We start from the raw sequence: 70,116 nt of genomic DNA, 5'->3' as shown, positions 1-70,116 counted from the left end.
GTGTGAGCACCAAGCTGGCCCTCCCACAGGCCTGGTGCTTCCAGCCTTAACTACCTGTCATCCCCCCCCCTCCCCCACCCCCAGTGGCCGTGGTGCACCGAGTCCCCCTGCTGTCCCTGCTCCTGCTGGGCCTGGCTGCAGGCCTCCTCCCGCACGTTCTCTGAACAGTGGCTGCTGCAGGCGGCAGCCTGAGCGGGGGAAAGCTACAGAGTCCAACCCAAGAAACCTGGAAATCAGCTAACCCTGCAGGAGAGCGCGGGATGCAAGAGGCAAGGTGAGGTCTCTCATACACAGCCCTCGGATGTGCGAGTCGAACCCAAAGAGAAATTTCTGGAATCAGGATGATTGTGAAGGCCAAGTCTTCCCAGCTGCCCGGAGCCCTCGGTACCTGAGGCGACTGGCGAGCAGCCCAGTCATGCCTCCCACGCTGGCGCTGGCGGCGCCTGCAGCAAACCTGTGCCTCCCACCTGGAGCCCTCCGGGCTGGCTGGGGGAAAAAAAAAGGAGACCGGTTGCCATGGCAACCGTGGAGCGGCTTCCCACACCAGCCTCTCCGCCAGTCGCCCCGGGGAGGTGTCAAGGCAGGGGGCCCACCACCGACCTGGAGGACCTCAGTGGCACACTCCCACCCCTCAGCCCCTGCTCTCGCTGCCCAACTGCTCTCTCCTGAGGACATTTGCCCACCACGGCTCAGAGGAGCCCTCCTCAGAGGAGCAAGGTGGCTGAGCACCGGAACCTTCTGTGACACCAAGGAGCCCACCCAACCCTCGGGAGAGCAGATTCTACCAGAGCGGGATAGGAGAAAGGCCAGAACTGGACTGTGGAGATGAAGTCCTGTAGGAAACCTCAGATGAAGGAATGCTCCCCCAGAAGAATGTTAGTGGGTGAGGAGCTTGATGCAGGGTGGGATCTCTCCTGCTTAGCAGTTCCTGTGTAGGACCTGCCTGCCCTGCCTGGACCTCACTGCATAGTGGGATGCTTCCTAGAATCCACTGTTCCCTCCTCTGGGGTCCATCTCAACATTATCTTCCTCTCTGCCTCACTGTGCCCCTTGCCCCCCATCAACACACACACACACACACACACACACACACACACACACACACACACCCCTTGTCTGTGTGGGAGCATTTCTATACCTTGTCTGAAGGAGCATGGGCTAGCCCAGAGTCAGCCCCTGTGATGAGCTGGGCCTGAGGAACACACCCGAGCCACGGGGTTGGCAAGAGCCCTGGCTTCCCCACCTAACCCGGCACCTGGCATCGAAGGGCCCCTGATTCCTGCACACCGTGAGAGTCAACAGAAAGTCTAGAGATGACCCTCTCTCCACTCCATTTTGCCATTGTTCTCTTAAGAGCCAGAAAAAGTTTTCCAGAGCTACCAGCTTTTACTCCAAATTTTTGTTCCTGTAAAATAATAAAAAGAAGAAATAGGAGCAAGCAGCCCTTGTCAGCCCTGGAAGCAGCGTAGGCCTGGAGTTATTTGTGTACTGGTCTGTGTGGGGGGCCTCAGGATGCTGATGACAGGCCCAGGTTCCCAGTGGCTCGCCCCCACCTGTGGGCGATGGACAGATCCTTTCTATCTCTCGGCAGTAGAGAAGGGCCCTGGCAGTGTCCCAGCCGGAGTCACACCTTCCTGGGGAATCTCGGTCACCACGCTGCTTTGGAGAGCAAGCCCCTCCATCACCATAAGACAGAGCCATTCATTCATTCTGCTCTGACCTGGGGATTGATATTTTTCTTAAAGGAGACTTTGGAAGTGAGAAATGTATTCTGTGTGGGCGATCGTGCTGCCCAAAGTGTGATGTCTGTGCCGTGTGCCTCGCAGGTGTGACTTCCAAGAGTGTTGTGCAAATGACGTCTGATTGCCAAGGGCCATTGCTGTGTTAGTGCTAAAGAAAGACACTGGCTCCTTTTTAAATAAAGCCAAGCATCCCTGCGTATGCAGAGGCTTGGGTTGTGATGGAGTCTATGCGTCCGCCAATGGCTCAATTGTTTCCTTTGTTGCTCAAAAGCCTACCTGCCTTACCCAAGATGGCACAGATCATTTAGTGCCCCGTTGACTGGAAGCCAGAGTCAGGGACCACTCTGCGCTCCAGCCATTGCGGCCTCTGTTAGCTTCTCCATCTGGACCGGTTCTCTGGCCCCCGCAATGCCTCAGCCATCCCCATCCCTGGCTCATGCCAGCTGCCTCCACCCCCTCAGCCTCTTGGGTGTCCACTTCTCTGGGGACTGGATGCCGAGGAGGATGAGAACATCCCTGCTGCCCCTGCCCTGTATCGACAGAATAAGCTGCCCACACCTTATCTTTGGCAAGCTCCCTGTTAACTCATTGGTGGGGGAGAAGGCCCACAGTTCTCGAAGTGGGCCCTTCTGGCCTGGACTGAAACTCAGAACGGGCTTTATGCTCCTCTCTCTCATGGTGATGGCCCTTTACCATGTAAATCTAGAGTTTGAGGCCAGCCATATATAAAAACACTTTAGCTAGGTGTGGTCCCACTCCGGATTTAGAAAACAGAGCCAGAAAAATCGGAAGTTTGAGGCCAGTGAGGGGTATACAGCCAGACTCTGTCTCAAAACAAACAAAATCAAGAAAAGTCAGTTTTCACAGCCTGAACTGAAGGACAGAGGGCTAGGTAGTCTCCCTCATTTCTTCTTTCCCAGCAGCCTTTGGCATGGCTGCTGTGGGGGCAGAAGCAGTCTCAGGGCTGGGAGTCACTGCACTTGGGGACTCTTACACTCAGAGCCTGACTGTTACATAACCCAGAGGCCTTGTTGAACAAACTGCTGCATCCTGCTGCTCATGTTCCACAGGTCTGGGGTAGGGACTGAGAGTGTGTATTTCTGACACATGTCTAGCTGATGCTGTGGGGTAGGCTTCCTCACCCTGAAGACCGTGGTTAGAGGCAATGTGAGCTGACATTGGTTGAGGCCGTTCAGCAGGTACCTGCCCCACCAGTGCCTAGGGCTTCGATCAGGAGGATGAGTCATCGAAAGGCCATTGTGCAATAAGCTGGGTCTTACCTGGAGAAAGACTGTGGCTTCTGCAGTATCCTGTGGGGGGAGGCGGGATGTACTGAAAGACACCATCACCTAGCTGTGGACTCCAACAAGCCAGCTGCAAGGGACAGCCTCCAGCCACCTGCCTCCTGCCAGCCACTGACTCTTCCCTCCAGCCTGTAGGAAGATGAGAGAACCCAAAGGTTCACCAGGGAGGGGTGTCTGTGCTCAGACTACTCCTTATTCTCCTTAGCTTCTGAAGTCCCCAGAAACCTGCAGCTCAAACGTGATATTCTCTGCTGTGCCCACCATTGAGACATGGGGTCAAAGAGAAGAAAAAGCCCAGTGGCTTGCTGAACCGAGTGTCCTTAGCCAAGACCTCATCCAAGCAACCTCACTGGCTAACTTCCCTGGTCACCTGATTCCTTCTCTCATCTTCCTTCTAGCAGAACCTGATTACTTCTGGTCTATGGCCATATACCCAGCTAAACTATCCACTTAGTCAGGCCTGCTGACATGGTCCTGTAAGCCCATTTACTCACAAGGTTGGGGTGGGAAGTTCGAAAGTTCAAGGCCTGCCCCTGTTGTAGATTAAGTTCAGGGCCAGTCTGTACACATTAACAAGACCCTGGTTCAAAACGTAAAGTAAAAAGGGCCCTAGGGGGCTGTGTAGCTCTTCAGTAGAACCCTTGCTTAGATGCACAAAGTCCCAAGTTCATTCCCCAGTGTAGAAAATATTCAGTTAGGGCTGACCAGGACTGGGGAGGTGGCTCAGTGGTAGGGCACCTGCAGAGCATGCACAAGGCTCTAGGTCAGTGGTTCTCAACCTGTGGGTCAAGACCCCTTTGGCAAACCTCTGTCTCCAAAAGTATTTATATTATGGTTCATAACAGTAGCAAAATGACAGCTATGAAGTAGCAATGAAAATAATTTTACAGTTGGGGGGTCACCACAACATGAGGAACTACAGCAAAGGGTCACAGCATCAGGAAGGTTGAGAACTACTGCCCTAGGTTCTGTTCTCAGTCTCAGCCAGACACACTAGGGCTGACCAGACAGCTGAGTTCAAGCCAATGAAAACTGAGCGGAGGTCACAGGGTGTCAGTTTCAGAAAATTTTATTTTCTGAGACTCTCATGCATGAGCCCTGCATCTATGTCATTGCCCCTCCCCCCCCACCTCCAACTCTCCCTCCACTCCCAAATTCATGGTCTCTTCTTAATTATCATTGTTACATATATATACTTATATATGCGCACGTGTCTATCATCTGCTGAGTCCAGTCATTGGTGTTCATGTGTGCATATGTCCTGGGCTGGACAACCTCTGTGGGGGCTCGTTCTCACAGGAGACTGATTCTCTCTCGTTGGCCACCTGTGGCTCTTCGTCTAGGGGATGGAATTTCCTCTTCCAGGTTGCCAGTCAGCTGGTGTTTTTATGCTGGCCCCGCTTGGCAGCCATATTGTTGAAAGTCCATGGGGTTCCGCTTCCCGGTCATTTACAGAAGATGCGATCTCACAAAAGACATCCTGGACTTCCGATTCTTACCACCTTTCAGCCCCTCTTCTGTGATTTTCCCTGAGCCTCAGGTGTAGGGGTTGCGTTGGGGATGTATCAGTTGGGTTTGGACACATATAGCCCAGGAAAGCTGTCGGGGGAAGCCCTTCACCACATCCTGCCCAGAAAGCAGGCATGGTGGCTTGAAAACGGACCACCTTGGCACAGAAGTGACAGAAAAGAATGACGTGGTAGAGAGGGCAGGGCAAGATGACAGCATCCAGGGCAAGCAGCCTGGACTGACCTCATCTAACGGCCACTTTGCATCCCTCGTCACCACTAAAAATGGCAAGGGCGCGAAGAGTGCTGGGTGGACTCGTGGCCTTGAGCAGGCCGTGTGACTCAGGAGCAGCTGACACTCATGTTTCCTGGTTTCCCGACTGTGGGGATGAACCAGGCCTCTGGAGTTTCCTCATGCACTGGTTTGGCTCACTCACAATGCTGGAAATGGTAGAGCTCAGAGACAGGGCAGAAAGTCACCTTGGGGATGGTGACATCCTGGGAGTTATCTGACTGGTGTTTAAACAAAAACGATCTCGAGGCACGAAATTCAAGGGGTCTCCAAGAGCTCAGTTGTTGCAAGCCCTTTAACACGGCAGGCAAGTGTTTCTAGGTATCCCCCTAACCTTGACCTTGACCCAGGACGTCACATTTGTCTTAGAAGAAGCCCGAAGCTCTGTCTCCCTCTCTGCACTCCTCTAGCTAACGGAACCTTGTTGGAGTGCTTTACTGCCCGAGAAGGGCAGGGTCTGGTGCTATGCTGGAGAGAAAGAAACCTCTGCATTGGAGACCCCCCAGGCCACAAGTCAGCCAATGCCAGTGATGTGTGCATTGGCTTAGGCCTGGTTCTGTGGGGCAGAGTCCTCCCCGCTGGCCAGGGCACCCCACTAGAAATAGAAAGCTTGAGGGGAGAAGAAAAGGGAGCAAACTTCTAGGGTGAAACATGGGGCACAGGGCCCCAACCTGCTCTAGCCTCCAGCCTGACCCGGGTGGATCCCGAAAGCACAGTGCAGTTCTCCAGTGGAGAGGAGACGTCCTGGCCCCAAGAAGAAGGAGGAATGTAAAGAGCCTGGCAAATGCCTTCTGTGGAGTTCTCACCCCCTAACTGGTGGCTCAGAAAGATGTTTCCATATCAGCCTGGTGTCTATCAGCCCAGGACTCATCACCCTCCTCAAGGGTGACCTAGGAGCCTTATGCAATAGAGTCATTGGCAAGATTTGCTCATTAAAACCCTGGAACTCGGGGCTGGAAAGATGGCTCAGCAGGTAAGAAGTCGCTGCTCTTACAAAGGACCAGAGTTCAGGTCCCAGCACCCATGCCCAGTGACTCCAGATCCAGGGGATCTGGATCTCTCCAGATCCACAGTGCCTCTGGCCTCTGTGGACACCTGCACTCATGTGCAAATGTGAACACACTCAAAAAATAAATAAATAGTAAATGAATAAATTGAATAGAATTAAATAAATCAATAATAGATAAATGACCAGCCTGCTAAAATATACTAAACAGCAGCTGGGGCCATGACGATGATGGTATAACGTTCACCATGTAATTTTAGGAACAGCCAAAGTCTGGAAACATCTCAGTGCATCCTTGGTACCTCCATTTGCAGCGGACAGTCGACAGCCGTTATGTAAAGGGTGGGGCTGCCTTCCCTGAGGTGGGAAGATCCCTGTGACATATTGTTGAGTGAAAAGAGCATGTTATGAAACAGTATGCGATTCCATCACCATAAGTCCCCGCACTCACGCACAGCGCTGTCTGGGATTCTGTTCAGCCAACTGTTAAAAGTGACTCTCTCCAGTTGGTAGGATTTAAGGGTGAGTTTTACTTTCTTTAAACTTTATTTTTAGTTTCTTGGAACTCTAAATTTTGAATTGCGAAACATTTAAAGTAAAATCGCCGAGGACGTAGCTCAGCAGTACAGTGCTGGTCTTCGTATGAGGGAGGTCCTGGGTTCAAACTCTAGCCCGGTAGTGAATGAATGAATAAATAATCCTTTCCATCTTGAATGGACAAATAAGCAATGGCAGTAATGACAAGGAAGCCTTCCACTGTCACAGACACAGGCTCTTGTCTCTGCTCAAGGAGCCCAGACCTGGAGCCACTCAACCCAGATGTAGGTGCAGCTGTGCCGTCGCCATGTGACCTTGGAGAAGTTACTGCTCTTGAGACCCTCCGCTTCTGCCCTAAGCATCTGCCCCACGGCTACTTGGAAGGAGGGAAGAGGGGCCTCACCTGCCTTCCTAGTCTGTAGGTGGATGAGGGGAGTGCTGTAAGTGTGAATAAGCCAGGCAGGGGGTGGGCTTGGAGAGCTCTGGAGGAGGTTTCCCCGTGGTGTCCCTGCCTCCTGAGCAATCAGGCAGATCTTGGAGATCTTGGCTTCTCCCAGCCTCTCCCAGGCCAGCGGGTACCGACCCGGCTGAGCTTGCACTTCAGTCTACTATGTCCCGATGACCTCTCTGCCATCTCCCCACAGCCTGGCAGAAGGCTCAGGACCACTGGCAGTGGCAGGCAGGGGAGGGGACAAGGTTTGGGACACAGCTCTGTTGATCTGCAGGGCCTTTGGGATTGTCTGCTGACTACTCTAGGACGCAGGACCTGCCTCGGGCCTCAGCTTCCCCTCAGGCTGCCTGCTCCAAACCTCAGGGTTTCCACATGCAGGAAATACAGCCTGGCTAGAGTAGCCCTGTTGGGGGCCCAGGGCTCCTTGTACTCACAGAGAAGCACTAAGAGAACCAGGAAATGTTAATCACAAAGGGGCGTCTCCTCAATGGAGGAGATAAAAATCAAATACCCAAATTCCATCCAGAATGCTAAGAGTGGATGTTGTTAATGACTTGGTGATATTTTTGCTGTCTGTGGAGGCAGACCTCACCCACCTTTTGCTATAGAGGCAGACCTCACCCTAATTCACCAGAATGATTACCCCAGACTCTCCCCTCCCTAGACCATTACCCATCCTTAGGGGAGATGTCTTCCCTAAGGTACTTCATGGCCTGCTGACCTCTATGCTGTCGGTCAGAGACCACACTAGATTCTAGGCCTTGAGCTATAGAACCCACCCTCATGGTCACACCTACTTTGTAAAGGAGTTTCTATGTAGTCACACCTTAAGCTTTATTATTGTGCATCTAGAATTGGACTGATTGTTGCCTGGAAACCTTTCCTCAAATTGTACTGTGTTTTAAATACGCTGACAATGAACCATCTGGTATTGGACTCCCTGAAGTTTGGTGATTCAGGTTGATGAAGTCAATCTGCACCGGGTTTTCATTCTTATCTCTTTGCATAATTCTCTTCCCTGAAGGACACCTGCAGGGACCCCCCCAGAGCCCATCCCTCACACCCCCACCCACCCCATACCCCCATACTTCTTCACACCCCACACCCCCAGTCACCCCCACACCTGACTCATGGCCCAAGACCAGACACCTAGTGTTTAGCTAAGCAATCTCCGCAGAAGCATGGTCCCTAAGACTCTGGGAGCCTGGTTTTACAGAGCTGGAAAGTGATGGGTGGACGGTCCTTTATCCTCGTCACCATTGCGCCTCAGGTCTCAACCTGATTTTACATAAAGAAATCCTGAGGTAGAGGAGACTAGACCTTCAACATTGGAATCTGAGCAGGAGCCATTCAATCTGCCACAATCTGTTGTTACTCTGCTGGTCTAGGCTGAGCACAGAACGTCAGAGCCTCTAACATGCCCTCTTGGTCCCTACTCCCATCTATGATAAAATGTCAAAGGACACTGTGACAATCTGGACCAGAGAGAAGGTCCGTTCACCTGTGAAGCACTGTCTAGATGCTCTGACCTTCCCCTTGCCTTTCCTCAAGAGCATCAAGGGAGCAGGGCAGCTCTGACCTGCAGTGGGCTGGCCGGAGAGCTCTCTGGTGCTGGCTGACTCCTGTCAGGGAGAGGGAAGAAGCCTATTCTCCTAGCACAGAGCTCCGTGCGTGGGGCTTAGTGTTTAAGGGGTACACCAGAGGTCCCCTCTCACCCCTTCCCTTCTGTCCCTGCTCTCTCCAGCTCCAGTGTCCTGTGGCATCAGGTGCTGGCTGTTTCCTTCCAGAGGTGGAAAGGAAGCAGAGGTCTGTGGCACTTCCCAAGGATAGTGTACCACCAATTACCAATTCCTGGAAGCACCATGGCCTCTGCTCCCTCCCACACTCCGGCAGGGGAGCTGGGTGATGTTCTCCTGCTCTCTGGGTTTTGAAAATGAGACTTGAAGACTGGAGGTGCCAGCTGGGATTTGAGCACCGGCTGCTGGGAAACCAGCGTCCTCTGCAGGCCTGACTGGGCTACCTGCCTGTAGCCTCCAGGACACTCTGGCCAAAGTCCAGGTGCAATTGCGTTTATCTCTTCTGCTCCCCATCTCCATAATCATCTGGGGGCCACTGAGTCAGGCGCCCCCACAGCCAAGAGGCCCTGTGAGCATTTGCTGAAGGAAGCAGAGGCTCTTCCCTGATAAGAGAAGTGCTGGCCCTGCCCTTTCTAGATGGGCTGGGCGCCAGCTCATCTCTTGGAGGACAGGATTCCACAGCACAGCTCTCTAGCCTGTGCTGGCTGCCAGGCTAGGCCTGGGTGGGCCAGAAGTGAGTAGAGAGCAGCTCTCCCTGCCTTCAGCCTCCTGGCTGAGGGGGCTTGTAACCCCACAACATAGCATGGGTATGAATGGAGACCAGTGACCTGCAGAGCTGAAAAGTGCCGCTCGTCCTAGCTACTGAGACCCAGAGGATGGGCTAGTTACTGCTTTTGCTAAAGCTCCCAGCCCTGCACTGTGCAAAGCTGTGACAGCCGTGAGTACATAAGCATCGGAGTTACGCATGCACGCACGCACGCACGCACGCACGCACGCACGCGCAAACACACACCTCTTTACCGGGGCCTTTCCTCCTGCACAGAGACAGAGGACTGAACGACGCAGCCACACCCAGGGAGGTCTCAAGGCTCAGAGCTTGTTCATCCTTCATTGCCATTTCCATCAGAGGCTAAGGACTCATTAACTGAACCTGGGTTTCCTCTGAGACCTCACCAAGGACTGTCAAGGACATGCTCTGTGGCGGCTCCTCTTCCTAGGCTTCTCTGATGATGGCTGAGCAAAGTACTCCTCTATGAGCAGAGCAGAATGTCCTTAGGAGTCATTTTATTGCTAGGTTCCTTTAGTAGAGCAGTAGTGTTTGGTTTTAGCCTAGGTCTTTGCGTTATCTAGTCTCAAGCGGTGTCTGGTATGGGTTCCATCTCATGGAGCGGGCCTTAAGTCAAATCAAGTGTTGGTTGGCGACTCCCACAAGCTCCGTGCCACCACTGTCCTAGCATATCTTGCGGGCAGGTCACCATCGTAGACCAAAGAAAGGGTTGGTAGCCAGATTAGAGTTTACCTTTCCCCTTTGGTAGCCTGCAGCGGGCATTTCTGGTGCCAAGGGCACTATCCTGTAGGGGTGAAGGATCTAGGTAGGCACGAGTTGTGTATTGTTGTCTTCAGCAGTGGGGTCTTGATGTCAGTTTGTGGAGAGTAGCCTATACTCTTGGCAACAGCCTGGGTTGTTTGGGGTTCCCCATGAGACCCCTTTGGCCAACAACTCCATTAGATATAACCCATTCTCAGTACCGGAAGCTCCTTTTGGTGATGAAAGATGTCCAGCTGGGGGGCTCTGTCTCCCTGTTATTTGGCAATTTCATTTAAATCGCCTTCATATATGTGCATGTTTTAGGGAGCTCCAACTGTATTAGGTGTCCACGCTGCCCCTCAAATGGCCCTTAATTTTAGCTGTCTCTTCCTGTACTCCTCCCCCCGCCCCCGCCCTCTCTTCCCTCCACGAGCATCTGTTCCAGACCTTGCCTTTCAGTCTTACACGTATATGTCCAGAAGTAGAATTGCTAGCTCCTACAGTATTTCTATTTTGGTTTTCTGAGAACTCACCAAACTGTTTTCCACAGCACTTGTGCCGTTCCCCATCCCCGAGCACCATCCAAGTCCCCAGTTTCTCCACCTCACCGTCAACAACTGCTTCTTGGTTTTGTTCTGTTTTGTGCAGGGCTGGAAGGTAGCCCAGTGCCCACACGTCCTGAGTGCCCGCTTCACCACTGAGCCACACCCTCAGCCCTTGTTGTTTTCTGGAGAGGAGCCTTCCTAATAGATGAAAGGCATCGCCTCCCTGCGGTTTGGGATTACATTTCCCGGTGATTAGCGGAACACTCTGTTTCTCTGTCAATGGACACTTAACAGTATGTTGACAGTGCGGACATGAGCTGCTTCTCTTTCTCGTTCAATATATCCTGATTATGGTTTCCCCTCCCTCTGCTCCTCCCAGTTCCCCACCACCACTTCTCCACCTTCTTCAAGGACACAGCTTTCCCGTCCCTGAGCAACTTCTTTACATCTTTAAGACTTCTCGTCCTTAGGGACGCGGTGGTGCGCCTGTAATCCTGGCACTGGTGAGGCCCTAGCAGAAGGGTCACGGCAAGTTTGAGGCCAACTTAATTGGCATCACTAGCTCCAGGCCAGTCAGGGCTATAGCCAGACCCTGTCTCATAAACCAAAAAATAAAGATAATTAATATAAAACTCTTGGGTGCCCTGAAGGTTGTCACTGAAGCCTTTCTCTTTGGGATATCATGTGGCGCATTGAGGCCCAGACTTGCTTCTAACTCAGATATGTCTAGATAAGTGAGAGGGGAAGGGAGTCAAAAAAGAACTCTAGCCAGGTTTGGGACACACTGGAGAGCTTTGCTGACAGGATTCAAGCCTTTTTCTTTCTAAATTTCAGTTTTTATTTCATGTGTATGGTTGTTTTGCCTGCATGTAGGTTTGAACTTGCGGTGGAGGTCAGAAGGGGATATCGGCTCCTCTGGAACTGGAGTTACAGATGGTTGTGGGCCACCAGTGTTGGTTCTGGGAGTCAAACCCAGGTTCTCTGAAAGAGCATCCAGTGCCATCTCTCCAGCCCCTCGAGTCAATTCTCTTGAAAAACCCAGAAGCCCAGGCCAAGCTGAGGCATCTGCAGGACTCCATGGGTGGCTTGTGTCTCCTCTAGACAGTGTTGCGGGCTTTGGGGACCTGGACTGGACTGGGTGGACAGCTGACACCTTGACAGAGTGGGTCACTCATCTGCCTCTCCTCTGGGCCCCCAGTGGCTTGCAGTTTTCCAGGAAGACCATGCACCAGCCATGTGACAGGTCACACACACAAACCTTTCTGCTGATAGCAAAGATTACAGTTCCCATGGACTGCACAGGCTGGATTCATTATCTGCCGCGGTTTATTGGCAGCCTAAGCCCTTCCACATTCTTTATCTTCCCTTCATCTCTCAGCCACCCCTGCCCCTCCCTGTTCCCAACACAAGCATCCATTCTACTGCGCTTGGGATAATCCCTACAGCTTCATAAAACGAGTGTGTGTGTGTGTGTGTGTGTGTGTGTGTGTGTGTGTGCTCTGTGTGTGTCTGTTTCTCTGTGTCTCTCTGTCTGTGTGTATAAGTGTGTTCAGCTGATACACGCTGTTATGTGCTAACTGATCTCATCTCTTTCTCACTTAGTGGTGGATATTCCATGGTTACCTGAGATGCTGACGTGAAATGAAACTATGCCGCCCCTGTAGAGACAATCAGCCCATCTTAGAGCCATCTGCTACTTCCCCTGAACTGCTAAACTCCCAGCATGCAGCAGTCCCGAAGTAGTGTGGGCCAAAAAGATTAGCTTTCCCAATTAAGGCGTTACCGCCTACCTAGTACCCTCACAGATCCTTTAAACCCAGAGGCCCTGGTGCTGCACACAGAGACGCTTCCCCTCTCCTCAGAGATCCCCTCTCTAGAGTCTGTGAAAGGGATTGCTGTGTTCTCGGGGCTGCTGTTGGATCTCTTACCCCAGCTTCTCCCACTGCAGGGGTGTTGTTACTAAAGGATATTTCACCTGAAATCCACCTCTGTGCAGCTCCCTATCAAACCTGGAAGGAATCTGTATTATTTAAAACATACAATTCTGAGAACTAAAATTATTTCAAAATAAAACTTAAGTGATAGAGCATGCATTTAGCATTCAAAGGCTCTAGGTTCAGTCCTCCAGCAATATGTACGTTCTCTCTCTCTCTCTCTCTCTCTCTCTCTCTCTCTCTCTCTCTCTCTCTCACACACACACACACACACACACACATATGCACTCACTTATATGTGCACACACAAATGCACACAGAAAGAAGTTTAAATATATATGCATATTTATAAATAATATTCATGTATGTTTGTATTTGTAGGTAATGAGAGAACTGAAAAAATAAAGAAAAAAGTAAAATGAAAACATTTCTTAACCAGTAGTGGTGGCCACAGTGCACATCTTTAATTTCAGCACTCGGGAGACAGAGGCAGGTGGATCTCTATGAGTTCAAGGCCAGCCAGGTCTACAGAATGAGTTCCGGCATGGCCAAGGGTACACAGAGAAACCCTGCCTCGAAAAACCAAAAAGAAAAGACAAAAGAAAAAAATAAAAAAAAATTTCATATGAGGGCTGGAGAGATGGCCCAGATGTTAGAGCACTGGCTGCTCTTCCAGAGGATCCAGGTTCAATTCCCAGCACCCACCCACGTGGCAGCTCACAACTGTCTGCAACTCCAGGTCCAGGAGATGCAGTGCCCTCTTCTGGCCTCCAGAGGCATGCACACACATGGTGCACAGACACACATACGCGCAGAATACCTGTACTCATAAAACAAAAATAAAGTTTAAAGAACAATTCAAACTGCCAGTCAGACACAGATAAAGACAGAATGAGATAAACTAGATAATAATCTACCAAAGGTGAAACACTGAGAAAAGGAGCGCTAGTGTGTGTGTGTGTGTGTGTGTGTGTGTGTGTGTGTGAGAGAGAGAGAGAGAGAGACAGACAGAGAGACAGAGAGAGAGAGAGAGAGAGAGAGAGAGAGAGAGAGAGAGACCACACACAAAAAAATGCAGATTAAAGAGACTTTAAAAAAATTAAAATACATATCTATGGTATTTTTACAGCTACTGAAATGCAGATCGTGGGTCTAGGAATACTAATGTACAGCAAGCAAGACAAATACACCATACCAATGTCTTCACCGAACCCCTCCCTAGGGATCTATGTGGAAGAAGAATCAGAAAGAGGTGAGAGCCAGAGGGGAAGGATGACCCTAGGAATCGGTGTCCTCCAGACACAGCAGGACTGATGCGGAGACTACTGTGGTAGCAATCCCAGGCCTGCACAGGGCCGAGCCAGATGGGGTCCCAGCACTGAGCGAGGGAGTGGACCTGAGGTCCCAACCTTAACCAAGAAGCTCTCTGGAATTGATAGCTGCGGGAAAGGGGAAATCAGGTTTGTCAGAGGGATCTCACTGGGTATATCAACCACATTCCAGGGAAGGCCCTATGCCCCGGAGTGGTTGGCCAACATTTTGTCTCATTTTGGCATTTTTTTTTTCTTCAAGACAGGGTTTCTCTATGTAGCTCTGACTGTCCTGGATCTCAGTCTGTAGCCCAGGCTGGCCTCGAACTCACAGAGATCCGCCTGGCTCTGCCTCCTGAGTGCTGGGATTAAAGGCGTGCGCCGCCACCACTCAGTGATTTTGGCTTTTTTTGTTTTGTTTTGTTTTTTTGTTTTTTCATTTTTGTGTTTCTTGGGGATTTTTGTTGTTGTTGTTCCGTTTTGATTTTGTTTCTTGTCTTTTGTTTGTCTTTAAAGAGAGAGAGAAAGAACACAAAGTTAGGTGGGTAGGGAGGTTAGGAGAATATGGGAGGGGTTGAGGGAGAGGAAAACATGATCAAAATATATTGTATGAACATTGTTTACCATTCTAAATAAATAAAAATAAATAAATAATCCGCACACAACACTTAACCTCTGTAAAAACAAGAGGGAAGAGAAGGAAAGGAGAGGTTACCCACAAAGGATGGACAACTGGCAGCCTTCTCAACAAAAGAAGACAGGAGCTCATTGTTGCGATAGTGTGCGCGCGGCGGGGGGGGGGGGGGGGGGGGGGGGACACGACGACGGGGTGGGGGGACGGGACGGGGGACGGACGACGGGACGGTGGACCAGGGTGTCCCACGTGAGGGAAAACATGCTGGGCAGATGTGGTGGCAGAGGCGGCACGTCATTCACAACCCAGGCGCTGCATCCTCAGAAATGAGTTTATTATAACAGAGAGATGGAGAGAAAGATAGGGAAAGTGGGCCGGGCGGTGGTGGCGCACACCTTTAATCCCAGCACTCGGGAGGCAGAGGCAGGTGGATCTTTGTGAGTTCGAGGCCAGCCTGGGCTACAGAGCTAGTCCAGGACATACTCCAATGCTACAGAGAAACCCTGTCTCGAAAAACCAAAAAAAAAAAAAAAAAAAAAAAAAGATAGGGAAAGTGGAAAAGACAGAAGGAAGAGAGAGGACGAGCGGGAGGGGGTCAAGGGCGCACATCTCGTGGGAATGGAGAGAAGGAGAGCGGAAGAGAGAGAGAAGGGAGATGTTTTTCCTTAAATTGGGCTTTTACATCAGGACGCAGGGCGGCCCCAAGGGGCGGGTTTCCAAGAGGCGGGTTTCCAAGGGGTGGGTCAGAATATTAACACTCATGACTATAACATGCAGATGTTGACGGGAGACAGCTGTCGGCCTAGCACTGGAAACCGTTGGAACTGTCTTTCCCCAGTGAGGGTGAAAAACGATCGTCTGCCACTGAGAACCCTGTGCTAGCCTGGAGAGGTGGCTCAGAGGACCCGGGTGCAGATCCCAGCACCCACTTGGCAGCTGACGACCCTCTGCAACTCCAGTTCCAGGGGATCCACTGCCCTCCCCTGGCCTCTGTGGGCACCAGGCACACAAATGGCACCTGAGGAAGGAAAACTCGACTTGGAAAGAAAGATACAAGATGTAGCAGGCCCCCAGGCCTTAGCACAACTGACTCCATGATGGAGGTGCCATTCAGTCTGTAAAACCCAGCATGTAGACAGCACCTCCTGCCAAAACTAAAACAAAGACCTACTCCGTCAAAGTCCATATAGTTCTGGGAAAGTCTTTAATATACTAACCTTGCTTTTTAGCTTCTGCAATTCTGCTTCTGACTAACTGTTCTCGTTAACTGAAGCGTGTCAACCCAGAACATGGCTTTGTGTTTAAAAGATCACCCTGTGAAAGGCTCAGGGCTACACTGGGGTACTGAACACCCAGTGTAGTCGCCGGCCAGCTGATAAAGACTTCCTATTGGCTTAAACCCATGTCGGAGCACTCCTCTGTGGTGAATACTTCACAACACAAAATAAATGAGGGAACGCTGCCGGGCAAGTGGCACAAGCCTGAATCTCAGCATCCTGGGGGCCGAGACAAGAAAACTGCAGCCTGTCTGGGACCGGCCAGGACTACATAACAAGACACGGTGCTGGAGAGGTAGCTGAGAGTTCAACATCTGGATCAGCAGGCAGCAGGAATAGAGCACCACTGGACCTGACTTGAGCTCAAAGCCCACCCCCAGTGACACATTTCCTCCAACAAGGCCACACCTTTCAATTGTTGTGGGATAATCTTTCTGTTCACTGTGAAGACATGTCTCTGTTTTGCCCCATCTGCCTGGGGGGCCTTCTGATTGGTTTAGTAAAGAGCTGGATGGTCCGTAGCTAGGCAGGAGAGGATAGGCGGGACTTCCAGGGGGAGAGGAACTGGAAGAATCTGAGCCGGGTGGCTTTCTCCAGTGAGATGCAGAGTGAGTCGGATGCACAGTGCTGAGGAGCTGTAAAGAGCCAGGTAGTAAAACACAGATTAATAGAAACGGTTAGTTTAAGTTATAGGAGCTAGTTGAAAACAAGCCTAAGGCCGAATTTTCATAATTCATGATAAGTCTTTGTGTCATTATTGGGGGCTGGTGGTCCAAAGAAAGTCGGACAAGGAAGAGCTACTCCACCTAATAGTCCGCTCCCTGTGAGCCTGGGGGGCCCTTTGCATTAACCACCACAGTGCTCAAAACATATTCCGTGAAACTCTCAAAAGACAATAAAAATATTATATTGGGGAAAGGAGGGAGAAAGGAAGGAGGAAAAGAGAGATGAAGAAGGGAGAGAGGAATAAAGAGAGACACAGAGAGAAACCTTGCCTCTCTTCAGGGATTTCTCCACATTCCCTGCTTTCCTCCTGCCCCCATACTTCCACACCCTCCCCACACTTGGCCCCAGAGGGACATGTTTGCTCCACCCATGACCCCAAATGGATAGAGCATCATCCCCTGAGCTCTGTGGTTCACCTTGGCCTCACTCTAGGAACTGTCCAAAGCATGGCTTTGGACAAATTGATCCCACATAGAACGGTTTCACCGATAGGACAAAATCCTTCATGCTCTTCCTCTTCCTTCCGGCCAACCTCTCATTTTTTTTTTTACCATTTCACAGCTTTGGGTTTCCCAGAAGGTCCCACAGTCAGAGGGACTGTCCAAACGCTTTGCTGTCCCCTCTCCCCTAGTCACATGCACTCGAGAGTTCTCAGTGTCGCCAAGACTTGAAAGCTCATTTCTTCTTAGCACTCGATAATATTCCATTGTCTGGAGAGTCCGGACCATCCACTCACCCCTTGAAGGCACCTTGATTATTTACCAAGCTTTGGCAATTTGGGTGAAACTAATACAAACATTTTTGTTCAGGTTTCACGTGGTTCGAAGATTTTGTTTCATTTAGATAAGCACCAAGGGGCTCAGCTGCTGCCTCACAGGGTGACAGGATCTCACTTTTGTGGGGAATTGCTGAAGAGACTTCCAGCCCGGCTGTGCCATTTCGCCTTCCCACAGGCAACAAACGGGCCCTTCTGTTCATCCTTCTTAGATTTGGAATGCTTCTTAGTTCAAGGACTTTGGGTTTTCCAGGTATGAGACGATGCTGTCTGGATCGTTTCTCCTTTGGAGTCAGTATCTCTCTGTTCTAGTTTCTGCCAAATCCAGAAAAACAGTAACTAACACCTGTGAGGTGCTTATATCTCTCTTGTTCCCACATCAGACTAGGGAACGCTCTTATTTTGTGCCCATAAAGCATGATGTTGGCTCTGATACTATGATAAACATACCTTCCCCCCTCCCCCCGAGACAGGGTTTCTCTATGGAGCCTTTCCTGGAACTCACTTTGTAGACCAGGCTGGCCTCGAACTCACAGAGATCCGCCTGCCTCTGCCTCCCGAGTGCTGGGATTAAAGGCGTGTGTCCCACCACCTGGCTTATTTCATTATTTTTGAGACAGGGTCTCTCACTCAGCCTGGTAGTCATTGAATCAGCTAGAGTAGCCGATCCTCCTGTCTCCCCTCCACCCCACAGTAGTTGGGGTTACAGGCTGCCTGCTGCCACACCCAGCTTCTAACTCGGATGCTGAGGATCCGAACTCAGGCCTTATGCTTGTGTGGCAGACACTTCCCATCTCCCAGCCCTGACCTTTTATTTATTCATTTGGTAGTATGATAAATTACATTAATTTCCTGGTAGTGAAGCTTTTATTTTGTTTTTGAGACAGCATTTCAATCTATAGCCCAGGCTGGCTGAAATTCACTATGTAGCCTGGGATACCCTCAAATTCATCATCCTGCCTCCTAAGTACTAGGATTACAGGCTTATGCCATCATGCCCAGATGAACCATTCTTATATTTCTGCAAGGTAACTTATCTTTATTTATTTCATTTTTTATTTATTTTTGAGACAGGGTCTCTGTGTAGTCCTGACTGCCCTGGAACTCTCTCTGTAGACCAGACTGGCCTCAAATTCAGATATCCACCTGCCTCTGCCTCCAGAGACTGCACTCAAGCGTGTGCATCACTGGGCTGGAGAGATGGCTTAGGGGTTAAGAGCACTGACTGCTTCTCAGAAGGACCCAGGTTCAATTCCCAGCACCCACATAATAGCTCACAACTGTCCGTAACTCCAGTTCCAGAGGATACAGACATACGTGTAGGCAAAACACCAATGCACATAAGATAAAAATAAATAAATCTTTTTTTTTTTTTTTTTTTTTTTTTGGTTTTTTGAGACAGGGTTTCGCTGTGTAGCTTTGCGCCTTTCCTGGAACTCACTTGGTAGCCCAGGCTGGCCTCGAACTCACAGAGATCCACCTGGCTCTGCCTCCCGAGTGCTGGGATTAAAGGCGTGCGCCACCACCGCCCGGCCATAAATCTTTTTTTAAAGGTGTACATCACCATGCCTGACTAAGGTAACTTTTTAAATAATTTCTTAGAGAGCCTGTAACCCCTTTGAGAGCCTGGCTGTAACCCCAGCTCTTGGGAAGCTGAGTCCTGCCACCTCACTATGCAGGAAGACCTCATCTCCTAAAGAAAACAAACCAAAACAATTCAATTTTTTTTCTTCCCTTAGCCCTTAAAAAAGCAGCTGCAGAGTCCCAGCAGATACAAAACCTTAGGGAACCCTCAGGAAGAGCGGGAGAAAAGCCTGAGGAGCCAGAGGAGCAGGGAGTTTGCTGTGAGACTGTGTCTCCTAGTAATGTCTGAAGACACATAAGGTCTCACCAGCATGACGGTCCAGACGTGAGCTGAACAGGGAAGACACCCACAGACATGTCAAAGTGGATGAGGACAGGGCCGTGGGGCCTCACCCTGTACAAAGAACCGACAGAGAGAGAGAGAGAGAGAGAGAGAGAGAGAGAGAGAGAGAGAGAGAGAGAGAGAGAGTGACTTCCCCAGGAAGAGCACACCAACTGGTTATCCAACGCCAATGGTCAGCCCTGAAAACACACGAGTAACATTACACGGACTGAGCAGGTTGTATCTCTGTATTTGGTAATATATCATGTATATACATATGTGTACATAACAGCAATTAATGAAAAGACAAGGCTGTGAATTTGAAAGAGAGAAAAAAGTGGAATATGAGAGGGTTTGGAGGGAGAAGGGGGAGAGGAAAATTGTGTAATTATAATTTCAAAAAATAAAAGAAATAGTTTTTAAAAAGGAAAGGAAAGGGGGCCACATGAGCAGAAATTCAATGGACCCTAGAAGATAAAAAGTGACCCCCGCAGCAAGTGAACAGAGACCTCACAACAGCTAAACAAAGGACAGCTGCGACGTCCTTATCTGAGCCCTTGTATCTGAAGAGAGCCACAGGACAGATGTGGGAGAGCTGTGTGTGCATGAACCGCTCAGCGTTCCCGGCCACTCTGCGGGGAAGAGACCGGCAGACCTCCTCTATCAGGACAAATGCACTTTTGACCTTCAGGTCAATCCAGGGGCTCTTTAGTGAGGACCTGGCTGAAGCCGCGCACCCAGCCTTCGGGTGAGTCACCCCGACTCTTACTTAGGGTCATCGGCAATCCTGTTAATGATTGGAGGGAGACCTTCCTGATGTATCTCGGCTTCTTTCACAACGCTGGGGGCCCAAAGCCCTGCCTGTGGGCGCCAAGAAGCAGGGAACTGAAAGTCAGTGTCATCTGTGCATGGCTTGTCCTTGGCTGAGAAAGGTTCCTGGGAGCCAGGGAAATCTGCCCAACGAGAAACAGGAGGCCTCACTTTGTGGCTCAAACCTCTGGGACCTTTGCTGGCTCTTCCCCTAAGTTCTGCAGCAGCCCTCCGCCCAGCAAGGGTCCCCATGTTTCTGGCAGCAAGACCTGAGGGTTACAGGTTGCATAGGATTCCAGGAGGGAGACCTCCATCCATGCCAGACACAGCCCTGGGCCTCGGGTCACCCCTCCGCCAGGGCTGCACAGAGAATCCTACCGGCTGGTAAGGGAATCCCTGCAGGTGATTTAACCGACATAAGCCAAGCGACAGTGCCCAGGAGAGAAGACGAGATAGACATGCATTAGGAGAACCGTATGAAATGGCCGATTTAAAAAAAAAAAAAAAAAAAAAAGCAAGCAGCATCACTAGCAAGATTCAACCAGATCCCACTGCTGCCTTTGAGACGGAAACACTCACAGACGCGGATCCATGGTGCCACCTAGTGGCTATAACGAGAGAACGGTCTGCTTCTCTGATGGCGACAAACAACTGACCCGTGGCACCCCCACTGGGAACGGGGTTTCACAAGCTAATTGAAAAGGGCCTGGACTCTGGGCACAGCCACAGCACTTACGTGATACAAGCTTCTTTCCTGAGGTAAAGGAAGGCACTCCTGTTGGTTTCATTTTAGCGATGAGAAAAATCAAGTCCCCAAGTGATGTGTGACACTGGGCAGGTCCTCCAGCCCAGTCCGGCAGAGCCAGGCTTGAGCTCAACGCTTCCAAGCCAGACACCAAATGCCGTGAGGCCCCATGGAGGGCAAACATACCTGAATATATCTTCACATGGAACCATGAAGGCAGGTACTGTTTTTTTTTTTTTTTTTTTTTTTTTTTTTTGAGACAGGGTTTCTCTGTGTAGCTTTGGCTGTTCTGAAATTCACTCTGTAGATCAGGCTAACCTTGAAGCCTTGAACTCACAGAGATCCTCCTGCCTCTGCCTCCAAAGGGCTGGGATTAGGTATGTGCCACCACCACTAGGGAAATGTTTTTTAAATTTTAAAAACATGGGCTGGCAAGATGACTCAATGGTTAAGAGCACTTAATGCTCTTGCAGAGGACCAGGACCCACATGGTGGTTCACAACCGTCTGTAACTCCAGTTCCAGGGGATCTATGCCCTTCTAACTTCCTCATGCTCCAGGCATGCACATGGTACTCTTTTATATATTCAGGCAAACACAAACAAATCTTTAATTAAAAGACTAATCAGAACTTGGTGTCATTCAAATTGAATGTTCTTAATTGAAATTTTTTTATTGGTGATTAAAAAAAACAACAACAACATTCACTGAACCGAATGGCAGGCACACACATTTGGTGTTGTGTGTTGTGTGTGTGAAACACAGAGGCAAAGGGAAGAGGCTGTGGTTGACTGCCTGCAGCCTGGCAAAGCTGTGCTTAGGGCAGGGAGCTCCCCAGAGTCCAATCAGAGCCATATGCTATTCTCTGTAGCGATCCTGTGGGCTGACCCCTCAGCACGCTGTCAGGGCACTAATGACCCAAGAAAGTCTGGGTTACGTCACATTGTCTGTCTCCAGGACACGGAGCCATGTGACTCCTCAAGGCGACAGTGTGGTATGGCAGATAGGGAAATCAAAGGACCCGGAGAAAAGACAGCTTGCTAGGGGGTCACAGTTGTAGTTGGTGGAGAGCTAGGACCTATTCCCTGCTTCTGACACTGTCCCAAGTCCTTCCGGCCCCTCTAGGAGGAGGTGGACCTGCTGCTACTACTTTCAACCAGATGAAACAGGAAAACCACAATGGACCTGAACCTGGAGGTCAGCTGTTCCTAGAGCCTGGCATGACTCAGGCCTTTGTACCCCCCTGTACAACCAGGGCAAAGAAGGGGTGGGATGCTGTAGAATATCATTTTAACTATGCAAAGATGTTTTACATTTGTTTATGCTACGGAATATTACTTTAACTGTGTAAAGGTATGCTGCATTTGTTTATGCTGCATTTGTTGAATTATGTGAAGATGTGTTGCATTTGTTTCACCTTGCCTGCCTAAGGCACCTGATTGGTCTAATAAAAAGCTGAATGTCCAATAGCGAGGCAGGAGAGGGATAGGCGGGGCTGGCAGGCAGAGAGAATAAATAGGACGAGAACTCTCGGCTCCAGAGAGAAAAAGAGGAACAGGAGAAGGAGGAGGAAGCAAGAACCTGGGAGATGCTCGGGGCCAAAAGTCAGGCACCTGCTAACCAGCCAGCAGACATGAGAAGCCGTGAAAGTAAGATACACAGAAGGAAAGAAAAGTAAAAAGCCCCAAGGCAAAAGGAAAGAGAAACAGGATAATTTAAGTTAAAAGAGCTAGCCAGAAACGAGCCTAAGCTAGGCCGAGCGTTCATAACTAATAAGAAGTCTCTATGTTGTGATTTGGGAGCTGGTTGGTGGCCCAAAAGAAAAAGCCTGGTACAGGGGGAGACAGCTGTCATACGGGCTCTGGGCCAGTCTCCAGCTGCCTGAGGGCCACGTCATCTTTGGGCTCAGTCCTGGTGACACTGGGAAGGAGATGAAAGGGAATGAGGACAGAGGAAGGGGAGAGGAACTCCCCAACAGGAAGAAGGGGTCCTGACCATTGACAGGAGGGGACATTGGAGCTGCCTGACTAGAGAAGCCTCAGAGCTGACTGCTCTCGTCTTCCCCTGGAGAAAGGCTCCGTCCCAGATGTCCAAAAACTCACAGTCTGTCTACCTAAAGCTTTTTTTTAAGCTCATGGATCTATCTAAAGCTTTTAAACTGTGTGTTCATTTTGCCATAGTTAAAAACTAAATTGAAAGCTTGGCATCGGGACACACCCCAGTAATCCCAGCGCTCAGGAAGCAGAAGAAAACTAGAGATCCCTGCAGAGTAAAACCCTGTCTCAAACTGAAAAGTAGAGCTGGATGTGGTGGTGCACACCTTTGATCCCAGCGCTTGGGAACAGAGACAGGCAGATCTCTGAGTATGAGGCCAGCCTGGTCTCAATGCCCCTGTCTCTGCCTCGTGGGTGGCTGAGGTTACAGGTGTGTGACACTCGCCCTGCTGGAGCGGATGATTTTTTATGGTGTACAGCAAGCTGCTAGACAACTCCAGGGTAGAGAAATTTGATATTACCTGTACAATCACTGTGCACAGTTATTTATTTTTGAGACAAGGTCTTGCTATAAAGCTCAGGCTGAACTTGAGTGTCCACCCTCCTGCTCAGACTCCTGAGTGCCGGGATTGCAGGCATGTGCTACCATGTCAAGCTTACTCTTGCTATTTTTAATTTTTATTTAAAATTATTTAATTTTAGCCGGTGGCAGTGGCACACGCCTTTAATCCCAGCACTCGGGAGGCAGAGCCAGGCGGATCCCTGTGAGTTCGAGGCCAGCCTGGGCTACAGAGCGAGATCCAGGACAGGCTCCAAAACTACATGAAGAGGGCTGGAGCTCTTCCAGAGGTCCTGAGTTCAATTCTCAGCAACCACATGGTGGCTCACAAACATCTGTAATGAGATCTGGTGCCCTCTTCTGTATACATAATAAATAGATAAATAAATAAATAAATGCCAACAACAACAACAACAACAAAAAGCTACATGAAGAAATCCTGTCTTGGAAAAAAAAACATAAAATTATTTATTTTTATTTTATGTGCATTGGTGTTTTGCCTGCATGTGTGTCTGTGTGAGTGTGTCCAGTCCCCTGGAACTGGAGTTACAGACAGTTGTGAGCTGCCATGTGGGTGCTAAGAATTGAACCTGGGTCCACTGGAAGAGCAATCACCTCTCTTAACTGCTGAGCCATCTCTCCAGCCCCCTTTCTTTATTCTTCGGAGTCGAGTTTTCCTTCCTCAGGTGCCGCTTGTGTGCCTGGTGCCCACAGAGGCCAGGGGAGGGCAGTGGATCCCCTGGAACTGGAGTTGCAGAGGGTTGTGACCCACCATGTGGGTGCTGGGATCTGCACCCGGGTCCTCTGCAGGAGCAACAAGTGCTCTTAACCGCTGAGCCTGGTGTGTGCAGTGTCCATGGAGGCCAGAAGAGGGCATCGGATCCCTGGAACTGAAGTTACAGACAGTTATGAGCCACTGTGTGGATGCTGGGAGTTGAACCTGGGCCCTCTGAAAAAGCAGCCAGTGCTCTTAACAGCTGAGCCATCTCTCCAGCCCTAACAAGAAATGTTTTTCATTTTATTTTTTCTTTATTTCTTCAGTTCTCTCATTACCTACAAATACAAACATACATGAATATATTTTCATACATATGCATATATATTTAAACTTCTTTCTGTGTGCATTTGTGTGTGCACACTGAGTGCGTGTGTGTGTGTGTGTGTGTGTGTGTGTGTGTGAGAGAGAGAGAGAGAGAGAGAGAGAGAGAGAGAGAGAGAGAGAGAATGTATATACTGCCAGAGGACTGAACCTAGAGCCTTTGAACGCTAAATGCATGCTCTACCACTTAAGTTTTATTTTGAAATAATTTTAGTTCTCAGAATTGTATGTTTTAAATAATACGGATTCCTCCCAGGTTTGATAGAGAGCCGCACAGAGATGGATTTCAGGTGAAATATCCTTTAGTAACAACGCCCCTGCAGTGGGAGAAGCTGGGGTATGAGATCCAACAGCAGCCCCGAGAACACAGCAATCCCTTTCACAGACTCTAGAGAGGGGATCTCTGAGGAGAGGGGAAGCGTCTCTGTGTGCAGCACCAGGGCCTCTGGGTTTAAAGGATCTGTGAGGGTACTAGGTAGCCTTAATTGGGAAAGCTAATCTTTTTGGCCCACACTACTTCGGGTCTGCTGCATGCTGGGAGTTTAGCAGTTCAGGGAAAGTACCAGATGGCTCTAAGATGGGCTGATTGTCTCTACAGGGGCGGCATAGTTTCATTTCACGTCAGCATCTCAGGTAACCATGGAATATCCACCACTAAGTGAGAAAGAGATGAGATCAGTTAGCACATAACAGCGTGTATCAGCTGAACACACTTATACACACAGACAGAGAGACACAGAGAAACAGACACACACAGAGCACACACACACACACACACACACACACACACACACACACAAAACCATGTTTTTTATGAAGATGAAGGGTAAAGAAGGAACATGGAACGTCTTGTAGGCTGCTCATAAACTGGGGCAGATAATGGATCCTCCACACACCTGCCTTCCCAATCTCAACGCCTGGCCCACAGTCATTCTTAAATACGACACACAAAGGGTTAAACAGGAGAATGTCCTTACTATGACCTGTCTTCTCTTAAAGCTATTAAAGTTTTTACCTTGTTTTGTTTGTGGGTTTCTCTAGTTCGTTAAAATGTCTTTCTTTTCTCACATTTATTTATTGTCTTATTTAGAATTACTCTTGCTGTGATAGAACACCACTGACCAAAACCAGCTTGGCAACTTACAGTGCCACAGCCAGAGTCCATCACTGAGGAAGAAGGTCAGGACAGGAACTCAAACAAGGCAGGAACCTGGAGGCAGGAGCTGATGCAGAGGCCCTGGAGGGTGCTGCTTTTACTGGCTTGCTGCTTTCTTATAGAACCTATGACCACCAGCCCACAATGGCCTGGGCCCTCCCGTATCAATCACAATTTAAGAAAATGTCCCACAGGCCAATCTGGTGGAGACTTTCCTCAGCTGATGTCTCTTCCTAAACAAATCTATCCTATACGTTTATTTAATGTGAGGAATGCATATGTCACAGGGCAGATAGGGTTCAGAGGTCACCCTATAGAACACAGACAGAGGTCAGAGGTCACCCTGCAGGGTACAAACAGAGGTCAGAGGACAGCCTGCATGAGTCAGGTGTCTCCTTCCACCATGTGGATTGAACTCAGGTCATCAGGCTTAGCGGAAAGCACCCTTATCTGCTGAGCAATCCTATGGCCCTACCCCGTCTTTCTTTTACTTTTTGAGACAGGGTCTCATTTAGCTGACAGCATTTAATGCCTCCCAATCCTCCCGCGTTCAGCACCCAAGTGCTGGGATTAGTGGTGTGCATCTGGTTGCTGGGAAAGTTTAATCCCCTGTGTAAAGTATTTAACCCCACTAGGTTGATAAGATGTTAAATAACAGTGTCAGGTTTACATGTGGCCTGGAACTCACTGTGTAGCTACGGTGGTCTGAAAGAAAATGGCTCCCAAAGGGAGGGGCGCTATTAGGAGGCGCGGCCTTGTTGGAGTGGGTGTGGCCTTGTTGGAGGAAGTGTGTCATTGTGGGGGTGGGCTTTGAGGTCTCCTATGCTCAAGCCACTCCCAGTGTCACAGTCTACTTCCTGTTGCCTGCAGATCAATCTGTATCAGCTGCTTCTCCAGCATCATCCTGCCCGCAGCCCTGCTCCCCACCATGATGATAACAGACTGAACCTCCGAAGCTGTAAGCCACCACCTCAGTTAAATGTTTCCTTTATAAGAGATGCCGTGGTCATGGCGTCTCTTCACAGCAATAAAACCCTAACTAAGACAGTAGTGCAGGTTGGCCTTGAACTCCTGGCAATCCTTCTGCCTCAACCTCCAGACTGCTGGGATTACAGGTATAAGCCACCACACAGATGCCAGTGGCAGAGGGTGTGGAGAGACGGCTCAGCAGTTAAGAGCACTGGCTGCCCTTCCAAAGGACCTGGGTTCAATTCCCAGCACCCACATGGCAGCTCACAACTGTCTATAATTCCAGTCCCAGGGGATCTGACACCCTCACACAGACATACATGCAGGCAGAAAACCAATGCACATAAAATTAAAAAAAAAAAGAAAAAGATGGCAGAAACTGGGCTTGGGGACACAGGCCTGTAATCTCCACACTCAGGAGCAGAGCCAGGAGGATTGCCATGAGCTCAAGGCTGCCAGGACTACAGAGTGAGACCCTGTTTCAAAAAAAAAAAAAAAAAAAAAAAAGGACTACTTCAGCGCCGCCCCCATCATCTCTCAATGACATTATCAGGACATCCTGAGGAGCACTGTGGCACTCACTAATCTCAGCACCGTGAGTCTGAGGCAAAGAGCTGCAAGGTCAGCCTGAGCTACACAGCCAGACCCTTATCTCAAAACAACACCGCTTACCCCAGTTGGAAAGATTAATGGGGAGACCCGCTTGACGTATAGTGAATGACTCCCTCCTTGTCTGCCTGCCCCATTCTGTCCTCCCCTCTTTGCTCTGAAGCCATAATAGATGTGTGAACTGAAAATCTGGCCCAGCCACTGTCCTATTATTGAGAGCATTTCACCAGCCCCTCATCATCCCCAGGATAAAGTGTATATATATACTTCATAGCAAGACACCCCTGTACCCTATATCCACACACACACAATTCAACCTACAAAAAGACACCACAACTCACTAAGGTGCCAACAGGCCTCTGCCTGGAGTAACAGATGTCTTTTCAAGGTGTCCAGAGGCCGTTGTGTGTCCCGTTAGTGCTGGCCCAATGGACTGGATCCTAAGAAAGTTATCAATGTAAATGAAACAGTAAACGAAAGTCTTTTCAACTAAGCTGAAAAACTAGATATCCACGTAAGGGAGAGATGAGTCTTGACCTCCTCCACATATCATATGGAAAAATGAATTTGCTTGTATCAGACATCTAAACACGGTGATACAACGTCTTCAATTACAGACCAAAACATAGGAGGAAAATATAAAGTAGGCAAAACTTTCTTTAATCCAAAAGCATGTTCCAAGCCAGGCCTGAAGGTACAGGCCGGTAATTCTAGCTACTCGGGATTCTAAAAGAGAGGATCACCAGTTCAAAGCCTGCCTGGACTATAAAGCGAGCTCAAGGCCAGATTAAATAACCTAGTGAGACCCTGTCTCAAAGAAGGAAAGAAAAAAAACAATTTTTAGGGCTGGAGAGGTGGCTCAGAGGTTAAGAGCACTGACTGCTCTTCCAGAGGTCCTGAGTTCAATTCCCAGCAACCACGTGGTGGCTCACAACCATCTATAATGAGATCTGGCGCCCTCTTCTGACCTGCGGTCATATATGCTGTATACATAATAAATAAATAAATCTTTAAAAAAAAAAAAAAAAAAACAATTTTTAGGCCTGGAGAGATGAGTAAGGTACTTGCTACATAAGCTTGAAGACCAGAATCCCATCCTCAAAACCCATGTAAAAATCCATGTGTGGCAGGGCAGTGGGGGTTCATGCCTTTAATCCCAGCACTTGGAAAGCAAAGGCAGTTGGATCTCTGTGAATTGGAGGCCAACCTGGTCTACATAGTGAGCTACAGGACAGCCAGGGCTATATAGTGAGACCCTGTCTCAAAAAAAAAATTCTTTTAATGTAAAAAGCCAGGTATGTGCACTTGAAATTCCAGAACTGGAGAGGCAAAGAGGAGGTCCCTGGGACTTATTGACCAGTTAGCCCAGCCTACTTGGTAAGCCAGAAGCCAGTGGCAGACTCTGCCTCAAAAACTCAAACAAGATGTGGATCAATCTCTCTCTCTCTCTCTCTCTCTCTCTCTCTCTCTCTCTCTCTCTCTATCTATCTATCTATCTATCTATCTCTCTATCTCTCTATCTCTCTATCTCTCTCTTTGGTTTTTCAAGACACGGTTTCTCTGTGTAAGCCCTGGCTGTCCCAGAACTCTCTCTGTAGACCAGGCTGGCCTTGAACTCACAGAGTTCCACCTGCCTCTGATTCTTGAGTGCTGGGTGGAATTAAAGGCATGTTGAGGGGGGTTCCTGTAGGTGTCATTCAGGGAAAAGAACTGCTCGACAAGATGAGAATGAAAACCGAGTGTAGATTGACTTTGTCAACCTGGATCAGACTTCAGGGAATCTAATGCCAGGCAGTTCATTGTCAGTGTATTTAAAGCACAGTACAATTTGGGGAAAGGTTTCCAGGCAACAATTAGTCCAATTCCAGGTTCACAATGAAGTTTAAGGTGTGACTACATAGGAACTCCTTTACACAGTACATGGGACCATTAGGGTGGGTTCTGTAGCTCAAGGCCTAGAATCTAGTGTGGTCTCTGACCGACAGCATAGAGGTCAGCAGGCCATGAAGTACTTGTGACATCTCCCCTAAGGATGGGTAACAGTCTAGGGAGGGAAGAGTCTGGGGTAATCATTCTGGTGAATTAGGGTGAGGTCTGCCTCTATAGCAAAAGGTGGGTGATGTCTGCCTCCACAGACAGCAAAAAGATCACCAGGTCATTAACAAAATCCACTCTCAGCTTCCTGGACGGAATTTGATTTTTTGTTTGTTTGGTTGGTTGTTTGGTTGGGTTTTTTTTTCCCTCTGTGTAGCTTTAGAGCCTGTCCTGGAACTCTGTAGCTCTGTAGACCAGGCTGGCCTCGAACTCACAGAGATCTGCCTTCCTCTGCCTCCCAAGTGCTGGAACTAAAGGCGTGTGCCACCACCACCCAGCTGGGTATTTGATTTTTACCTCCTCCATTGAGAAGACATCCCTTTGTGATTAACATTCCTGACACACACACACACACACACACACACACACACACACACACACACACGAACACATAAGGGCACACACACAAACACCCCCACACACATATGTACACACCTATTTTAAGGGATAAGGGTATGGCTAAATGATAGAGTACTTGCCTAGCAGGCACAGAGCCCAACACCAAACCCAGCATGATCCAGAGGAGAGAGGCAGGAAGTGAGCCAGGTATGGTGCTGAATGCCAGTAAACCCATACTCCGGTGGAGGTAAGGAGAATCATGAGTTCAAGACCATCCCGGGCTAGGTGAGACCCTGGAGAGACAATCAGACAGACGGATGGATAGAGATAGAGAGACGGAGAAAGAGAAAGATAACATGAATGAACAGAGACTCAAAGCCAAGCCACAGGTTGCCATGGACTTTAAAAGAAATAGTGTAACTGCTTTGCAAGATAATTGGACAGCTTCCTGTAGCTGCAGAGAAGGGCTAGCTTCGTCAGGTCTGCTGGTACGGCGAGCCTGTAATTAGAATTACGGGGAGTATTTGGGAGGCTGTAGGAGGCTAACCAGGTTAAGGTCAGCCTGAGCTACAGAGTGAATTTAAGTTCGGCCTGGACAGCTCAGTGATACCCGGTCTCAAAATAAAAAGTTAAAGGGTGGAGGTGGGGCTTGCTAATAGCTCAGTGACAGAGCGTCTACGCATGTGCAGTGCCCACCTTTAGCCTCCAACGCTGCAACAGAAAACAAACCCCCCCCCCTCCATGAGCCAGCCCACCCACTTCTAGGTACTTTCCCCAAAGAAATGAAAACAGGTGTGCATACAATGAGTTTTTAAGACATATGTCATTCTTATTCACAGTATCCCCGGCTGGAAACAGCCCAAATATCTCACTTAGGGACTCAGAGAGGGTGCCTCAACACCGGCCTGGAGTGCTTAAATGGGTAAGAGTGTGCGGTGTCTCCATGCAGAGGAAAACCCCGGTGACAAAGGAGACACCATAGAGACACTCTCCAGCAAGGCCTAGAGATGGTATGTTGCCTCGGAGGCCGTTTTGAGTCCAGCGCTGACTCCTTCCCGAGCAAAGGTTGATCACCTGATGGTTTCCAGCTCTGCCTCTCCCAGCTTTAATGTGATCCAGGCATCTAACCTACACTGCCCGCTTCCTAGGTACCCCACTCAAGCCTGCTTGCTTTAATTAAACAAACCAACTAGAAGTTGCCTTGGGGTGTCTTCTTGGCTCTGCTCAAGGCCTACCTGTCCGTCTCCTGGTTGAGGACAGTGAAGGGGAAGGGTCCGGCCCCCCCTGCCTTCCCTCGGGTCTATAAAACACCACCCATATTCAGTGTGAACAAATTTGCCAGTGTGAACAACTTTCCTGTGATGGGGACATGTGGTCATAGGTGGCACACCTAGGCAGCTGGCTGCCCTCCACTGTCCTGTGTAAACATTAAGTCCAAGTCCGGGCTCTAGGAGGCCAAGGCCAGGGATGTAACCCTGTCCAGTGACAGACCTCAACCCAGAGTCAGAGGAGAATACAGTGGTCTGCTGTGTTCAGCCACTGGGGTGGATTTCAAAGCTATTGTGCTCTGTGAAAAGAGCCAGGCACAAACAACCCTGGCTGACTGCTTCTGTTTGGAGGACATTCTGGGAATGACAGGGGACAGTAATAGAAATCAGAGCAGTGGATGTCTGGAACAGTGGAAGAAGTCGAAAGGCTGGAAAGAGGACAAGAGGGAGCTTGGGGTGGGGGATGAAAACGTGTTTCTTGAATTGGGGCATTTGTCAAAAGCCTCAGGTCTCAGACAATATGAACAATTTCTGGCATTTATTGTATGTAAATAATATCTCGATACAGTAGTTCTTTGGTTTCCTTTGCTTTTTGCTTGTTTGCTTGTTTGTTTGTTTGATTGATTGATTGATTTTTTTTTTTGGTTTTTCGAGACAGATTGATTGATTTTTAATGTGAACACTGTTGTGGATCACGAACGGAGCACAGGCAGGTCACTGTCCAGACCTTACAAAATCAGGATTTGGAAGAGTGGAGCCCACCTCTCCCTAGCAGCTTAGTTACTCGAGAGGCTTAGAGAAACATCGTGCCGCCAGGGGGCAGCATCACAGCCTGCGAGCCACACGCCCCTCCAGCTGTAGGCGGGCATTGGAGGGACCCCCCCGGAAGCTACAGGAAGCTACCGGATCCCGAGTGGTGCATAGATCTGCGAAGGGGGGCTGTGACGGGGCTGTGACGCGTCCCTGCGTGGTGGGCACCGCATCGCGTGGCTCCGCTCTGCGCACGGCTCTTCTCGCATAGGGCACCGATGCTAGTCGCCCCGAAGCTCCCCCCGCCCCGCCCCGCAACGCAGGCGGGGCCGAGACTCCTGCGACCCTTTTCTCTCCAGCCGGCGGTTGGGCAAGTAGCACGTCCCCGCCTGCACCATGCACAAAGGGACAGCATGGTCCTGTGTCCGCATGGAAGGCGCTGCCTCCGGCAATTGCCTGGAGTGCTCAGCATCCTGGGAGAACTGAGCCAGCTGCGTGCAGAAGGGCCGGTTACTAGTCCCATTCCCTTAGGCGATCGCCGCGCCTGGCACAGGAAACTCCGCGGCGTTCATCTTAGTTTGGTTTGGTTTTAGTGGGATTTGCTTTTGTTAAGGGCTAAAGAGGAGCCCAGGACCCCATACACGCTAGGCTAGCTCTCTACCCCCAACCCCACCCCCCAGCACAAGGTGATTGTGTCGAACGACCAAAGAAATGTGACCGAAAGCTGGTGTGGCGGCGCACGCCTGTAATCCAGCTCTCGGGAGGGTGAGCAGGAGGGATGGCGAGTTCGAGGCCACCGAGACCCTGTCTCAAAACAAGCCAAACAGAATGTACGGCGAGAAACGCTCTGGCGTAACCATGCTAGCACTAAAAAAGGAAGCTTATCGGGCACAGGTTGACGAGGAGGGGCTGCTGATAGAACGCACTCACAGCCCAGGCAAAGTGGGATCAGTCCCTCAGGAGTCCCCACCGCGACCACTGCAGACTGCGGGACTGGGGGTGGGGGAACGCACAATTGTCCCCATCCTTCTCCGCCCCGCCTAGCGAGTTCTGCCTGCTCTCTTGGCCTAATTCCCTGGTGGAAGTCCAGAGCCGGCTGTGGAGAGGGAAGGCCATCGCCCCACCCCGCCCCGCGGTCCTCTGTCCCGCAGGCGCAGGGCCTTAGGGCCTCCTCGGGTGCAGGCCCTCGCTCCGGGTGACCCTGGTAGCCAGCGCGGCAGGTGCAGCCCCGAGGCAGCGCGTGGGTGAGTCAGTCCCGGCCTGGGAAGAGTGGCTGGGGACGGGATGAGGGCGCAATGGGGCAGGCAACCGGGTCCACCCTGGTCTTTGCTTGCAGCCCACAGACCAGCAGGGGAACCAGCAAGCTCACCCGCAGCTTTCCCCCAAAGGGCTCTGCAGGCTGTGAGAGCACTGACCGGCCAGGAACCTAGGGGACAACAGGGGACTCAGGATGACATTTTCCTGGAAAGGGAGGCTCAGGGTGCTTTCCATTTTAGAGCACTGGCTTAGGGCCCAGAGAGGCCTAGCTAGGTATGTGTCCTCTCCTGTTACCAGACTTGTCTGGGGAGCCGGGGTTCCGGGGTGGTTTCACAGTCATACTGAGTCTCAACGTCCCCACTTTTATATAACACAGCAGCAAGGTCTCTGTGGAACTGAAACTTAAATACGCTGCCAAGTGTGGAGAAAGACGTCTGTGTGCACCCAGAGATTTCCCCTAATTTTAGCGAGGAAAATCAAGCCAAGCCTGCTTTTCCCGCTGAGAGAATGGGACCCAGGAGTCCCTTGGGGGGAAGGACAAGGGAAAGGGGGAACCCTGTAGGCCAGCGCCAAGCTTTCCTCGTGGTGGTCATGGAGGTCTTTAAAACACAGTCATCATGGCAGGGACAGTTGCTGCTTTCGGTGAAGAGGACATCCTTCCCCTGTCCTCAAATGTCACGCATCTCTTCCAGACACCTTTACCTCAAACCATTGAGAAGCACTGTCAAGATGGTCAGGGCCTTGAATTTTCCTAGTACAAAGTGGAGTTCCCATTTTACGGTCTGGAGCTGCGAGGGTGTGGATAGTTAAATGGGATGCCCAGTCGATGGGGCCGCCTCGCTCTCTTCCACTCTCCTGATGTGTTTAACGCAGACTGACTGTTGTGTTCCATGTCAAAGAGCAAACTGTCCCTTCTGGCAACCTAAAGAAGGCGGCTTTAGAGGCAGAGACCCCTGCAGAGCTCAGTGCAGCCTCAGGTTCAAGGTGAGGGTGAACGAAATGTCAGCCAACAGGAAAATGGACTTAGGAGAGTCATTCTCCTTCTGTGTCTGACATGGATCCTGGAGACTGAGCGAGTTCTTAGCCTTGAAGGAACAGGAGCACTGGGTGATCGCGCTGGGGCCCTTCTCCCACGGTGTTAAAATTTCCTCCAAACGCTGGATCCAGGAGGATCCATCCTAAGGACCTCCGCCCCTCCCATTAGCAAGAACCCAGCAGCTATGTCAGGAAGATTCAGTGTGAAGGGAGGGACTTTCCTCGAACCGAGCCACACATAATTGCAGCCCCCAGAGCCGGTACGGTGCTGCACACACACTGGGCATCAGAGAAACACCAGGTACCAGGAAGCGGACCCAGGTCTCTGACTCGGCGGGCAGTCTCTTGCTTCATCCCTTCTCCGGTCCCACAAATGGTGACCTCTTCCTCAGCCCCCCTCCCCCCTCCCCACCCACCCCGACTCCGTGCCCGGCGCTGTGGTCCCCGCTTGCTGTACCCCTGCCACCAACATGGTCTCTCCCTGCTGCCTGCCCCGCACCTTGACGCGCTGGTAGTCCCCATCTTCTTGGTCATCGCACCCACTCTGTCGCCCCACAGTCTCATCTCCACGTCCTGGGAGCGCCCTCTTTAACTCAACATGTCCCCTGCTCTCTGGGAGACTCACAGCCAGGGGGCTTCGGGAGACGGAAGACGCAGGATTTGGACCCGAGCTCGGGGCAGGTGTTTGTGTTCAGTTGCGTGAACCAGCAGACTAACCCGGGTTGGGTGAGATTTGCCAGCGCCCCCCGCCCCCGCGTTGACTCCGCCCCTAGGATGTCTGCGGGAGACACCAAGCCCGCTTCTGTAACCTGGTGTGGACCTGGGGGAGCCGCTGGGGGTGTGCTCTGGGTCTCGAGATTCTGGCACCTGTGGTCAGTGCCCCCCATCTTGCCACCTCCTCCTGGGGACCTCCTGTTATTCTTGACAGATGTCCTCAGTGGGTCCACCTAAACTGGACTCTGGACTAGGTCTAAGTTGAAGCCCAGCGGATCCTCACCTCGGAAGAATCTCAGCCCAGTAGGGCAAAGAAATGACCAGGCGATTGGCAAGTGCAGGATTCCGCACCGGGAGCTTTGCAAGCCGGCTAACAGAGTTGAAACAAAACGGATCCGAAATCAACTGCTTGTTACCCCTGCCTTATTTTATCTTTTTTTCTTTTCTCCACAATGCTAAGGTAGGCACTCATTCACAGCCGAGATATAAATTGGGGTTTTGAGACTGAATGCTGTTTTACCACCAGCAAGTGACTCGGTAGGGACTTGAACCCCAAGCTGCCGATGCCACAGCTGCTTTTATGCTCCATGTTATCAGTATAACGAGCAACGGCAGCAGCAGTAAGCAAAAAAGCTTTGCGAAATGTCTCAGAATAGAGAAGCTGTAAAAAAAAAAAAAAAAAAAAATAATAATAATAATAATAATAATAATAATAATAATAATAATAGTGTGGCTGGAGCACCATTTCCACCTAAAAGAGCTCTCCAGGAAGCAATCTAGGCTGTGGACTGTGCCCAACCCCTGAGCTTCCCATGAGGGTCCCATAGAGATCTGGTCTCTAGCTGCAGTTGGAAGGAGTACACAGCCAGGAGAGAGGGAGCAGAAAGTGAGGGCAAAGAGGTGGACAGTGTCTGCTTCAGCTCCTCTCAACCTCTTTCTCCTTACACAAGCCTGTGTGCCATGCAGTGAAGGAGAAGGCTGAGTCCAGCTCCAGGCCACCCACACACAGTAGGGCTTCAGCCACCCAAAGCCCTGCATAGCCATCTCCAGGGCTGAGGAATGCCGGGCTACGTGTACAAGGACATAGCACACCTGGATTCAGACAGTGGTAGTGGGGATGAGGAACTACGGTAGAGGAATCATTAAAGCAACATTGGTACGGCGGAGTGAGGGGTGAAGAAGGGAAGGAGCCCGCGTTGACTCGCTTGGGGAAGATGAGGCTCTGTTGAGCTGGCTGTGCTCAAGGGAAGTACAGAAAGCTGCAGGCTGAGTGCCAGGGCCTGTGGAGTCAGCCAGATGTGGCCCAAGTCCTGGTTTCACCACTTTAACGGTTCTGTTGGAGCTCAGGCCAAAAGACCGTGGTTTCTCTATAAGGAATAACGCGGCTGCAGAGAGGGCTCAGTGGTTGAGGACACTTGTGTCTGTTGCTCTTGCAGAGGACCCTGGGGGCTCTAAGTTGGATCCCAGTAGATCATAAGCCTTGGGGGAATCCCAGCCCAGCACAGCAATGAAACCAGACAACTGCCTAAGTACAGCGGCACCCGGTGGTGGCTCACAGCTCTCCATTAACTCCAGCTGCGGGAGATCCTGCGCTCTTTTCTGGTCTCCATGGGCACTGCATGCACGCACATGGTGCACACTCTTTTCTGGCCTCCATGGGCACTGCATGCATGCACATGGTGCACACTCTTTTCTGGCCTCCATGGGCACTGCATGCTCATGGTGCATAGACACATGCAAGCTAAACCCCCATACATGGTTTTTAAAGGGAGGAGGGGATGATAACAGGGTTAAACAATGTGAGAATAAACTGAAACAGTGAGCAGGGCATGGTGGCATGTACCTGTATTCCCGGCTAGCTAGAGAGCTGAAGCAGGAGTTGCGAGCCCAGCCTGGACACTATAGTGAAACACCATCTTCCAAAACAAACATAAAAGAGATCATTTTTAAGACCATGGTTTGGAGACAGAGGGGTGCCTCAGCAGTTAAGAGCACTGGCTGCTCTTCCAGAGGACCTGGGTGTAATTCCCAGCAACCACACGGCAGCTCACAATTGTCTGTAACTCCGGTTCAGGGAGATCCTATGCCCTCGTCTGGCCTCCAAGGGCATTACATGTTCATGGTACATAGACACACATGCGGGAAAACACCAATACATGTAAAGTTAAAATAAAGCTAAAAATTGTATGTCTTAGTTAGGGTTTCTATTGCTGTGATGAAACACCATAACCAAAAAGCAAATTGGGAAGGAAAGGGTTTATCCATCTTACATTTCCATATTGCTGTTCATTACCAAAGGAAGTCAAAACAGGAACTCAGGCAGGGCCAGAACCTAGAGGCAGGAGCTGATAGAGGCCATGGAGGGATGCTATTTACTGACTTGTTTCACATGGCTTGCTCAAACTGCTTTCTTATAGAACCCAGGACCACCAGCCCAGGGATGGCACCACCTACCATGGGCTGGGCCCTCCCCCATTGATCACTAATTGGGAAAATGCCTTACAGCTGGATCTCAGGGAGGCATTTCCTCAACTGAGGCTCCTTTCTCCCTAATGACTCTAGCTTGGGCCAAGCTGACAGCTTACCCATTGTGGTTATACCTATGTGAATATTCTAAAAGCCATTTTATGTAGGTGATTTTGTATGGTATATTAACTACATCCCAATGAAGCTATTTTAAAAAGGAGATGGTCTTGCTGGGCAAGGTAGCCCACACCTTTAATCCCAGCACTCGGGAGGCAGAGGCAGGAGGATCTCTGTGAGTTCGAGGCCAGCCTGGTCTACAGAGCGAGTTCCAGGCCAGTCAGGACTGTATAGTGAGACCCCGCCAAAACAAAACAACAAAAGGGGTAGCGGGGTGGAGACAGCCTCCAGCACAGCACAGGCTCTTTTCCACGTGGTCTGGTCTGCACGGGATGGCGAAACTGGTTCAGCCACCTTGCCACCAGCAGAGGATCCTTAGATGCAGCGGCAGATCCTGGCAGTACAGCGTAACTCTGAGTTCTCATTGCTGATGTTGTTTGCCAGCAACGACGTACTTCAGTTATAAAGGAGGTGAATGTGGGGGACTGCCACTCACAGGAGATGACCAAGCTCTTGGCTGCATCTCCTGAAATAACTCCTAGAATACCACAGAGCCGGGGGAGCCACGTTCCCTGTCTCCTACAGGAGAGGGTGGACTTAGCGGACACCCCCTCCCCCGGCACCATTACAGTCAAGACTACAGTGCTTTCTTTGGGGTCAAAGATCACAAAGTCACTGGCAAACCATCAGAGCTGCCTCCGTCCCCACAGCCAGCTGCCGATGACCGTGCACTGTCCCTTCAGAACAGTCCCCTGACACCAGGAACAGGAAGGATGGTCCTAGTGGGAAGGGACGGTCCTCACTTGACCTCTGTTTTCCAGATGTCTCTCAGCTACTGTCCAGCATCATTGTATTTTACTTCTGTCCCAGATGTGTTTGAAATTTGTTTTTCCATCTGTCTGATACAGACCCTTTAGAATCAGCCAGAGGTCTGCTTTTTTGTTTTTTGTTTGTTTGGTTGGTTGGTTTTGTTTTTGTTTTTCCAGACAGGGTTTCTCTGTGTAGTTTTGGAGCCTTTCCTGGATCTCGCTCTGTAGACCAGGCTGGCCTCGAACTCACAGAGATCCGTCTGGCTCGGCCTCCCCAGTGCTGTGATTAAAGGTGTATGCAACCACCGCCTGGCCAAAGGTCTGCATTTGATGATCTTCGAGTTTCGGTTTCTTTGAAAATCTTGTTTCACTCTCATTCTTTGTATTTGTTTTGTTCAGCTTTTTTTTTTTTTTTTTTTTTTTTTTTTTTTTGAGACACTGTAACCCAGGCTGGCCCTGGACTTTGAACTCCTGATCCTCCTGCCTCTGCCTCCACAGCCTCCTTCACTGGCTGCCCTTCCAGAGGACCTGAGTTTACTTCCCAGCACTCACATTGGGAGGCTCATAACCGCCTGTAACTCCAGCTCAAGGGTCCAATGCCCTCTTCTGGACTCTGCCAGCCCCTGCACAGACATACATATGTGCACATTATTAAATTATGAAAATAAATCTTCTTAAACAGGGCTTAGCAGATACAGCTCTTTTTTTAATAGTTAGGGGTATGGGAGACAAAATGGACCTGCCACCTACAGTCTAGAGAGGTAAAGATTTGGAGCATGTGAATCAAGAACAGAAGTTTAAAAGTCATCAAGAGCTGATTCACGCCTGCCTTGACTCCAGCACTCAGAAGGCTGAGGCAGGAAGATCAAGAGTTCAAGAATAGCCTAGGCAACACAGTGACTTCAGCGACAGTCTGAGCTACATAATAGGGGCTTGTCTCAAAAAACAAAGAAGAGGGGGTGGAATGATGACCCAGCAGTTGAGAGCACTGGCTGCTCTTCCAGAGGACCTGAGTTCAATTCTCAGCACCCACATGGCAGCTCACAACTGTCTGTAACTCCAGTTCCAGGAGACCTGACACCCACAGCAAAATACCAATGCACATAAAATTAAAAACAAAACAAAACAAAACAAAACAAAACAAAACAAAACAAAACAAAGACAGAGCAATCAGTTCCCTCCGTGAACTTCAGCTTTAGCTCTGCCACAGAATTGCACCCAGTGGCCTGTCCTACAGATCCAGATGTGTCCAGCCAGTCCCTTTTAGTGAGGTCCCTCACAATGAGTCTGAAGGTACATTCACTATTGTGGTTCTCTGACGTAGGGCGGATCTGGGGACAGTGGGGCTGGAAGAACGGAACTTTGCAGTTCTGGGGTTAAACCTGGGGTCTTGTGCCTGCTGGGCAAGTGTTCTCTCATCAAGCTACACCCCAGGCCCTTAAAAACCCATTTGGTTGGAGACAGGGTCTTCATAAGTTGCCCAGGGTTACCCAGAACTTATTGTGTAGACCAGGCTGGCCTCAAATATACAATCCTCCTGCCTCGGCCTTCCAAGTACCTGGAATGACAGGTGTGTGCTACCAAGCCCTGCAGCGGGGCAGAAACTTAAGGGTGAGTTCTCTGAATGGGCTGTGGGATTTGGGGGAAGGGCTCTCTTGGCTGAGTAGGTTTAAAGGCCATAATGACCGTGGTGGCTGTTCTTGTTGTCAACTTGACTATATCTGGAATGAACTACAATCCAGAAATGGAGGACACATTTATGATCCGGACTTTGAGGCTGGAAGGCCGCACCCTCTGCTGGAAGCCTATGTAAGGACAAGGGAAGAAGGAAGGGTTCACTCTTCTGCTTGCCCTCACCTTGTCAGCACATCCATTCCTTCACTGGCATTGGAGCCGACTTCTTCGGGATTCCAGCACATACAGAAGACCAGCTGAGACACCCAGCCTCGTGGGACTGAGCAACTACTGGATTCTTAGACTTTCCATTCACAGCTAGCCATTGTTGGACTCAGCCTGTAAGTCATGCCAATAAATTCCCATATATATATACACACACACATTTTTGAACTTTCAGTTCACAGCTAGCCATTGTTGGACTCAGCCAGGAAGTCATTCCAATTATGTGTGTGTGTGTGTGTGTTTTGTATATATACATATGTGTGTGTGTGTGTGTGTATATATATATTTATATTTATATATACATATAATGTAGACTATGGGGGTCCTGCCCCTTGATAGTCCTCTCCCAGGGTCCAGGAAGAATCTACAACCAGCTGATAATCTTTGATGATATGAAATGAATCTATGTACACGAAACCCTTTAGTCCATACACTTTTCTGTGATGGTTCTCTCTCTACACAGCCTCTGTCCTGCTCTCATGCCTAGCTCCTTTCTTTCCTGATTTCTCTCCACATTTATCTGCTATCCCCTCTAAGTCCTATCTTAATTCTCTCATCTTACTTTTACCTCATCTAGGTTCTCATCCATCTAGTTCTTTCCCATCTTAGCTCCTCTCCCATCTCCTTCTCTCTCATCTTGTTCTTCCCCATCTGGCTCTTCCTCATCTTCCATCTCATTCCTCTAGTACTCTCTTCTAGCCCTTCAACCTAGTTCTTCCCATCTAGTTCATTCCTCACCAGTTCTTACCCATCTAGTTCTTCCATTCTCTTTTCTCCCCTCCGTCTGGTCCTCAAGTTTTCTCGTCAAAATCCTCCTCTAAGTCTCCTTATCCCTCTCAGTTCTCCCCAAGTCTCTGAGGTATTCAGTTGTAAACCAAGCAATAGCAATCCTCCGCCTCCAGCCAGGTCACCAAGCTTGAATTCCTATAGGGTCATAAAGGCAGGTAAGAATTGTCCTCAGACAGTGACTGTCAGACTTTCTTTTACAACCCAAAAGGGAGTGGTTAAAGGAGGAGGTCAGCTGAGAGCTAATATTGGTTGGTATATCAACAAGGGGATCTATGCGCTCAATCTACATTCCTAGAGGTGGTTAGGTAAGAAGTTAAATTGCACAAGAAATAAAGCTAACTGCCTGACCTATTGTTACCTTAGTTCAGGAGATGCTTGATAGGTATTTTAGATAAATACACTGTTAGGAGTTCTTGGAAGCACGCATAGCATACAAGAAAACCATTGTAGGAACCAGCTAATATATACACAAAAGCTAAAATATCACCAAGACTTCTTAAGCCATGGCTTGACCTTCAGAAAAGTCCTTGACCTTTCCGAGTAGTAGCTTTTGTGATAGTAGCTGGAGTCCATTACATTTTCCTGCGGCTTGCAGCATACCTACACACACACACACACACACACACACACACACACACACACACACACACATATATATATATATATATATATATATATATATATATATAGAGAGAGAGAGAGAGAGGTTCATTCTATAAGTTCTGTGACTCCAGAAAACCCTGACTAATATAATAATGACTATAACCCAGCACTCCAGAGGACAAGGCAGGAAGACTATGAGTTCAAGGCCAGCCCAGCCTGAACTACATATCAAGACCCTACCTGTCTTCAGGTTTCCTTGCTGTGAAGAGACCATCACCAGAGCGGAGGTGTGTGGCCAGATGGAACCACACAGCAAGTTTCAGGCCAGCCAGGGACGCATAGTGAGACCCTGTCTCAAAACAAACAAACAAACAAACAAACAAACAAACAAAAAACCCAAAGCCGGTATACTCAGAGGAGAGTACCAGCAAAGGCAGCTCACGACCATGTCTGTCTCTCGTTTCCCTCAGTTTCCCACGTTTGGGATCCCATTCCTCTGCAGTTGATGTTCACCACACTCACAGCAGGCCCCCAGATGTTCACAGCAGGCCCCTCAGATGTTCACAGCAGACCCCCAGATGTTCACAGTAGACCCCCAGATGTTCACAGTAGACTCTCAGATGATGTTCACAGTAGACCCTCAGATGATGTTCACAGTAGACCCCCAGATGTTCACGGTAGACCCCCAGATGTTCACAGTAGACCCTCAGATGTTCACAGTAGACCCTCAGATGATGTTCACAGTAGACCCTCAGATGATGTTCACAGTAGACCCTTACATGTTCACAGTAGACCCTCAGATGTTCACAGCAGGCCCCCAGATGTTCACAGTAGACCCTCAGATGATGTTCACAGCAGGCCCCCTCAGATGTTCACAGTAGACCCTCAGATGTTCACAGTAGACCCCCAGATGTTCACAGTAGACCCTCAGATGATGTTCACAGTAGACCCTCAGATGTTCACAGTAGACCCTCAGATGTTCACAGTAGACCCCAGATGTTCACAGTAGACCCTCAGATGATGTTCACAGTAGACCCCCAGATGTTCACAGTAGACCCTCAGATGATGTTCACAGTAGACCCCCAGATGTTCATAGTAGACCCCCAGATGTTCACAATAGGCCCTCAGATGTTCACAGTAGACCCCCAGATGTTCACAGTAGACCCTCAGATGTTCACAGTAGACCCTCAGATGTTCACAGTAGACCCTCAGATGATGTTCACAGTAGACCCTCAGATGATGTTCACAGTAGACCCCCAGATGTTCACAGTAGACCCTCAGATGATGTTCACAGTAGACCGTCAGATGTTCACAGTAGACCCTCAGATGTTCACAGTAGACCCCCAGATGTTCACAGTAGACCCTCAGATGATGTTCACAGTAGACCCCCAGATGTTCACAGTAGACCCCCAGATGTTCACAGTAGACCCCAGATGTTCACAGTAGACCCTCAGATGATGTTCACAGTAGACCCCCAGATGTTCACAGTAGACCCCCAGATGTTCACAGTAGGCCCTCAGATGTTCACAGTAGACCCCCAGATGTTCACAGTAGACCCTCAGATGTTCACAGTAGACCCTCAGATGGTCACAGTAGACCCTCAGGTGATGTTCACAGCAGGCCCCTCAGATGTTCACAGCAGGCCCCCTCAAGGCTGGGGATTCAGTTTGACGAGGTTTGGGCACTGGTCTCCAGCTGTCTCATCCTTCCAGTTACAATAGACAGAGGCGTGGAAACTTGCAGGCTACTTTCTGACTCGTTGAGATCGAAGCCTCCGGTTGGTGTCCCTGGTCCTCCTCTTCCTCTTTCTCCTGCTCTTCTCTTGTGAAAGGGCACTAAAAAAGCTTAGAGCCCAGTGCGGGGGCGCACACCTTTAACCCCAGCACTTGGAAGGCAGAGGCAGGCAGATCTCTGAGTTTGAGGCCAGTCTGGTCTACAGAGCTAGTTCCATGACAGCCAAAAATGACACAGAGCTGGTGAAGACGTAATTGAACGAGGGGACCATGTTCCAGCCCCAGAAAGCAGCAGAACTTGGCAGCTTCGGCCATATTATTCTGGCTTTAGAGTTAAGGATAGAAGAAACAGACTGTGGAATTTCTCTCCACGCCTAAGGAAAGCCACTGAGGCCAGGCATGTGTCAGGGGCGTCCCTGAATGGAGGCCTAGAGAGGCCATTTCGTGAAGCTGTGAAGTCGAAGCCTGGACTGCCTTGGAGAACCCAAGATGTCAGAGATGCCAGAGTCGTGGGATACCTGATGAGGAGAGCTGTTAACAGGGAGTGGAACCAGCCCAAGAGAAAGAAAGATGTGTGTTACAGTCAACAAAGCTGAATGGAGTTGGAGATCTGAAGAGTGTTCCAACATTCCTTTAATTCCACTTGGGAGGCAGAATCAGAGGCATCTCTGTGAGTTCGAGGCCAGCCTGGTCTACATAGTGAGTTCCAGCACAGCCAGGGCTGGCTATACAGGGAGACCTTGTCTCAAAAAAAAAAAAAAAAAAAAAAAAAAAGGAGGAGGAGGAAGAAGACAAATCTAGTCTTTCCCCGATTCCTCTGTTGGCTTGATGTCTTAATTAGGGTTTCTATTTCTGTGACAAAAATCATGATCAAAAAGCAAGTTGGGAAGGAAAAGGTTTATTTGGCTTATACCTTCACATCACTGTTCATCACTGAAGGAAGTCGGGACAGGAACTCAAACAGGGCAGGATCCCGGAGGCAGGAGCTGATGCAGAGGCCTTGGAGGGGTGCTGCTTACTGGCTTGTTTTCCCTGACCCACTCATCCCACCCAGGACCAATGGTCCAGGGATGAGGGCTGGGTCCTCCCCCACTGATGACTAAATGAGAAAATGCCTTACAGCTGGATCTCAAGGAGACATTTCCTCAGCCCCAGGCTCCCTCCTCTCTGATGACTCCAGCTTGGGTCACGTTGACACACAAAACGACCCAGCACACTTGGATTGTGGGTATGGAGAGATGCCCCCCTCCCAAATGCCCTCTAATCCCAACATCGGCAGCCTCAGTTCTGAAGAACTCATGTGGGGACCCAGAGCTCCAGCAGTCAGGGTTTATTTACTTCAGCGGGCGAGAAGGAAGAACGGAGGTGTACTCTGGAGTGGAAGGCAGACCCAGCCCGGAATCCACAGCAAAGCGCGCCCTCCAGTGCTGAGACTTGCAAGGCTTTATATACCGTGGCTCTTTCCATGGTCCATCTCTGAGGCTGTCTTGGGGACTGCTTCCTGGAAGAGGTGGAGATATTCTTAGAAACCATCCTTTCCCATAATTCAGTCTGACACAATTAAAGGAATACGTATACAGGTGCAACAAGCCATAAAGTTGAGAAGCTGACTATGGAACAGGCAAGGGTTCTTGCAGAATGTATATATGTAAAGTTAACTATCCCAAAAGCTTAGAATTCACTAGGGAAAGGACAGTGATGTTTTGTACCTGCTCCTGGAGGTGGGGTTCTTCCTGGGGGTGGCACTTTCTGGGATCCTTCCAGAGCCTGCTGGGTAGAGCCTTGCCCTTCCTACCTGGTCTGTCTCATACAAGCCCTCTTATTCATCTTCCTCAGTTTACCAACCTTGCCATTTTAACCCTTTCATTTTCTTTTTTCTTTTTTCAATTTATTTATTATGGCTACAGTGTTCTGCCTGCATGTATGTCTGAACGCCACAAGAGGGCACCAGATTTCATTACAGATGATTGTGAGGCACCATGTGGTTGCTGGGAATTGAACACAGGGCCTCTGGAAGAGCTGCCGGTGCTCTTAACCTCTGAACCATCTCTCCAGGCCCTAATTTTCATTTTCTTAAAAATTTATATATTTTATTATTTTACGTGTATGAATGTTTTGCCTGCATGTGTACCATGTGCATGCCCATGGAGGGCAGAAGTTGTTGAAACTGGGTGGTGGTGGTGCCCGCCTTTAATCCCAGCACTCAGGAGGCAGAGGCAGGTGGATCTCTGTGAGTTCGAGGCCAGCCTGGTCTACAGAGTGAGTTCCAGGACAGTCAGGGCTACACAGAGAAACCCTGTCTTGAAAAACACAAAACAAAAACAGAAACAACCAAAAAGAGGTAGTTGGACCCTCTGAGACTGGAGTTATAGGTGATTATAAGCCACCATGTGAGTGCTGAGAACCCAATCTGGGCCCCCCCCCCCCCAGGAACAAGTACTTCTAACCACCCCTAACATTCATTTTCATTGTAATCTGTTGGTTTCTCACCTGAGCTTTCTATGTCTGCCTGAGTGCTGGGACTACTGGGTGCACTACCATGTCTGACTTCTTTGTTTTTCCGTTTTGTTTTGTTTGAGACAGTATTTCCCATGTATCCCAGGCTGACCTGGAATTTGAAATCCTTCTGTGTCAACCTGTCAACCTCTCCCATGCTGGGGTTACAATGTGTACTAATCACATCTTATCATTATCATTTTTATGTTGATGTCTTCAGATTGTGGTATAGTCTCCGTTACAGTAACTACCAAATGTCATTCTCAGCAGATGTAGATCTCCAGAGTGGCACCCGTGACAGCCGTGAAGTCATTCCAGGCTGTCAGCCCTGTGTTTGACAATCTGATGTGAAGATGGCAGCCAGGGTGATCTGGGTTAGCCTCGGCCTGCTTCGAGTCTTGTGGTGTCTCCTCCCCCAGACTGGCTACATACACCCAGATGAGTTCTTCCAGTCCCCCGAGGTCATGGCAGGTAAAACCCCCATGTCCTGCTAATGTGATTGGGGCATCGGTCCTTATGTGGTGGGGAAGGACACGCACGTGGGGATGAATGAACAGGCAGAGTTGCAGCCTCTCTGGGATTAGAACTGGAAGTGGGGAATGGGCATTTTCCTCACCTTCTGGAGAATGGTTATGAAATACGAGCCTCTTCCGTGTTTTCCTGCTTGGGCCAACAAGTCCTTCAGAATGATGGTTCTGCTGGACTTGTCAGCGGACTGACTTCAGAGCTGGGCTCTCCCAGTGGCTAGGGAAGCTTGCCTGACATGGGAAAGTTGTAAAGTTGTTCGTGTAGGCTCAGGAGGAAGGGTCTCCTCCCTTAAGACCATGTTTAGTAGTCACATACAAACCCTTTTTCTTTTCTTTTTTTCTTCTTTATGTATTTTTTTTTTTTTAGGTATGAGTGCTCTGTCTGCATGTATGCCTGCATGCCAGAAGAGGGCATCAGATCTCATTACAGATGGCTGTGAGCCACCATGTGGGTGCTAGGACTTGAACTCAGGTCCTCTGGAAGGGCAGTCAGTGCTCTTAACTGCTAAGCCCTCTCTCCAGCCCTTCTTTTCTTTTCTTTTTTTTTTTTTTGGTTTTTCGAGACAGGGTTTCTCTGCGTAGCTTTGCGCCTTTCCTGGTAGCCCAGGCTGGCCTCGAACTCACAGAAATCCGCCTGCCTCTGCCTCCCGAGTGCTGGGATTAAAGGCGTGCGCCACCACCGCCCGGCCCTTCTTTTCTTTTTTAAGACATGGTCTACGAAGCCCTGGCTGTACTGGAGCTCATTATGGCCTCAAACTCAACAAAGGTCCTCCTACACAAGGTCTCCTGCAGCCCAGGCTGGCTTTGAACTGCCTATGACCGTGAACCCCTGATTCTCTGGCCCCCACTTATAGAGTGCTGTGATCATGTCACCATGCCTGGTTTACGCTGTACTTGGGATTGAGCCCAGGATTTTGTGCACAATGGGCAGGCAGTTTTTTGTTGTTGTTTTTTGAGACAGGGCCTTACACTGTAGCTCAGGCTTGCCCTTAAAACTCACGGCACTGTTCCTAGCAAGGCTTCTGGGAGTCACCACACACACCTGACCCTGTTTGACACTTCTATCCCACAGGTCAGAATGTATCACATGCCCACATGAGCTAAAGAAACAGCTGGGAAATAAAGTCTTTATATCCAGCCATGTGCCCAGCTAAGAGACTAAAGGAGAAAGTTCAAAGACACTTGGCTTGGCTTGTTTTTCTTGCCCTTTTGAGATAGCATCTGTCTAGACAGCTAAGGCTCGCCTCAAACTCACTGTGTAGTCCAGGAAGGCCTCAAACTTGTAGCAGTCCTGACTCAGCCCCCAAATGTTACAGGTGTGCACCAGCACACTCAGCTTGAGAACAAGAACCATGGCATGGGGGACCTAACTCTGCCACAGGGCTCAACAGGTAGATTTGAACCGTGAGTTGGAAAATTCAGTCTCCTTTCCTGTATTTTTCCAATGAGTCTCCTCTCTCGCATGGCAGAGGCTAGTCACAAACTCACTAATAACCTTAAACTTTTGATCCTCCTGCCTCTGCCTCTCACGTACTGGAATTCTAGGCATATGTCACGTGGCTTCCAAGCTCATTCCTGCTGGCAGAATTTTATTCACTTCACTTATGGAACCCTAAGTGTTTCTAGAGGTCATCCACACTGTTGCTGACAGCCCCTTCGTCCTTCAACCAGCTGGGACACATAAAACCCTTTTCCCGCTTTGTGTCTCTGCCTGTCTCCTCTGCATGCAGGTGAAGGCTCTCTGCTGTTAAAGGGCTAGGAGGAGAAGACGGGCCACCTGAGACTCCCACGAAGTAGCTTTACCAAAGCATGAGTAAAACCCACCCTGTGCAGTCCCGGGGGTTGTCCACTAGGGGGCCGTGCAAGCCTGGTGCCAAGCCAGAACTCTTCCCAGCCCAAGCCTAAGCTTGGAACTGGCTCACGCCCGCCTCTCTCTCTGCAGAGGACATCCTGGGTGTGCAGGCTTCACGGCCCTGGGAGTTTTACCCCAGCAGCTCCTGCCGCACCGTGGTCTTCCCACTGCTGACCTCTGGCTCTACCTTCTGGTTGCTCAGGCTCTGGGAAGAGCTGGGGCTCTGGCCTGGTCTGGTGAGTGGCTACATGCTGCTGGTGGGGCCCCGACTCCTCCTCACTACCCTCTCCTTTGCCCTGGACTGGGCTGTGTACTATCTGGCCCCACTGTGGGGGGCAGATCGCTGGAATGCCATGTGCCTGCTGTCGGGGTCCTATGTCACCCTGGTTTTCTACACAAGGACCTTCTCCAACACCATTGAGGGACTGCTCTTCACCTGGCTGCTGGTGCTGGTGTCCCCTTATGTGGCATGGGGTCCCAAATCAGAGAAGCCTACCCCAGGTCCATGGTGGCACAGCTGCCTTCTTGGCGCTATCGTGGTGGCTGGCTTCTTCAATCGGCCAACCTTTCTAGCCTTTACTCTGGCCCCCCTCTCTCTCTGGGGCATTCACAGGGCCTTGGAACCTGGCGTCAAGGCCCTAATGCAGGAGGCCCTGGCGTTCCTGCCAGGGGCTGCTCTTGCTGCAATGCTGTTTATAACCACGGACAGCTGGTACTTCTCCAGCCTCTCGACATCCGGTAGCCTTGTCCTCACACCTGTCAACTTCTTGTCCTACAACCTGGATCCCCAAAACCTTGCAAGGCACGGCACGCATGCGCGGCTCACTCACCTGGCGGTCAATGGCTTCCTGCTCTTTGGGGTACTGCACGCTCAGGCCCTGCGGGCTGCATGGCAGCATCTCCACAGCTGCCTCCGTGTGCTCCCGCAGACGGGCTTCTTGGGGGTGCTGGGTGCACGGTCTAGCTCCAAATCTTATCTCCTCCTCCTCTACTTCACACCCCTGCTCCTGCTATCTGCCTTCAGCCACCAAGAGGCCAGATTCCTGATTCCCCTCATAGTCCCGCTAGTCCTGCTTTGCAGTCCACAAACCCACCCTATACCCTGGAAGGGGACCCTGGTCCTCTTCAATGCTCTAGGGGCTCTCGTCTTTGGCTGCCTGCATCAGGGAGGTTTGGTACCTGGCCTGAAGTACTTGGAGCACATAGTCCACGCACCTGTCCTGCCAGGCACGACCACCCACTACACACTTCTCTTCGCTCACACCTACATGCCTCCCCGGCACCTCCTACACCTCTCCGGCCTGGGATCGCCTGTGGAGGTGGTGGACATGGGTGGCGCTGAGGACCGGGTCCTGTGCCAAGCCTTGAACAACTTCAGCAGACAACCAGCCTGCCAAATGGCTGGTGGGCCACAGCTCTGCCGACTCTTTGTGGTAACTCCCGGGACCAACAGGCATGCTCTGGAGAAGTGCAGTTTTCCTCTCAAGAATGAGACTCTCTTGTTTCCCCACTTGACCCTGGAGGACCCTCCAGCCCTGTCCTCTCTGCTCAGCCGGGCTTGGAGGAACCATCTTAGTCTTCACGTCATAGAGCTGGAGGGGAAGCCTGTTGTGACAAAGGAGCCATGGCTCAGGAGCCAGCCATAGAAGGGTGCCACTCGACCTTCAACATGGGCTGCTGGGCTGGGACACTGGAACAGGACTCCCCCTGCTGTCTCTTCCAGGCACAGCCACGGGTGTTCCTCCAGGTGCGCCCACATCCCTTTCCCTTAGACACCAAAGATCTGACCAGTCACGGTCCCAATGCCAAGGTCCCCAAAGAAACCTAGCATACCCACTGGCACATGTCTCTTTCCATGCCGTCACTTCCAATTGCTGTGTCATGTTTCAAATACAGAGTAGCACCTGCTTACCAAAGACAATGAACTGCTGATGACATCCCCGAGTGGCCCCTCCCACCTCCCACAATGCCTGACTTCTTGCTACCATGACAATCCTGTGATTTCCAATCTGGCTTTCTAAACAAAGGCAGTGTCAAGTAGGGACAGCAGGTAGCTCCCATTCAGCTCTAGTCTCCGGTCTGTGACACACAAACTGTAATCTTAAGAAAGTCCCTTCCACTCAGTCAACCTACCACCCAATCTTACAACAGATCGGAGGGTCCTGAGGTCAGCGTCAGCCCTGGAGCCTGTAGCGCATGTCCCCTAGTCTGATAAACACATTTCTACAAGGGTCTGTAACTAGGAAACCGTAGTTCTGTCTTATTTCATGGCACCTTGGAGTCTGTGGACTCAGTGTTTGGGTATAAGCAAAACAAGCCATTCTAGAAAATACCTCCCTAGCCTCTTCTGCTCCTTTGAGGGCAGTGGAGGGATTTTTCCAGCCATTCTCTCAAAGACTGGGTAATGTAGCTCAGTGGTGGAGTTCCTGTTTAGCATGCTCAAGGCTGTAGGAACTACCCCCGGCACCAAGAAAAAAAAAATCACGCTCCTACAATGAAGAACCCAGATGTTCTCCCTTCTTAGTGCTGTTGTGAGGCCTTCTTAGCCTGCCCCAGTGGGAACTGGGTACACAGACTGCTCAGAATCTGGTACTCAGTTTAAAAGCTTTTCCAATAGCTGCAAGCCTTCTAGATGCTAAGTTAACTGAGGGGCTCAAATAGAGGTCTAGAAACTGAGTTAGGAGTCTCAAAATGACAAGGCAGGTTACATGCATGGGTTCCCTAATCACATTTGAGTTAGCTACCATAGCGAGTACCCCAGACAGACCCTCAAAATAGAGAAGGGGAAACCAAGCATCATGTGCCACGGTATCAGAGGCTTTAGTGCTCAGTAGTGGTGGAAAAGCAGCCCCTGAGTAGGGTAAATCCTGCAAAGAGTAGGGACTGATCAAGAACACAGACCTTGGTGTCCCATGCCAGGGCTCACCTCACTCTGCAAGACTTTGGGCCTCCATTTCCTCACACGAATGGGGTTTTAAGTCATAAACCACACAGAATGCAACAGCAAATATCAACACAGACGCTTAACGTGTTAACTATTATTAGCAAGATCCTACAGACTTATCACCAGCTTACATATTTAATCAGATTTTGGCAACTTTAGAGTTGTCATTCCATCCACCATCTTCCCTGGTATTCTCCTGAACCAGTGCGGATGCAGCAGCATTTATTCAGCTTCAGTCCCGCTTGTAGAAGGCAGGCGTTCTTTCTGGTTGTTTATCCATGGCTCTCAGTCATGCTATGTTCTGGTCTAGACTCCCCTCTGTGCCCTGCCTAGTCACAGGACCAGCACGCACAGGTCCACTTGACCTTAGGCATCTGCATGTTGACAATCCGAGTCAGGATTCGAAGCCGTGCATCGTGCCCGAGATAACTCATGATCACCGAGGTCGGTGTAGGTCACTGAAGGGAGGAGGGGACGTGACTTCGGCCCGGGAGAGTCCAGTCTGTGCTTACGCGTTGGCGCCCGGGCCCTTCTGATGACCTGGGGGTGGTCCTGGACGGTCCCGGAGGCGGCGGCGGAGTTCCTGGGTGAAGGTGTCCTTGAACCGCACGACGCGGCGACCCAAGGAGCCCGGGGGCTGATCCGCGAGGGCTCGCAGACGGCGGGCCGCGTCGTGGCCGCGCAGTTGCAGCTGCAGCAGCGCGAAGGCCGTGAGCTGCGCCGCCCGCCGGATGGGCCGCGACTCGGAAAGCCGCTCCACCAGCTGCGGGTTGTGCAGCAGGGCAGCCAGCAACCGCCGGAAAATCATCGTCCTCCGAGCTCCCCGGAACGCGGGGCACGCCGCACTCGCCTTCCCACCGGCCACGCCGGACGACGGACAAGCCGACGCCGCATGATGACGACACAGCCGCACCAGGATTGGCCCCGACCGCGTCCGCTTACAGCAGCAGGCCGCACACACTTCCGTTTCCGCCGCCGCCGCCGCCGCCGCTGCCGCCGCCTGGTCCTTCCAGCCGTGGCCGCGTCGTGGTTCGTGTCTCTGCACCATGTCCGGTGGCCTCCTGAAGGCGCTGCGCAGCGACTCCTACGTGGAGCTCAGCGAGTACCGGGACCAGCACTTCCGGGTGAGGCGGGCCGGGCCACGAGAGGGGCAAGCCTTGGGCTCGAAGACTGAGAAACGGCTTGCACTTGTCTTACTGGGTCTTCCTGTCTTGTTGGGGTCCTAGCGGTGTTTGGAGATCACTGAGGCCACTTTATCTCCTAGGGAACTTGAGACCTGTTTTTACATTCTCTTAATGCCGCTGCTGGCACCAGCACCCAGGCAGGCAGGTCTGGGTAGTACGGAGGCTGATTGATGGGCTTGTCTTGCTTGGGAAAAGTGACTGTCATGAAGAGGAGGTATCCCTGCGGCGGCTGAGTAGACGCTATAGCCGTTTTTGTTTTTATAATCAGCCAGACCCTGCCGTTTGGCACCGCAGTCCTTAGTGTTGTAAGTCAGTCCTACAAAATTGGCAGTAAGGAGACTCCCAAGTTGAGTCCCGTTTTTACTGTCTGAGCAGGCATCAGAATGGACAAGCCACACGAGTCACATTAAGGTTGTCTGGATGGCAAAATCCAGTACAGCCATTGGCTACGCAGAGAAACCCTGTCTCGAAAAACAAACAAAAAAAAGAAACTCAGCCAGCCTAATTTGAAAATGTATACTGTGTGTCTGGTATGAGTTTCACTTCTACCGCTTTTTACAGTTCTCATTACTTTGAACAGTTCCACATCAGTCACTTAACCCCTTTTGAATTTAAAGCATCATGCAAGGTTAAAACCAGGAGAGGAATCATTCATTTCTTCTGTCAAAAGCCTGTAGGTCTCTTCGAACAGTAACAATTTCTGTCGTGTGCTTTTTCTGGTGTCTTCTGAATGCAATGTCAGTGCTGTATTGAGTGTGAAATTAAGTTACACTGATGCTGTAGACTCTTTGGATTTTACTTGTATCTGAGAAGAGAGCAGCAGTACAAAGTAAATCTGCTAGCCAGGTGGGGTGGTGGACCATCTGTAGTCCTAGCTGTTCTGGAGACTGAGGCAGAAAGATAACAAGTTTGAGACCAGCCTGCACATGTAAAAAGCAAATGGTGAAGGGATTGTTTTCTCTAACGGATCATCTAAAGTTCTAAAACCTTGTGTTCGTTTGGTTTGGTGATTTTGTTGTTTGGTTTTTGAGACAGGGTTTCTCTCTGTAACCGCCCTGGCTGTCCTGGAACTCCCTCTGTAGACCCAACTGGCCTCGAACTCACAGAGATCTGTCTGTCTCAGCCTCACAAATGCTGGGGTTAAAGGCGTGCGCCACCACCGCCCGGCTGTTTGTTTGAACACACAGTGACTATGGTTCCATAGACTTCACCTGTTCAGCCCTATAGTGGTCTTAAGGCAATGTGGCAGTAGGGATAAGACCAGAATTTTACTTGTTTTGTGTTTTGAGGCAAGGTCTTACTGTATAGCCTTGGGGAACTAAACTAGGCTGGCTTTGAACTCATCAGAGGCCCACCTGCTTCTGCCTCCCAAGTGCTAGGATTAAGAGTGTACCACCATGCTCAGCCCAAGACTAAGTTCAAATTCTGGCTATAACGCCTGTGTTTCACCTTAGGTGACTCAACTGTTTTTTCTCACATGTAAAATGGGAATGATGCATTAGAACCTACCACATATAGTTCTGATAATAATTAAATAAAACAACGTATATGTAGCTTTCTGACCTGCAGTCCTTTGAGCCTTCCCCGGGGCAGGCAGAATTACTATTTTCTTGTGTACAGCTGCATGTCTGACTTTTAAAACTGTGATGTGGAGGGCTACAGAAATGGCTCAGAGGTTAGCACAGGCTGTTCTTGAGGACTTGGATTTAGTCCCCAGCACCTACATGATGCCTCACAACCATCTCTAATGAATTCCAGGGGATCCGATCCCTATTCTGCTCTCTGAAGGCACTAGCCATGCACATGGTGCACAGACAGAAAAGCAGGCAAAACACCAATACCCATAAAATAATCATAAACCTAACCCACAAAACCGTAGCTTGGAGATGGGCGTGGTGATCCATGCATTTGGGGGAGGTGGTAGCATGAATATCGGGAGTTTGAGGCCAGACTGGGCTCCATGGTCCTATCTCAAAACACAAAACAAACCAATTGGGCTAATAGACATAGCTCAATAGGTAGAATATTTGCCTGGCATGCACACATGAAGCCCATGGGTAGATCTTGAGCTGTACATAACCCCAGAGTGGTGGTGAATGCCTGTGCTTACTGGAAGGTGGGGGCAGGAGGATCAGAAATTCAGTGTCATCGTGGTTGCATTGTAGGTTCAGTAAAGCCTGAGCTACATGAAACACTGTCTCAAAAAACAAAATAGCAAACAATAAAACAAAACAAGTGTCTAGAGAGATGGCAGAAGTAGTACTCTACCAGAGGACCCTAGTTCAGTCCCTAGTACACCAGGTATCTCAGCCAGTTTCAGGGAATTCTATGCCTATGTGCGCGCGCGCGCGCACACACACACACACACACACACACACACACACACACACACAGGGAGGGGATGGAGGGGGGTGTAACTTGGTTTTTTGTTTTGTTTTGTTTTTTTGTTTTTTCTCGAGACAGGGTTTCTCTGTGTAATTTTGGTGCCTGTTCTGGATCTCGCTCTGTAGACCAGGCTGGCCTCGAACTCACAGAGATCCACCTGGCTCTGCCTCCCGAGTGCTGGGATTAAAGGTGTATGCCACCACTGCCCGGCCAAGGGAATAACTTAAAAAGTAAACAAAACTACAGAGCTGGAGAGATGGGTCAGTGTTGAGAGCACATACTACTCTTGCAAATGAGGCAGGTTTGGTTCCCAGGAGCCACACTACATGGGTTAGAACTGCTTGTAACTCCAGCTTCAGAGGTTCCAACACCCTATTCTAGCCTCCAAAGCACTGCATGCACATGGATGTTCCCCCACACAAACATACAGACATACATTTCAATTGACCCTTCATACTGTGTCTCTTTCACTTTGCACTCCAACTTGGGATAGCTCAGAGGTTAAGAGCACTTGCTGCTCTTGCAGAGGACCAGGGTTTGGTTCCCAGGAACCCCATGGTGGCTCACAACCATCTCTAACTGCAGTTCCAACTCCCTCTTCTGGCCTCCATGAGTACTACATGCAGGTGGTACATGTTCTCGTGTGTGTGTGTGTGTGTGTGTGTGTGTGTGTGTGTGTGTGTGTGTGTGTGTACACGCAAAACACATTAAATAAAAAATTTTAAAAACAAAAAACCAACCAAACAAAACTCTAGCAGTTCCTAGTCATGGAAGACTGAAGCCCCAACTGTGTGTGTGTGTGTGTGTGTGTGTGTGTGTGTGTGTGTGTGTGTATGGGCAAAACACATTAAATTAAAATCTTTAAAAACAAAAAACCAAACAAACAAAACTCTAGCAGTTCCTAGTCCTGGAAGACTGAAGCCCCAACTGGGGAAGTAAGCCAGACTCTTTAGTTTCCTCTCAGTTTTTCCATGTTTCTCTAATCTGTCACTAAATTTGCTCACATAAAACCTACTATTCTGGGCTGGAGGTTAGGAGCACTGGTTGCTCTTCCACTTCCCAAGTTCAATTCCCAGCAACCACATGATGGCTCACAGCCATCTGTAATGAGATCTGGTGCCCTCTTCTGGCCTGCAGGCAAACATGCAGCAGAACACTGTATACATAATAAATACTGCTAGCCTGAGTTCTGTGTTACAAAGAATTCAGAAGTGATTAATGCACTCATATTCTCAGAATAAAGGGAACTGGATCAACATTTCCTAAGGACTGCTAAATGGAAAATGGAGTGTTCTTGAGTGAATGCCCTGAACATGAGTCTTCTCAGCTACTCTCCAGCTGGATTCCATCTATGGCTAATGTCTGGGCCCTCACACTAGGCTAAAAATATCTGGTCAGTTGGTGGGCCTGTTGACCACGTCTGTATATCTGTGTCCTTTCCAGCGGGAATGCTAGAAAGCGCAGGGATGACACCTAAAATACCATGCTAGTTGAGTGTTGTGGCTCGTGTGTAATCACAGCATTCAGAGAGCTGAAGCAGGGTGTTGAAAGTTCAAGACTGGTCTAGGCTACAGTGTAAGGTCCTGGAGAAAAGAGAAACAAAGCTGGGGCGGGGTTGTTGTTCAGCATGCTAACCTGAGTCTGTTCCCCATCACCACAGTGATCAAACACCAGGTCTAGGCCACAGTGAACCACTGTGGCCCTGGAGGTTGTTGTGTGGGCTGAAGCCCACTTGACTCCCATTCCTAGCTTTCTGGCTTCACCCTGTCTTTTAAAGAAAGTGAGTCTTGCTAGGTGGCGGTGGTGCACACCTTTAATCCCAGCACTGGGGAGGCAGAGCCAGGTGGATCTCTGTGAGTTTGAGGCCAGCCTGGTCTACAGAGCGAGATCCAGGACAGTCAGGATACACAGAGAAACCCTGTCTTGAAAAACCAAAAAAAAAAAGAAGAAGAAAGAAAAAGAGTTCTCTTTCCATGCCACTCGTAGGGCAGTGTGGTATAGGAGGAGTTACATGCTCTGTTTCTCCACTAAAAGCAGGCTATATTTTAGAATGGGAATACTTCCAGGCTGGTAGAGTTCTTGCCTAATATGTCACATCTTGTGTTCAATCTCCAACGCCACCCAAAACCAATCCACACTTTAAAATATATTTTATTTATGTACATGAGCGTTTGCCTGGATGTACGTTTGTGCACCACATGCATGCCTGGTGACCAACCACAGAAGCCAGAAGAGGGCGTTGAATCCTCTAGGACTGGAAATAGACAGTCCTAAGCTGCCATGTGGGCAATGGGAATTGAGCAGTGTCCTCTGGAATAGTCATCTCTGCATCCACCCCAACCCCCAACCCCCCAAAGCCACCTCTCATGGCACGGAAGAGTATGCTAGGAATCAGGGTGATGAGAGGTTTTAATTTCCAAATCAGAATGGGCTTCTTTATTATACTTAGGAATAGGACTTTAAGCAAGGCTCAAGTCTGTTGTTCATTTTATGTATGTGTAATGCTTGCGGAGGGCACAGGAAACTTGAGGAATGGTTTCTCACCTTTCACCTCTTTGAGGATTCACTCTTGTCTCTGCTCTGTCTGTGTACTCCAGGCAAGGCTGGCCTCAAGCTTCAAGGAGAATCTCCTGTAGGAGTTCTGGGATTTCGGGTGCATGCCACCACATCCAGCTTCTCACTTGGGTTCCAGGGATCGAACTCAGGTTGTCAGGGTTGCACAGCTAGTGCTTTTACCCGCTGAGCATTCGACAGCCCTAGCTGTAAGCAGACCTCCTTTTAGGTTGTAATGTTTAACTTCGTCTCTATTTGAAATTCTAGGGCGACAATGAAGAACAAGAAAAATTACTGAAGAAAAGCTGTACATTATATGTTGGAAATCTTTCCTTTTATACAACTGAAGAACAGATTTATGAACTCTTCAGCAAAAGTGGTGACATAAAGAAGATCATCATGGGTCTGGATAAAATGAAGAAGACGGCATGTGGGTTCTGTTTTGTGGAGTATCCTTGGGGATATGATTTAACTGTCGAACCAGGACAGGACGCAAGAGCCGGAGGTCCTGCCTTTTCCTTTTCTTTTCTTTTTTTGAGACAGGGTCTCACTGTGTGGCCCTGGCTAACTGGAACTCTAGCCATCACTATAATCCCTATAGTTTTCTCTCAGTTCTTCCCATGAGTCATATTCTGTAAACTGTGAAACTGACACTGCGTGCTGTTCAGAAATTTTGTTCACAGATGAATCTTTAAGAAAAAGTGTCTAATCCCAGCACTTGGGAGACAAAGGCAGGTGGATTTCTGGGTTTGAGGCCAGCCTGCTCCACCTAGTGAGTTCTAGGACAGCCAAGGCTACACAGAGAAACCCTGTCTCGAAAAACCAAAAAGAGTTCTAGCCATGGTGACACACACCTTGGATCACTTTAATCCTGGCACTCAAGGTGGAGTCAGGTGGATTTCTGTGAGTTTGGGCTCAGCTTGGTTTATATAATGAGTTCAGGACAGCTGGAGATACAGAACATCTCCAAAGGGAGAAAAAAAAGCATCATCTTATGTTGTTTAGCTCTCCACTCTTGGGATAAGCCTCCAGGCAGGTGAGGCCCTTGCCACCACAATTTCATGATAAGTGGACAAAGAGAAGCCTACTCTTGCTCGCTGGTTCTGCTCTTTGTCAAGCATTCGTGAAACAGGTCATTAAATGCCTACTGCTTGCCAGGCATTGTCTAGGTGTCAGGTGCTGGCATTTCACCAGAGGTTTCCCTATCTAAAGACAAGGAAAGACTAATTTAAACCAGCAAGTCCAGCTGTGAATTATAATTGCTTAAGTCAGTAATTAGGATTTTTTTAATTTATATATGTATAAGCATGTATATGTTTATGCATGTATATGAGTAAGATTTTTCTTTTGTGGTGGTGGTTCTTAAACTTTTTATTATATTTAACTTTTGATGTTGGTGCTTTGCCTTCATGTATGTCTGTGCACTGCGTGCATACCTGATACCCTCTGAGGTCCTAAGAAGGCATCAGATCTGGGAACTGGAGTTCTGTTGTAAACCACCACATGGGTTCTGGGAATCAAGCCCAGGTCCTCAGAAAAAGCAAGTGCTCTTAACCATCGAGCCATCTCTCCGGCCACCACCACCCCCTTTGACATTGTTTTTGTTTTGAGACAGAATCTTGGTCTGTAGTCCTGGCTGGCCTCACACTCACAGAAATCCCACTGCTTCAGCCTCCTGAGTGCTAGGATCATGGACATGAACCACGATGTCCAACCTTATCATTGTTCTGCATAAGAAGTTTGTGGTCGAATATTACATTGACCATATTTTTCTATTTGCAAATCAAGACATGGACCAAGTAATTATTAGCAGATATACCTAGGAAATCATGACTGACTCAGGTCTGGACAAATGCCATTTACTTATCCTTTATGTGTCCCTAAGTGCTGTTGGAACAAGGTTGAACTGGCTTCTATAAAATGAGTATCTCTGTTACTAGTCTGGTTGGGCTAGCTTTTCACTTTTAATTTTTTTAGCAACTCTGTATTGTTAGATGTGTTGCTTCCTGTCTCTTGTTTGAAGAAATGCTGGTGGTGTTCCTTAACACTTCCACTTAAGATACTATTCAAGAGCAGATGCAGAGAACGCCATGAGGTACATAAACGGAACTCGTCTGGATGACCGGCTCATCCGCACAGACTGGGATGCGCTTTAAGGAGGGCAGGCAGTATGGACGTGGACGATCTGGGGGTCAGGTATGCATCTGAGCTAATCTGCCTGGGGTTCCAGTTATAATACAGGTGCTCTGTCAATGTGTGGAAATCCTTTTCTATGAGCTTGTGTTTGTTAGTTTTGATGGGGTTTTCCTGAGACAAGATCTTGGCCATGTAGCCAAACTGGCATCAAACTTGAGATCCTCTCGCCTCTGCCTCCTGAATGTTGAAATCACAGATGGGTGTGCACCAGGGCCAATGATAAGGAAATTTCAGACTTTGAAATATTCTGTACATTTCTTTAAGTGTTACTGAACTCATGCTAGAGGCCTTCCTCCTGCAACAAGGTCTGGAACAAAAGCAAAATGCCTGTCAATGAGTTTTACTTTAACTTTTATGCCCTGCTTGTTCTTGGACATCTGAAAAGGTTTGGCTATGCTGCCATGATTGATTGTTATATCAACGGCCCATGGTGCTCTGTTGTTTGTTTTCAATTAGGTTCGAGATGAATATCGGGATGACTACGATGCTGGCAGAGGCGGCTATGGCAAATTGGCACAAAAACAGTGAGTGGAGAGAGCCCCGAGTACACAGCTCACTCTTGACTGTTGATGAGCGTGACCCAAGGTTTGATCAGATCTCTGTTGCACTGGAAGCCACTTCCGGTTTTCTTCTGAAACATTAAAAGACAGAATCCAAAAGAATGCCTTTAATTCTGGTCTTATTAGGTTGATTTTCTGTTACTAGGTCAAAAACTGTAATCCTGGGCAACAGACTCATTCTGTGCCGATTAAACTGTCAGCCGGAATCTACACTTCGTTTTAAGAACTGACTTTATAGCCAGGCAGTGGTGGCGCACGCCTTTAATCCCAGCACTTGGGAGGCAGAGGCAGGTGGATCTCTGTGAGTTCGAGGCCAGCCTGGTCTACAGAGTGAGTTCCAGGACAGGCTCCAAAAGCTACACAGAGAAACCCTGTTCAAAAAACAAGACAAAAAAAAAGAATTGACTTTTCAAGTAGTCTGGTAATCTTCATAGGAAGTGATGTCATTTTTTACATTTTAGGTTTGCATGTGTATTGCTGAGATTTTGCTATAGTCTGTAGCTTTGCTCTAAATTAGGAACAGGTACTTGTCAACTAGATTTGCTTTTTATATTTCAATATGGCTGGCACAAAAGTCAGCCTTAATTAAAGTCCTAGGATGCTACCTGCTTCTGTGCTTTATATTGTCAGGACAGTATCAGGACTTGAAGAGTGGTCACTAAACACATTCCTCAAAAGATACAAATCTTTCACTGACAGTTTAAAACAAAACAAGAAACAACAACAGAAAACCCAGAAACAAACAAAAAACCCCAAGGACTTTGTTAGACAGAGAGCCTCTGTTATCCTAAGAAGTCGGGGAAGACACTTGTCAGTGGGGAATGGAATGAAAGTTCACTGTCTGGACATGGAAGCTGTGATTGGGCCATTGGATTATTTTTTCCTATTTTCAAAATGACTTGGACTAGAATGGGCTTTTAAAGGGGGCTTCAGCCAGGCCTATAATCCTGGCTACTTGGGAGGCTGAAGCAAGAGAATCAAAAGTTCAAGGCCAGCTAGGGCACCTTTGAGTCTGCCTCAAAATAGGAACAGAAAAGGGGTGGAGGCGGGGGGTGGGGGGGCACAGTGGTTAGGTACTTATGTGAGTGGTTCTGGGTTTAGGACTGCCTAAACAATAAAAGAGTTTGAAAACTGGAGTGTTTACCAACAGAAAGCCTCCTCCAGAAATGTCTGTTTTAACTGGTACACATCCTTCAGTCTGTTTTCTTTTTTTCCCTCAAATTGTGCTTGCTGAGGCCCATGCATTAACAGTAAGCTGGAGGTCTCTACAGAGAGAGTCTAGAGGATTTTGCATTTTCGTTCTAATACTACATATGAGTAATTTTTCAAGATACAAAAAAAGGGAAATCTTTTCATCTGTTACTTTTTTACTAAAGCATCTTCTAATTCTTACTAGTTTTTCAAAGTTGGGGCGAACATCTTTGAGGCTGAATTAAGTGTGATTTTCTTGGAGCTGTAACTACTGTAATGGAACAGCTTAGGAAGCCCATTTGCAAACACTTAATGAGGAGACACTTGAGTTTTAAAATAAAGGTTTTTGTACTGTAGTTTGAACTGTTTATCATATTCTTTTGTAGTAAAATATAACTCAGATTTCTATAATCTTGTGACCCAAAACAGTGGGAATTTTATCTTCTGTAACAAGTTTCAATAAATTTAGACCAACTTATTCTGTGTATATTTCCTTGCCTATAAAAAAAGGATGTTTGGATGCCCTGTACCCTGGGAGAGGTAATGTACAAAACTCGTATGTCCATTTCAGTCCGACATCTGTAACTACGATGGCAGGGCATGAGAGGAAGTGTGGGTCCCCTGTGAAGACAAAGATGCACCAAGCAGCTGCTGAAGGAGGAGGGCAGAGGCCAGTTTCCCAGGATGTAGACTCCAGATGATGGGACAGGAAGGAGATGGGGCTGAATCAAGAGGATTTTTCCTGGGCTTGAGGATGCTAATTTTGACAGTCTTTTTCTATTACATCCCGTGCTGTAGGGTTTCTACTGCTGTGAAGAGACACCATGACCACGGCAACTCTTACAAAGGAAAACGTTTAATGGAGTGGCTTACAGTTTCAGGGGTTTAGTTCATTATCATCATGGTGGGACACGCAGGCAGACATGGTGCTGGAGAAGTAGCTGAGAGTTCTGTATCTTGACCCGTAGGCAGCAGGAATCTGTTCCACACTGGGTATACCTTAGGCATAGGAGACCTCAAAGCCTACCCCCACAGTGACACACTTCCTCCAACAAGGCCACACACACTCCAACAAAGCCACACCTCCTAAGCCACTCCCTATGGGGACCATTTTCTTTCAAACCACCACACCCCTCTTCCCTACTGCAGATACAGTATCTGAACTACATCCCATTTTAATCAAAGAAAGTGAGCTCTCAGAAGTGTATGCTAAGATGGGTGTGGTGACACATGCCTGAAATCCTAATTCTTGGGAAGGTGAGGGAAAAAGACTAGCTGAGGTTACACAGCAAGAACCTATCTCAAAAGGCACAGCTCATCTCTAGCCCCAACAGCAACAAAACTACAAAGAACTATACAGTCCACAGAGACAAGTAGGCTGCAGTGTGTGAGTGAAGAGCAGAGCAGCCGTCCTGAGACCTGAAAGTCAATAGCTTCCTATGCACTGTAAGATGAGGTATAAACTTGGGGCTTGGATTAGAGCTCTGCTACCCCATATGGTGGCCGAACACCACGGGTGGCGATTTAAAATCATACAGTGGGGGCTGAAGCAATGGCTCAGTGGCACCTGCTGTCTGCCAGAGGACCTGGGTTCACTTCCCAGCACTGATGTGGTGGCTCACAACTCTATGTAACTCTAGTTTCATGGGATCCAATGCCCCCCATGAGTACATATGCTATGGTACAGTTATGTGCAGGCAGAACACTCATAAGTAAACTGTAATGACTGTTAGTCAGACGTGGTGGTGCACATCTTTAGTCCCAGCTCTAAGGATTAATGGAAGGCAGAGGTAGGTGAGTCTAGAAAACTGAGTTCCAGGACAGCCAAGGCTACACAAAAACCTTGTCTCGAAAAACCAAAATAAATAAATGATTGTTGTGATTCTTTGTTGTTTTGAGACGGTACCTCTCAAAACAGGTAGTCCTGGCTAGCCTGCAAGTCACTATGTAGACCAGGCTGGCCTCGAACTCAGAGGTCCTCCTGCCTCTGCCTCCTGGGTGCTGGGATTAAAGGCGTGCGCCATCACACATTGTAAATAAAAAGAATAAAATTAGCTGGGGAGTGGTAGCACATGCCAAAGGCAGGTGGGTCTCTGTGAGTTCGAGGCCAGCCTGGTCTACAAAGCAAGTTCTAGGACAGCCAGGGCTGTTAGACAGAGGAACCTTATCATGAAAAGAAAAAAAAAAAAAGGAGAGAGAGAATTTGAAGCCTGAGTTTCAGCCACACGAAGCACATTTTCTATACTCGGCAGCTGCATGTTGGCAAGTAGCTATGGTAGCAGATAACTAGGACGCATCCATCCGGGAAGGCGCTCCAGCTGCAGTGCCCAGCTCAATGGCTAGAGCGAGGTAGGGCTTACGATGGTCACTGTTCTTCAGTGAGCCTTGTTACCACTGGAATGACTCTAAGAAATACTGTCCACCAAGCATTATGTTATTCAACACAAGAGAACACATGTTTATAAAGGCATTTAGTTTATTTTTCAAAAAAATAGTTTGCTAGAAGGGTTGAGTACTGACTGTAACTTTACATGATCATAATCTTTCAAGTGAACAGCTTGTCTAGGTCTGCTTCTGTAACCCCAAACACAATAGCACTTCTTAATGCTATTCCCCAGACCTTAGATATCTACCAGCCAGGGGGCAGAGCCAGGCACACAGCACAAGTACATGCTGTATGACTTGATTAACCTGGTCTCTTAATGAAGCAGAGCAGATAATCAGTGTATTTAAAGTACAGTATTAACTCACTGTTTCTGACCCTGACCCACTCAGACCCCCGATTGCTTCTAATGCATGGACGAAGCAGTTCACCACAACTGCAGAGAAAAGGGATAACTCACATTAGGCAAGTACTGGCTGTGTCCCCAGTTAGGTCTGTTATTGTCGTATTCCAACGATAAACTCAAGATGCCCATGTTATTCATATTCAATAGTAAACAGTACAGTGCAAAGTCAAACCGCACTGTGAAGTTATTGGCAGCAGCTGCTCTTCCTTCCTTGAGCAGCCAACCGAAAGTTAATTCTCATGATGCCTAAGGAAACTAAAGATGAATTAAACCTATATTCATTACTAGAAATTTAACGAAAGGAAAGACCACTGGACAGAAGCAACCACAGCCAGGTAAGTCTGCCGTGAGGACTGGGCAGCTTATGAAGGCTCCTCCTATATGAATAGCTCTAAGTCTGTGCAGGGTTACATTCATCCCAGTGACACAAAGTCTGCCTACTTTATGGGATCAACAGTTCGGTGCCAAGCCAGTGACAGAAAGCATTCCTGCAAACATCAAGATAAAAAATTACAACCTAAGACTTGAAAGCTAAACAGAAGTTTACATGTAGTCGCAAGGAGAGAGAGAGCAACTATGTATTCTGAAACCAAGTCTCACTAATGACAGAAAGACTTAGAACATACTCAAAACATCCAGCATTTAGGCTAAAGCAAGCTGAGCAGTACACCAGACGGTGCCCTATCATGTTAGAAGGAAGCGTAACTGACTGGACCTGGACAGCTGAGTGCCTGCATGCCTCAGTGCTGACATGACCATTTCTCAGTCGGGAGAAGAGGCAACTCAGGCTCTGGGCATTAAGATTCTCCTAGGATTGAAAATGCTAGTGCACCCATGTAATCCAAACATCAGGGAGGCTGAGGCAGAAGGACTGTAAATTTGAGGCCAGCCTGGGCTAAACAAAGACCCTGTTTCAACAAGATTCTCAAAGGAATACAACTGTAACTTCTCCTGATGGGTCTGTTATTGGGGAAGTGAGACAGATACTTCCTCACTCAAGACATTGAGTCCGTCATCCCATTGCTGACTATTTCAGTACAGGCACAGCAACGAAAACCCATGCTGCATCTCGGATATAAACTTTGAAGATGCTCATGTTGGTGTAATTATGTCTGAAAGTCTTAAGACCACATCTTTAGCTGGGCATGGTGACACAAACCTATAATCCTAGCACCTGGGAGAGAACTGGGTATTCGAGGTCATCTTCAGCTACGTAATGAGTTTGAGGCTAGCCTGACATTGAGACCCTGTTTCCCAAACCCCTTCCCTAGGAGATCTTCAAGCAGTCTGGCCTGCAGGGCTGGCCTGTAATTCTAGCTACTCAGGTGTCAGGAGTGTAGACAAGGCCAGGCTCAGGCACAGAGTGAATTCAAAACCAACAGGACAACTTCATGAGACCATGTCCCAAAATACAAAAGCACAAAGAGGGCAGAGCACCTGCCTCGCACACAGACGACCCTGGTTCAATCCCCAGTACTACAGGAATGGAAGAGACGTCTCCCCATCTAACTTCATCTTCCCCAGTGGTGATCACCTTACCTGTGACAAAGTACCTCTACTCTCAGGCTCTTTAATAACCTGAAGCACAAGAAACACTGACTGGTTTTATGCTAAGGACTTTGGAGTCTGGATGACTAAGGAGAGGAGAGTGCCAGGGCCACTGCCCAGTGTCCACGCTGTGGCAGGGAATCGTGCACGTAATCTTCAGTTTGAGTCAGCCCCTACCTGTGGCAGTAAGCCCTGCTCAGCCATTTTACCTGTTCTGTTTTTCAAACGGCTCATGCCTAACTAGGCAGTTACCTTCTGCCATTTACCTGTAGTTTTCTGCACAAGTTTATTGCTCTCCCTCCTTCAATTCAGAAAAAACTGACTGGTTAGGCTTAATATGCATCTTACTTATTTTCTTGAAAACGTGTCACAAAAGACCAGATTAAAGACGCAGGATCTACCACTTTCTTCCTAATCCACAGAACAGGCTACTCTACAGCCGTCTCCAGGGGACGGAGTTAAATAAACAGGGAGTTCTTGAGTACAGGATTCAGACTGTTCTTGCATAAGCTAAAGACCTCTCAAGATGCTGGGCCACCAGAGAAGACTGGAAAAAAACATTCCTTGAGTGCTCTCTCCCCAGAGACCTCCTCCGTGTTGCCCTCTCTTCTCCTACCATCTGCAGAAGAACTAAGCCAGTCTTCTACTGTGACTGTTTGTATTTCAGATACCTTCAAGTAGAACCATTCCTGTAAATCTTAAATACCTTGGAGTGCATGGGAGGCAACAAAGAGAAGTGAGAACTAGCAAATTACTTCTATGAAAAGCCAAATTCTCATTTATGAGTTTGATGGATGCTAAGGTGTTTTTTTTTTTTTTTTTTCACAAGTCAAACCCAGGAAAAAAATCCAAGAAAATTCAGTGTCCCAAGAAAAGCCTTTATGAGATTTAATCCATGTATTATAATCCTTAAGACCAAAATGGAAACCTTATTGTAGAGTGTATTGGTATGTACCTGTATTACCAGCCTTGGGGAGACAGAGACAGGATTAGCTTGAGTTTGAGTCCAGCCTAGCTACTGTGAGTTCCAGGACAGCTTGGGCTACATAGTGAGACCTTGTCTCAAAACAACAAAACGAAACGAAAGAAACCTTTAAGTTAACTGGCCTTCAAGGACGCTGCTTTTTTTCCCTCTCATACCTTAATTCTTCTCAAATCAGCACTGTGCTTGCAAGCACTGTGTCCCTAAGCAGAACCTCTCACCCTGGAAAGGAATGCATCTCATGCTCAGAGACTCGTCTGAGGGACATCAGGAAAAGTGCTGCTGGTACACGTAAAACGTGACTGGTTTTTTCACAACCACTCCGAGCTCCCCTTTATGCCACAGGGAACATCTATTCTGAGCTGCACTGCATCAAAAACATCCTGCAGTTTTAAGTTCTGGGGTTAAATTTTAAACCTGTATTCAGTTCACATCTAACTATGTTTCAAAAGCGGCACCAAATCTACTAGGCTTTTTTTTAATACTCTTTACTGCATGCTCTGTCTATATGCATGCATTTGGATAATAAATATTAAATATGGGAGGGATGTATGGAATCCATAAAGTTAAAATGAAACTAAACTGAACATTAAAAAAAGTACATGATAGCAGGAGAAATGAAGAAGGGCAAAAATAAATTTGAGGTAACACTAGTGGCCCAACACCACCAATCTGAAAGATCTGTAAAAATTCAGTAAGTGTTTGGAGATTCAAGTAACAAACTCTCTGCTCCAACGTGGCCAGCCTTCCGGAGTCCCTGCTGGTCTCAGTCCAGGAGCCTGCACTCACACAGCTCCTTATAGATCCTCTTCCGTACTCGAGGCATGTCTTCTTGAGAAAACTGGAAAGGCTGCTCTAAGGCGAGGCACTTGCAGTACTGGAAAAAAAAAAAAAAATGTCCTCCGTCCCAGAGACAGCGGGGTGGCAGGTATGGCTGTGCTCCCTCCCCGCCACTGCCTCGTGGACACACACACACCTAACAGTCTAAGGCTGCACAGTAATGTTTTTGGTTCTTGGAAAATCATGTTGCTGTTTTTCAAGATGGTTTTTCTGTGTAACAGCCCAGGCTGTCCTGGAACTTGCTTTGTAGACCAGGCTGGCCTCACAGAGCTCTGCCGCCGCGTGCTGGGATTAAAGGGTTAGGCCGCTAAGCTCAACCTGAGAATCAGATGAGAGTCAGCTCTCCAGGCCCGTGTACAGCTGGGCATCCTTCCACTCTGCCCGAGTGCAGTGTGCCGGGTCTGCACTCGGACCTCCCAGGGAAACAAAGTGCAAACTTGAGTTTCCTTATGAAGGTGTGAGGCATACAGTGGGGCTACCTCCCAAGGTTGTAAAGCTGAGTTCATATATTTTCCCATAAACACATGTACTTCTCTGACGCTGCTTACTAAGGCCCAGGGGGCGGGGGTGGGGTGGGGCAGTTCTTCCTAATGATTTCATCCGCAAATACAGCCACAACAAAGGGAAAGGGATGCCTTCCCTAATACTGTATACACACAGGACTACCATTCTCTCAGAACAAAACAACCAATTCACACACAATAAACAATAGAATTTACCTGGAGCACAAAGACTCCACAGTCACTGTCATTTTTCTGTTGTGGAATACACTGAAGAGAAAAATAAGATGGTCATTAACATAAATCAAGTATCTCTTCACATAAGAAAACTGTTTCCATGGGTAAATGAACAAGAGATGGGAAAACTCGCTCTCCCAGATAGCTGGTCTATATCTCCACTATCCAAATATCTTAATAAGGGAGGCCTATGGCCACATGAAAAGATCTTTCAAGTGGCCACCACAATTTAAATGTGGGAAACGAGAAAACCAAATTTTAAAATCATTTTAAAGACCTAGCTAATTAGCTGTGCTATCAATTCAATGTGGATCCAGGAGCACATGCTGGGACACCGACTTTTATCCCTCTGGGTAGAGATACAATGTAACCTCTGCTGCCTGCTAGAGACACAATGTAACCTCTGCTGCCTGCTAGAGACACAATGTAACCTCTGCTGCCAGCTAGAGACACAATGTAACCTCTGCTGCCAGCATTCCCCACCGCCGTGCCAGACTGTACTCTCAGACTGTGAGCCACATGAAGACCTTTCTCCCTTATCTGACAAGTATGTTGTCACAGCAATGAAAAAAAATTACCTAATAAAATTCTCTGTAGTCTTAACCTTTCACCTCAGATTATACAATTGTCTGTTTTATTCTTTGAAGTAAATCATAAAGGCAAAGAGTGTGTTTCCAAAAGAACTGGTTACTGTATCTAAGGCAGGAATATGAAAGACTCTGGAGGGATGTATTATACCTAGCTGAGCTGGATGTGTAAATCAGTTTTTTAAAAACAAAACTCTACAAGTTCATTTCTCATGTGAACTAGTATGTAAATTATTAGAAACATAAAACTATGGCTCAGTTTTAAAGTTTAGTATTTGGCTCAGTTCAAAGATGAACTAATCTTCATCTTTTGAGCTTGGGTTCAACATTTGTCAAGACCCTGCCTCTAAAACTGGGCCACTAACCTAGACAGACCTGAGTTCAAGGACCTATCTCTAACAATAGTTCCAATATCCAGTTTTCTTGTCTATAAAATAAAGAGGCTTCCTAGCCCTAAAGAACTGCCCACCACACAGGCTCTAAGGATCACATGAGATCATCACAAGAAAAAAACTGAGGGGCTCCGTTTGCCTCAGCACTCTGCTCCACGTAGAGCTGCTTTACTGTCTACGGGCCAGTGTGGTGGTATTGTGTTCCCCAAAATATTGTGCATGCTAATAAACTTATCTGGGGTCAGAGAACGGAACAGCCACCAGATACAGAGGCCAGAAAATGGTGGCACTCACACCTTTAATCCTAGGCTTCTGGAGGCATGGATCTCTGTGAGTTCAAGGCCACACTGGAAATAGCCAGGCATGGTAACTCATGCCTTTAATCCAGAAAGTGAGACTTTAATCCCAGGGAGTGATGGCAGAAGGCAAAAAGATATATAAGGTGTGAGGACCGAGAACTAGAAGCATTTGGTTGGTTAAGCTTTCAGGCTTTTGAGCAGCAGTTCAGCTGAGATCCATTCAGATGAGGACTCAGAGACTTCTAGTCTGAGGAAACAGGATCAGCTGAGGAACTGGCAAGGTGAGGTAGCTGTGGCTTGTTCTGCTTCTCTGATCTTCCAGCATTCACCCCAATAACTGGTCTCAGGTTTGATTTTAATAAGAACTTTTAAGATTCCTGCTACAGGCCAGACACACTGGGTCTTAACTATATTCTTGGAAAGTACCCATCCTGGTCCCTTTGTGGGCCCAAATAGTCATTTTAGCGCATGTCTGAGTCTTTATGTATCCCATGGAAACATAACTACAAGGCAAGGTGTGACCCCTCCCTCCGAAATGCTGTTTTCCATAGAGTACCACTCGATTACTAACTACACCAAGGATGACATGATTTATGCTACCTGTTCTCAGCAAGTACTGGGAAACTGAGCCTCACGATGATTAAGTACTAAATAAGCTTTATTCTGAGTTGCCGGAATCTCCTGGAGGCTCTTGGTCCCCAGGCTTCAGATCTCTCAGCAGGCACCCACACCTGGGTCACTGCCCCCCATGCACATGCTGGGGTTTCATTTCTATCACACTCTTACCTTTGTAACAGCAGTCTGCCAACCCTGAAGAAATTCAGGTCTGTTTTTTTCTCTGGCTTCAGTCAGCAAATACTTTCTTATATTCTGGTTAAAAAGAAACCACAACACACATCTTGTGTTCTGTTGGTGAAAACATGGAAACTGCCCACCACCAGACAGAAACCAAGGTGGAGCCTACAGTCTCCAGCTGCGTGACACCTGTACTCAAGTTTCCACTCAGCCTGTACTGAAGTAGGCACTCAAGACTTGGACACTGTATTAGCGCATTTTATGAGGGTCAACTTGCTACATCTCAAACCTTGTCTTATATCTAAAGACAGAGGAAAAACATGCTAAAATCATTAATAATGAAAGTGAAATGAACATTCCAGCTCTCGTCTATTTCAGTTTTTCTAATGTGCAT

The 70,116-nt window shown here is 48.8% G+C and overlaps 5 protein-coding genes across 8 annotated transcripts in view; 3 read left to right on the top strand and 2 right to left on the bottom strand.

The window, feature by feature from the left end:
- The window catches only part of Meltf (melanotransferrin), a 20,718-nt gene extending 20,257 nt beyond the window's left edge, over positions 1-461 (top strand). Inside the window, exon 16 of the mRNA XM_059277579.1 lies at positions 85-461. Within this exon, the coding sequence (XP_059133562.1) occupies positions 85-164 (80 nt within the window). The 3' untranslated portion in view covers positions 165-461. The remainder of the gene's footprint in view (positions 1-84) is intronic.
- A 32,101-nt stretch (positions 462-32,562) lies between these two features.
- Pigz (phosphatidylinositol glycan anchor biosynthesis class Z) lies at positions 32,563-51,265 on the top strand. Of its 3 annotated transcripts, XM_059277507.1 has the most exons (4): positions 32,563-32,687; positions 45,632-45,832; positions 47,205-47,279; positions 47,831-51,265. In XM_059277507.1, exons 2-4 carry the CDS (start codon positions 45,715-45,717, stop codon positions 49,384-49,386), a joined length of 1,749 nt encoding a protein of 582 aa, XP_059133490.1. In that variant the 5' UTR covers positions 32,563-32,687; positions 45,632-45,714; the 3' UTR covers positions 49,387-51,265. The 3 variants fall into 3 exon arrangements, with proteins under 3 accessions (XP_059133490.1, XP_059133492.1, XP_059133491.1); XM_059277509.1 differs by lacking the exon at positions 47,205-47,279; XM_059277508.1 differs by lacking the exon at positions 32,563-32,687 and having other exon boundaries at positions 45,419-45,832.
- On the bottom strand, positions 50,801-51,583 carry Ncbp2as2 (NCBP2 antisense 2 (head to head)). The gene has a single exon (XM_059277512.1). It carries the CDS (start codon positions 51,490-51,492, stop codon positions 51,193-51,195), a length of 300 nt encoding a protein of 99 aa, XP_059133495.1. The 5' UTR covers positions 51,493-51,583; the 3' UTR covers positions 50,801-51,192.
- Positions 51,584-51,617: 34 nt separating this feature from the next.
- Ncbp2 (nuclear cap binding protein subunit 2) lies at positions 51,618-59,963 on the top strand. The gene is given in 5 exon segments (XM_059277510.1): positions 51,618-51,808; positions 57,074-57,255; positions 58,866-58,955; positions 58,957-59,002; positions 59,459-59,963. Coding segments are annotated over 5 exon segments (468 nt in total). The 5' UTR covers positions 51,618-51,730; the 3' UTR covers positions 59,531-59,963.
- Positions 59,964-63,211: 3,248 nt separating this feature from the next.
- Positions 63,212-70,116, bottom strand: part of Senp5 (SUMO specific peptidase 5) — a 43,340-nt gene continuing 36,435 nt past the window's right edge. For both annotated transcript variants that reach the window (XM_059277506.1, XM_059277505.1), the window contains exons 8-10: positions 69,714-69,797; positions 67,632-67,682; positions 63,212-66,949 (exon numbers count right to left, since the gene is read on the bottom strand). In XM_059277506.1, coding sequence (XP_059133489.1) covers positions 66,839-66,949; positions 67,632-67,682; positions 69,714-69,797 — 246 coding nt within the window. In that variant the 3' untranslated portion in view covers positions 63,212-66,838. The remainder of the gene's footprint in view (positions 66,950-67,631; positions 67,683-69,713; positions 69,798-70,116) is intronic.

The sequence above is a fragment of the Peromyscus eremicus genome, chromosome 12 (genome assembly GCF_949786415.1).
Source record: "Peromyscus eremicus chromosome 12, PerEre_H2_v1, whole genome shotgun sequence".
NCBI classification, from domain to species: Eukaryota; Metazoa; Chordata; class Mammalia; order Rodentia; family Cricetidae; genus Peromyscus; species Peromyscus eremicus.
Note: the sequence above shows the minus strand (reverse complement) of the source record. Positions and strands in the feature narration are given on the sequence as shown.

What these genes read in the sequence shown, in the direction of transcription:
- Pigz (XM_059277507.1), top strand. Translation starts at nt 45,715, where the DNA reads ATGGCAGCCAGGGTGATCTGGGTTAGCCTCGGCCTGCTTCGAGTCTTG. An exon ending in GTCCCCCGAGGTCATGGCAG is followed by an intron (nt 45,833 to 47,204) that starts GTAAAACCCCCA and finishes CAAATGTTACAG; the next exon opens with GTGTGCACCAGCACACTCAG. An exon ending in TCTGCCACAGGGCTCAACAG is followed by an intron (nt 47,280 to 47,830) that starts GTAGATTTGAAC and finishes CTCTCTCTGCAG; the next exon opens with AGGACATCCTGGGTGTGCAG.
- Ncbp2as2 (XM_059277512.1), bottom strand. Translation starts at nt 51,492, where the DNA reads ATGATTTTCCGGCGGTTGCTGGCTGCCCTGCTGCACAACCCGCAGCTG.